The 72089-nt window shown below is 41.6% G+C and overlaps 1 protein-coding gene across 1 annotated transcript; it reads right to left on the bottom strand.

The window, feature by feature from the left end:
• Positions 1 to 67481: 67481 nt before the first annotated feature.
• Positions 67482 to 71741, bottom strand: FOXL3 (forkhead box L3). The gene is made up of 3 exons (XM_030483010.1): positions 71538 to 71741; positions 70588 to 70756; positions 67482 to 70241 (listed from the first exon to the last, which is right to left on the bottom strand). The coding sequence occupies exons 1-3, from the start codon at positions 71642 to 71644 to the stop codon at positions 69759 to 69761; spliced, it is 759 nt and encodes a 252-aa protein (XP_030338870.1). The 5' UTR covers positions 71645 to 71741; the 3' UTR covers positions 67482 to 69758.
• Between the last annotated feature and the right edge of the window lie 348 nt (positions 71742 to 72089).

Here is a 72089-nt window from a genome sequence, read left to right as displayed (position 1 = left end):
TGCAAATGTTTTACCGTATTTCCAAAACAGAACAACCTTCCTATAACAATTATAATAGCTTGATGCTATTTAGCTTGCCTTTTGTGCAATACCTGATATTGAAATGAAACATGATCTATCATTACCATTTATCATGCATGTCTCTGAAATGGACACTTGGCCCGACGCAGGGATGTAAATGGGTTGTGGAAAGGTCTGGGTTAGCACATCCAGTCCTCTAAGGGTATACAAGAGTGAGTGAGCTTTAGACAGTATTTGCATTATCTCAGTAGTGCTTTCCATTGGGCAGTGATTGATGAGGGTAGTGACCACAGAGGTCTGGTTTTTGCTTCCAATTTTGCCCACGACCTTGGCCAGACACCTAGACCTATACGCCCAAAACGACTGAGTAACCTGGAACGCCATGAATGCTCTCCAGGGGCCTGATATCAAGAAGATGTAAAAAAACCCAGTACGGACAGGTGGGTACTCATCAGGTACACCAAAAAATGAGGTTCAGATTTCAGAGGTCCCCTCTTGTCACCCCATGGCTGCATTTCTCTAATTTTCTGGTGATGCCTGGTGCATAGCCAGGGAACTGAATGAAAGAAAAAAAGGGCACGCTTATTATCTGCACATAGCCTTCAGTAGCAGAATAGAAATGGAAAAGGCACCTAAAACAATTACCCCCTAACTTGTGTATCAGTAAGACGTGAACTAAAAAATTATTAAACTACAGAGAAGTGCATTTGGCTTGTGAACGTGATGCTCTGTTTACCCCCATCTGACAGATCTCATCTCAGCCTGACAGAAGTTTTCATTTGCCATCACTGAGAAAAAATAACTCCCAGAAAACTGAGTCAAACTGATTGCAAAGTGGATATTAACAGGGACATGCTGCTTATTTAAATCCTTTTAAAATACCACTGGATGTTCTTGCAAGTGAAAGAGAGGGCTATAAATATTTGCCTCAGAAAGAAACCAAAATAAAAATTAAATGCCTGAAATGCAGCAAGCTCTTCAATTACATAATGAGCATCATCTTTGCAGCGGGTAATTCTGAAGGGTGATTTTCCCCTCTTCTTCCCTTTTTCCAGTTTCAGAACAACCCTGTAATTGTATTATAATCTCTTTCCTTCTGTGTTTCTTTCTCTTTTCTCTCTTGTGTTATACTTTCCTATATATCTATCAGAATGTATGTCTCATTAAATCAAGAAACCCCGGTAAACTGCATGAGTTTGCATGAATAAGAGCTTTCTAGAGGTATTTAGTCCAATAGCAGTGGTGGGAACATTACAAATAATGACTAGTCAGTGTTCTGTCATCTATAAACAGCCTGGCTTAACATTTTCCTTTGAGTTTTAACTTTTATATTTATCTTTACGACAAGTTAATTAGCATGAGCTCCACTCAGAAAGGGTTGCAAGTCTATCCTTCCCATAGGGTAAGATGAACATCAGATTGTGCAGTCAAAAATACTGACGTTTTATTCAATTTTTATGCAGCTAAATAGTTTACAAAAGAAATGTAGAAAAAGTTGCATCTTTGGAACTTGACTATTCATGGTCAGACATAGCAGCTTGTAAACCTCTAAATTTGCTGTTCTTCTGACCACTTTTCCTGCTGGTTCTGCCTATAAATGTCTCCCTGCTTAACTACTTTTGGATAATTGTCAAAGCATTCAAAAACTCAATACTGGCTCAAATACTGACGGCATGTACACCAGTAGGCGGTAGGAGATATTCTTCCAAGTTAAGATTGCAATTTATTTTCCACACGAGCAGTAGACCAGACTTCTGCAGCTCCTTTGACAGGGCTGCAAGGCAGCACAGGGCAGTGGTTTTCCCTGTCTGGTGAGCAACTCTCACATATCTCATTGCATCACTTCCCATCATGAGACGGAAATGACCTATACTGCAGATGATTTCACCCCTCTGCGAAAATCTGCTGTGCTTAGGACTCATTCAGGGCAATCTGGAAGTGCCTCGTCCCCTCTGTAAATGCACGGGTCAGTTTTGCTCTGTGTGATTAAATAGGGAAGAATTTGATTCTTTATACTAAAATTCCCAGGCTATAGCCACACCACAGAGTAGTTTTATATTCCCACTGTCCTCCCACTCGCTTCAACAGTATAGTGGAATAATTTATAAGTAAGTACTACACTGCTATGAAAAAAATCTATGCAATGCCTTTAGAAGAGCAATAGCATAATTTTTGCTTTAAATTCCTTAAAGATCAATTAATATCTGACTTGCCCTTCAGAGCTATGTGAACTGGATCTATAGTATTTTGCTACAGGATATTTTCCCATGCTTATTTGGTTCTTGTCTTACTTACATAGAGGCACAGAAAACAGGCTGGAAGGGACCTCAAGAGGTCATCTAGTTCATCCCTCTGCCCCAGGGGAGGATTACTTGTCCTCTGTGCTCTGCTAAAAAACCCCCAATAAATGGAACTTCACAGCTTTCCTAGGTAGTCTCTTCCACTGCCAGTTATCCTTACTACTGAAAAGTTTTCCTAATGCCCTCTCTGCAACTCATAAATGTTTCTTCTTGTCCCATCTATAACGGAAGATGACAAGAATTTGTGTCTTCCCTCCTGATAGGTCTCACCTACTTGAAGACTTTCTGCCTCCTTCTCTAGACTAAACAATCCCCGAACTTTGGTGGTCCTTGTTTTCAAGACCTTTGGCCATCCCTGCTGTCCTCTGGACTCTTGCCAATGACCCACATCTTTCTTAAACTGTAGTACTAAAATAGGACAAAATCTCACAGCTGAGGCCTTCCCAGCATGATGTGGGTGGAAATGGTTTTGTGTGAGTGCATGTGAGAGACAAGACTGCTGGGTCTTGTTGTATTTGTTGTAATAACATGGACACTCCTGACCAATGCTTAACTTGTGATCTCATACAAACCCTAGGTCCTTGTATGCAGAACTTCTATGTTAATGGTCAATCACATCCTGTATTAGATTAGATTTGATTAGATAAAAATCAATTATTGGTATCTAATTGCAGAAAATTCTATTTGTTCTTATTGACTTTTATCCTTTCTTAGCCATTTTCCCAGTCTGTAAGATCTTCATGGATTTCCAGCATGTTGCAGACCTTCTATCTGGATGCCATCTCCAAATTAATAAGCATATTATCTAGTCAATTGTGCGAGTTATAATTTAAAGTACCGGACCAGTAACAGGCTTTTAGAATATCCTAACCCTTACACTTCTCTTCTGAGATTAATCTGAAGATAGGTCTTCTTCAGAACAGTTTTTCACACGTTGTGTTCCCATCTTGCATAAGTTTATTTTCAATCATCTGTTTCTCAAACTTGCTGATAAGAATACCACAAGGCACTGTCAAAATTTCATTAACTCAAGGTATATCTCCAAACAGTCTGGAAAATTTAAATCTCTTATTTCTAATGTTTCTGTAGCATACATGGTCATTCTTGGCTACAGAATTGGTCTTCTGAGCTCAGACCAAAAGCCCTGTCCCCAGGGTGATGACTCTGCCAAGCTGCATAAAAATGCACTTTTAGCTATAATTCTGCTACAATATTAACATTTTCAATCCACACATTTAACAGAACTATCATTAATCTGTCCTTCCTGAAGATAAATAATTTTCCTCATTAAGGATATCATTGAAATATTGAAATAACCCTTCCTTCCCTCCTTCCTAAACACAGTCAAATGTAAGGGGTCAATTCATGGTTGTCCAGGAGGGCTGGCAACTCTCCCTGGCATGACATCCTATGTATTGCAAGGTCCAGAGGGACATGGACATGTGAGTTTAGGGGGAAGCTGTGCTGATCCATAGCAACTCAAAAATATAAAGGTGAAAGCCATCTCACAGCCAGCCTCCTAGCTAAAGAGATTAATTGCACTCAGTGAGACTTCTTTGATTACGTGGTCTCATGAGTAATAATGGGTTTCCTGAAGACTAAAGAGAGTAATACAGAAGAGTCAGAAAGAAATATGGGGACATATTAAAAGGTAACTATGAAAGGGAGAAAAATATATATGAAACCACAAGGCATATAATTAACTTAGCATGAGACTAGATTTGTTTGTTTAATTATTCAATGCAGCTTCATAAAGCTCTGAAGGAAGTTCATAAGTGCCTTAAAAAACCCTCAGAATTCACTTTAACGAAAGATCATTAAATTTGTGAATGAAAATCCTGGTCTTCTGAAGCTCAATGACTCCTCTTGGTTCATTCCTACTGGGCTCTCTCCTTACTCTGAACGTGGAGTTCTTGACACTTTGGGAGTTTTCAGGTGGCTTAATTTAGGACTTTTAGTTTAGATATCCTGAATTGCTCTCTAGAGGTTGCATTGACACTGTAGGGAGCTTGGCCTTCAGTTAGACCTAAAGTTAGAATGTGTCAATGCTCTCTTCTGTGTGTACAAATCCTAAAAGAAAAATATTCTGCAACCTACCAATGCCTCTGCGAGATTGTGAATTCTACAGAGAGGTGACACTGTAAACAGGAAATCAGGGAGGCAACTCATATTTCCATCAATATGGTAAATGCCAAATGCCTTGTAAAAGGTGTTACACATAACTTTCTACTTCTGGGGAAAATAAAATTCATGGAAAAGAAGCATAGTTCGACAAGACAAAGAATCTAAATAGAGGTTGCATACTTCATACAATTCTACCAGTTGTGTTTTCCATGAGGGAGCCTTTGACTTTCTCTGTAGTCTTTATCTCCTCGTAGTAGCAGAAAACCTTACACATGGGTGATGTTGTGAGCACTTGGAAGTGCTACTGGTTGGGGAGTCCCACAGTGAAACCAGACTACTTGGCAAATGCAGCACTAAATATCAAATCACATCCCTGGAAATAGAGCAAAATTAGTGATGTTACTTAGGATAAGAGCAGAAAGGAACATAATCTTACAGAGGAGAGAAGACCTTAAACAAAAAGAAACAAGGCTGAGGGAGGGATGAGGTGATGGGAAAGCTCTGTGCAGAATGCAAATACCCTTGAGGACTCTGCCCAAGGAATGATAAGGAGCAATAAAGAAACTTAGGGCTTGCAGGTGCACTGGGGAATTTGGATGTTTTGTTAGATCTGCATATTTCTTTTAGTGTCTGGCTCGCAGCAGAATTGTGTCACAAAGTCCAGGTGTTCCGTGTTTCAGCTGTTCTCTACATCTGGAGAGGTAAGCTGTGAACCGGAGAGAGTGTGACACCCCAGACCTGTGAAAGGACGGTAACCAGCACGTGGGAAGGATTGGGCTGTCACTGGGCTTGGTGTGGCTTTAAGACTCAACTTCTGCAAAGGAAAATGGAGCCTGTGGCAGAGCTAAAGCTAGAGAGATCAAATGCGGATCTCTGTAGAGTCACCAGGCTGCTGGTCTCAACATGGAAACTATCAGATGATAATGATCCAGCCTGCCATTAGAAAATGAGTCTGGCCCTGAAATCATGCACAGGTTTAGAGCAATGAGCAGTGGATCCTATCCCCACTAATGTCTGTGCAAGCACAGCGTGCTAAGCCCTCCACAAATTCCCTCTTAGTTATAGGAAAAAAAACAACAAAAGGCATCTGCCCTGTTACTCTGAGGAGAATGGACATGCTTGTATGCACATAAGCAGGAGATGTGAAGGTCCAAAGGACACACCATCAGTGCTACCCAAAAGAGCATCGGCACAGCAAGAGATCCATCGTGCTGCTGGCTGTGCTGAAACCCGCTGTCAGGGACTTTTCATCCAGAGTAATGCCTTGGCAGTGGGATGACTGTTGTGTCAACACTTCTCCTTGCTGACACTGAGGTTACTCAAATCTGGCCTTGCCCCATTTTTCATACCAATATTAACCTCTCTTTCCCTTCCCTTTTCCCTTCTGCGTCTGCCTGGGGTAAACATGTTCAGGTTCTCTTGCTGGAAAGCCCTGTCTGGGTCACTGGTTGCTGACCAAAGTGGAATCCTGATAGTGGCCAGGAATATTTGATGGGCAGGAGGAAGGCTTAGTTTTTCTCTCTTGGGTGAAAAATACCTTTTGTACCCTTCAAACAGAGGGAGACTCCTGAGTCTCCCTTCAAATTGAAGTCATGGTGAATTTTGTCCTCTGCCTACGAGTGGAGGATCAAGGCCTTTGAGAGGCAGGGAGTTTGTATGATGTGGTTTAAGGATAAGAAAAAATAAAAAAAAAGAAAAAAAAACAGGAAAAAAAAAGAGAAAAAGAGAAAAAGAACGACAGACCTAATTCATGCCCTTCCAAAATTATTATTATTTTTCAGCTGGGGAAGGAGGAGACAGGATGTGGTAGAAAAACATTTACAGGAGTTTGGCATGTAAAAACCTGAATGATGGATTAACAGCTTATGCCAGATTTTACCTGCCTTTAAGCAGGTAACATTTCTTAAAGCTCGACAAGCTCCTGCTTGCCTAGAGCTATACTTTTCTCATCCAGATGAGCGAAGCCAAAGAACCTTGTGCAGCTTTCATTAGCTCTGACTTTCTCTCAAACGTTTTGTTCTGTAAGTTTAATTTCACTTGCGGAAGCACTTGGGAAGGCTATATCTAAACGAGGAACCTTCTTCCCTACAGGTTTGGTTCTGGCTTTTAATAGTCAGGGTGATCTGAGCTCTCTGAGACATGCAGCCGGTAAAGTCCCATGCACACAATCACAAGGCTAAGGGCAGGAGCTGGAATGCAGAGGATAAAGCAGAATGTAAATCCATTCAGTGCAGTAATTTAAGGTGTGGGAGGTCTCCTCTTATGCACAGAAAGGTCCTGTCAGTAAATTAAGCAGGAATCTTTAGCCTGCAAAACAGAGCTGTCTTTTGAATCTCTGGTTTCCTCTCTGCATTGTGCACCTCAAAAACCCCATAAAGCAGCTCTTTTCCCCCTCCCTGCTTTTGCAAAATGTCTACAAAACAGATAGGGGTTGCAAATGGCTACTGTAAGTGTTGGTAACAGTGCAGCCTTTCCCACTGCATTGGAAGTAAATGGTTCCTTTTCTGCCTTTTTTGGCATGTCTCGTGGTATCTCTCATAGGAATGGAAGTTTATCCTCCATGTCTTGCCTAATTTTCCCCTACATGACTTTAGTTTTCCCACGGTAAGATTAAGCTATTCTATATACCATCAGTCCCATAATAGTCAGTGAACTTAAAATGAACTCTAACATCTAGACACAAGTCATTGCATTATCCTAATAAGTTCATTGGGTAGCTGAGCATTTTAATATTAATCTCCCTGCTAAATGTCTATATACATTGCACAGACTTTTGTACAATTGGCTCTCTCCTTGGAGCACAGGGTGTCTGAAAAGGCCAGCTCACTTTGAACGTGGCACAATGTGATTTAGTAATATACCCCTGGAACAAAGTGGAATCTCTTATCTGAACCAAAGAGCAAAATGTGAGTAACTCCAGCCTTTGCAAGCCGGGAAAACGGGACCTGGGCTCTGCTGGGGTGGGGGAGTGCAAGCAGCAGGTCTTACACCATAGTTATAAGGATGTTTCCCTTCTCTCCCATTCTGTAAACCATTTCTTTGGCATCCTTACCTCTTTACTCTACAAGCAGAAGTTGGTGTCCTCTGTTGCCTGACAATGACGTTTAATATCTCTCCCAATTTGGTAAAAGCTGAATACAGGACAGTATTTTTGGTTTTTAGTGCTTTAGGCCCTTTCTTCTGGGGATGTGGTAGCCACATGCTACTGAGACTCTGCACTAACACAGCTCTGCAAACAAGGTCCCTTTATGAGTTGGCCTATTCGAGAAATTAATAATTTATCTCAACATTTCCCTATAGTAAATGGAACAGTTTCTCACCCCCATCACCACACTCATCCCTTCTCTTCCCTCCCTTCAGTTCAGATGCAGTAAGACAATGGGTGGAAATACATAGGATTGAGCACTGGTTCTCCTGTGTCTCCTTCATGGCCTTATTGCAGACAGGATGGTTTGAGACATGCATCGTCTTGACCCAGGGTAAATATTTGCACAAGAGGTGAATGACTGGGTCTGGAAAGGTAGCAGCACTGTTTGGCCCAAGCTGCCCACTTAATGTGAGGAGCTCCAGCAGCGAGTGATGGGTAGCCACAAATCAAACCCTAACTGTTAATGGGCAGGTTTGAAATTATGGTCCTCTGTTCTGCCTTTAGAAACCTTTGTACGGTCTCCGGTACTTTTTATCCAGCTACGTCAAAACACAGTCTCCGCAAATGTGAAAGGTTACATTTTAGCCAGCCAAGGAGAAGTATTACTTTATAAATATTTTGGAAAAGCCCAAAACTTAGATAAAGGTCCAGAAAGCTATTTGGGCCTGATCCAAGACCCATTTAAGCCAATGGGGTTTTTTAGTATTGCTTTCAATAGTCCTTGGATCTGGTCATCTGTAACAGCTACTACAAACCAGCTCTTGAATGAAAGTTGGATGAAGAATTTCCTGCCTGTCCCATTTTGGTGAAGCAGCAAAGGAGGAGGGGGAGCACTGCTTTTAAAGACATAACTGCATTAAACCCCATTTGGCTTCAGATGAAAGATGGCACAGGCCTATCATTTTAAGTATGTGCAGGACTTAGCAATTGCACTGAAACATTGGCAGGAGCTGAACTCACACAAAACAACAGTAAAAAGCAATTTAAAAAGATACAGTGCAAGGAGGTAAAAAAGGTGAGGCAGTACAGTTCCGGAAAACATGGGAATTCTTCCTGGAATTAAAGACTATTTCTGTGGACAATTTACTTAAAGAACACCATTTATGCTCATTCTTGGGTGGAATAAAGAAGTTTAACTTCTCTAGTTCTCACAGTATATGGGTTTGTGATGGTTTGTAACAACATGCAACAATATCTGGCACTTGGTTTATATGTATTTCTTGCCCCATGATTCCTCATGTGAGGTTCTTGATCTGCCCTCATAGTAACTCATTTTATGTAGTCTAGAAAGAAGAAATAACCTATGGGAGGACCTATATTTTCTGTTGGAGGCAACAGTAGAATTGGTCAAGGCAGAGTATACCTTCTCCAGAATCTACTGGAAGGAAGGTCTAATTTCCCTCGTTCCCTGCAACACAGTGTCAGCAGCCCATACATAACCATCCTCTAAAAATTCCTGAGAAGTTTGGATTTCATTACAGCTTGGCCTGGGCTTGGTGGAATTTCAAATCTTTTGAGTGAAGACTGGTCCAGATTGAAAAAACCCCACTACTTCCCTACTTGTAGACTCTCACCAGAAAATCCCTTTGCAGCACAGGCTGGACCTTACCATGCACAGACCTTTAGCCCTATTATTCTAGTGGAAATGTTATTTTTTGGCAGTTTCTTTCAATCCCTCTGCTTCAATTACTGCTCAAGCCAATCAGAACTGTAGAGGTCTGGTTTATGCTCATAGGGAGTCATGGGATAGGAGTATTTCTCTGGAGAAAAGTCTTTCTGCACAGTCATGTAAACAAACATGAGAAGTAGGACAGACATCAGTTTGAAAAATATGCCACATTCTTACAGCTTCAGGTTGTGTACATCACAGCAGTGCAACCACAGCTTTTGTTATACTGGAACAAGAAGATATAAGGTGTCTACGAATTCAAATTAATCTTAGAAAGTCTGAATGACATGATATTGAACATCCCCTCAGATTTGGCTCTTCCACCATTGTTTCTGCTCCATTTCCAGGCAGCCGTGCTTGGATGAGCGTCTCAGTGCCACATGCCACCACTGCCCAGTGTTGCCTACCGGGCGAGGGTTGAATTGCACAAGAATGCATTGTTTCTTCTTTCCTGTAATGGGGTCCAGAAGGAAGGTGAGGAAGTGACTAACACGGCTGGTGCACTCCAGCTAAAAGCTTAAGGGCAAAGTAAGCCATGAATGGCCATTTTGGGTAGTTCTAGTGCTCACAGGGCCATATCCTGCTTCTGATGGTGGGAAGAGGCGGACGCTCAAGAGGGACTATAAGGAGCATGGCTTTATGGAGATGCATCCTTGTGAGCATTTTCCTGTTTGCAGCAGCAACTGGGATTTCCCGAGCTGGAGGGTGCTGAGGCTCTTGTTCAGGTCTCTATGAGCATAGGGCTAGCAAGCCCCATGAGGAAATTTGGATGGGTGCATTGTTCTACGTGGGCTGGAACAGGAAAGCCAACAACTTTCCTGGAATTAAGATATAAATGAACACATTGCTTCTAAAAATTATTTCCAAGATAAGTCATTTGTAAAGCGTAGAGAAGTTTATGACATATAAGGCAATCTGTACTGAGGCAGCTGTGAGAAATGCCATTAGCTAATTGGCAATGTTTTTCCTAATTGCTACTTTAGTAGGAAAGCTATACCAGTTAGAAAGGACGTGGTGCTTGGCTAAGAACAAACTGGATCATCCCCAAGAGAGTTATTTAGGGTAGGAAGCAGGAGTTCCCCTGTCTCCAGTGTCATTATATGTTTAGAGCGAAGCCTATTACCAACGCTGCAGAGCAAAGATTCTTTGCCACCTAGGGAAGGCACCAGTGTCTGGGCATGGGGGTGAAGTGTGTTATCAGCCTTCAAAGGGAACAAGCAAGGAGAAGCCAAGGAGAAAACACTGACAACTCTGAAAGCAAACTGCTTTTAATTCGGATTTAAACTAGATTTCCTCCTGTCTGAAAATATTCTTGCTTTTAACAAGTGTGCCACTGCCAGTGTCTGTCTACTCCACGGACTCTGTAGCTCAGACTAAATACCTAAATCAAGAAGTGGTATTGAAGTGTTTCTTGCAATAATTCACCAGGGAGGTTTCTGCGCGGTAGGCATCAAAAGCAAACATTCAAAGGAACCAAAAGGAAGATAGCTGATCTCTACGCCATTTTATTGCTTGTAAAACTTTATTGGAGGTAGAAAGAGCAGGGATAGATAGTGCTTTCACTGTGAAATCATAGAGCATTATCTTAGTGTCAAAACAAAAATGAGTTCACTTCTCCAAAGATTAACACTTGGTACCAGCTGGAGCAGTATCTAACACCTCAAGAGGATATTATTACTTTTATTTTTCAGCTAACAAATTCCTCTTTAAACAGTGTCTTCTGGAATTTACAGACCACCTATGTCTGGAATGCTTGCACAGAAGTTATAAATAAAATTATTTGCTAAAAATGTTTCCTAGTACAAACAGACTGGGTTTACCAATGTAAACATACTATATGTATTCATGCATATTTTAAAATGGTTGCCGTGGTTCCTTTAACATTTGCTTGCAAGATAACATGATGTGAGTACATTATATATTTCCAACATTTTCTTAGCATGGAGTGGCAGTTGAAGATTGGAACACTAATGAAAGAAAGAGTTTTAATCCTCTTCTCACTTATCTGTCTACATACTCATTTAAGCACCTTATATTCATTAACAGATTTCAGCCACCCAATAGTACTGTGAGATGGGGAAGTTAGTTATTTCATAGATGGGGAGAAGCCAAACTGGGTAGACAGAACCATCCAGGGTGCATGTTGCTCAGTTAGGAGCTGAATTCAAGTTCCTATAGCCCCAGCCCTATGTGCCTTGCAGAATACATTGTCTATTGTAGCTCTGGAAGAACTGATCATGTCAGTTACTTACTGCTGCTGATAGCTAAAACAAGGCAAAGATGCTTTGTCAGAGGAGTCCACATCTAATTAGATATGACCCACATGGTTTTTCAAAGTATAGAGCTGAAAATGGAGAGCTAGGGAAAAGCAGGGTGGCAAATACGGTTTTTTTTCCTTTTTTCACAAAAGAACGCCACACATGATTTCCTTAATTTACTGAAACTAGTTACATTGCATACCAAATTAATTTTCATGGTTTTGTGAGGAACTGTTCTTTCTTTTTAAATAGGAAAAAAATACAATGATTAGATGAGTTTCCTCTTGAAACTTCTTATGTTGAAGTTGCTGGAGAGATAACAGTAGGTGTATAAGGTTGTGTTTTTTCCTTTTTCAATTTTTCATCTTATTCCTGCCTTGCTTAAATCTGTATCTCCAACCTTGCGGAGGCTTTAAGAAGCAGCATTGGTTTTACCTATGGTAAGCTATGTTGGGTAAAGATAGGACATCTTGTATAGCCATTATCAATTAGAAAAGAAAAGCTTAAAAATAGGCACTATCCTATGGTAACATTCTCAAGCTTTGCACAGACTCTGTGGTCCACAAGGTGTGTGGTCATCTCCTACTCATTGCATGGTTTCCACCCCATATCCCCACATTTATAACTCAGCCACCATACTATGCATATGTTGAATGGACTCAGTGAGGTGCAGGCCTTGGAGTGCATTACTTCCCTAAATGAAAATATTTTTAGCCAGTATTTTTTCCTCTTTTTACCCCTCAGCAAGCAACGATCTTTAAAAAAATAGCCTTAAATTTATTTGCCTTGTGCATACAATAAAACAGCCAAAGATTTATTTCTTTCTGCATCCAGAAAGAAAACAGCAGATACTGGAGGCAATACAGCTTTGCTAGTTTTCACTAGCTGAAGATTTGGCTTGATGCAATCACATTGTACATGCCAATAAAACTGAAAGGTAAACCACCTGTTGTATTCCAACCACTACATGTTTGGGAGGAATTTTGCAATATATGTGATTTGTAAAAATTACTTTTATATGTCTTTAGTATAACAATGAATATTCTCTGAACTGTAACTCTTCCTCTAATTTTTATTTTCTAGGCAAGCCTAGCCAAGTCATTGCAAAGAACATGACATCAGAAGAAAGTTATTGCAACAAAGCTGGAATCAGTGTCAGTAAAATAATGTCAATATAATTAGTTACGAGCAGAAATGCATAGGAATTTCCTCCTAAATCTTGAAAAATGTATTTAGAAGAAACTGGAGGACTCACAATTAATTTTAAACATTTTTATAGAGGCTTTCTGGGTGATAGTTAAAACACTATCATTTGAAGAAATCTGAGTTAGTTCCTTATATGAATAAAATTCATTCAGCATACACAGCATGCCTTATGCAAAGGAAAATGATCCTTACTATATTACATGTTAGTTTTCATTTGGAAAGAGACAAAAGAAGTTGAAGGCGAAGCATATATATTGTAGTAATGCACACAGCCCCACTGCACATACTCTAAAGGGCAACAGTTTCTCTGATTTATGCAGCAAGTTCACTGGTCTGGTCTCTTTAGGGACAAGAAAACAAACAAAATGTTCTGTGTTTCAGAAATAACATAGATATCATAGACCATGATAGAAAAGCAGCTGCTAACTTCACATAGCAAAAAGTGTGTGAGATGTCCTGGTGGAACAGCCCCATCTGTGGAGCCAAGTCTAGCCTTGGATAGCCATGACCCACCTGGTAGAAGACCTGTAATGGGCCAAAAGGACCATCTTGCCCACTGTTGTGTCCTGCACACACACATGTAGTAAGGGTAGAGCAGGTGATTGCCCTTCAGTGCTCCTTCAGGTTTTGGCTGAGCTGTAGCTTTGGGACCACTCGACTGCAGGCAGCATGCAAACCTTTGTGTTTAATAGCCACCAGTTGACAGATCCTGTGTTAGCTTACTGAATTATTTTTAGGATCTACAGCCCTTCATTGCTTTGTGTGGCGCTAGGGACTTATTTCTGTATATGATTATTACCGCAGAGAAACTATGTATATACCAAACTTTTTCACTGATCCAAGGGAAACAGCTCCTGAGCTGTAATTGTCTCTTCCTGATTTAAACAGGACACAAGTGACTCTGAAACAAAACACTGCAAAGACTTCGCTGGACAGCATTTTTGAGACATCTCCAACTGTGAACATCCAATGACTTATGTTTGAAGAGATTAAAATGTGCGTGCCCAGAAGAGGTAAGCCCTGATGTTGCTTTGCATAGGCTCTTGGGCAGGGTGGTCAAATTGCTGAGCTTTGAGTCCAAAAGCCAGGCAGCACACCTGACGCAGGAGGTGAAAGGCAGCTCCATGAATCAAAAGCATTCATTTGCTAGGACTCATTTGTAGCTTGAAAGATCGCAGCCTTGACAGGATCTATGCTAGTTTTTGGTAGCCAAGCTCCGTTTGATCTCAGCTTTCACTGGGATGAGTCTGGCAAACAGAATGGTTCCTTTTCTGATAGCTAAATTTGAAAAAAAGAAAATTAAAAATTGACCAATTTAGAATGATGGGCAAAGATAAAGATAGATACAGAGAAAATCTAGAATGAGAATGCTTATTTTTCAGAATGTTATGAAGTGTTTGGATGAGCAGAGAGCTTCTTTTTCCCTTCTAAGCCATTACAACCCATTAAGTCAAGACCTCAGGACCTAAAAGCTGGAAGTAATTAGGCATTGACAGAAACAAACCATTTTGCTGCTGTCTACTGTGTCAGCAATATTAATGCAGGACCCACCAGAAAAGCTCAGATGGTCAATAAGTCAGGAACTAAAATACTTTCTTCTTCCATAATTGCTCCTTTGTGTTAGGAATTTTAATAAGTAATTATTTATTTACTCAGTATGGTCCACCGTATGCAATTTAAGGTGTTTTAACTGCACGTTTAATTGACTGTACATAATAGCTATTGGTGAAATATATGCAATTAGAAAGACCGTAAAATGTCTATTATATGTAAGTAACAGTTATTCTATTTCGGGGATCTTTTTAAGGAAGATTGCATAAGTAACTAAAGACCTAATCTAATCAAATCACAAGAGCTTCTACATTTTTAAGTGTCTTCATTTACAAAACAGAGGAAAACCAAAACCTTCAAGAGCTAAAACATTTTGATCTCTGCTTATGTCATTGTGCCTCTTTCCCACAAGCCATTATGATGGGCAGAGCTTGGACTGTCTGTCTGGACTTTTATACTTCACCAAATGTCCTTGCTGTTGTAGTCTTAATCCAACCTTTTAATACTACCTGAAATGCACTTACTTGTGGTTGAATTAATGATAATTGTGAGCTCCTTGGCATCAGATATATTCTACCTTAGTGTTACTTTAGTGTCTGGAAATTCTAGTTCCTGGCGTCAAGGGCCTTCAGTCACTTCCACAATTTCTAGAAATAGCTGTGACCTGCTTTTTCGCACCATTTCTATCCTTTCAGGCTAACCCGAGCCCTTGGAAACAGAACGCTATTGAAGTACAAGCCTTTTTAGTGCTTACTGCTTGGTAACTTCGTTTTTCCTATTTAATTACAGGTTTCATGTTTAGAGTACGAAGAAGGACATCTTGTAAAGGCACCTTTTCATGTGCGGACAGACCATAAAAATGTAGGTAGGGGCTTCTTTTCCACAGTGAGTGCCTCTGTGGCATTCAGAAGTGCCTCACTGCTGTTATCAAGTGGACCTGTTTAGGAAAGAACGAAAAAAAGAAACCCTAAAGTACAACCAACTCCTACTTGGTTACCTCAGACCACACTCTATTTGGTCATGTGGAACCAAATATCAAGCTAGACAAAGAAGGCAAGTATAAAGTATACAATGAGTTAGACTATTGTGGAGAAAGAGAACGAATAAAAACAATGTGGACAATAGTGACATTTCTGTCAGTCCAGTGGGTGCAACCCACCACTTGCTTATTCTGAAAAACTTGTGGGGTGCAAGTTCTCGTGGTTAGCATGGCTGTTATTAAAATCCATTACAGCATATATGAGCCATTAGCTTTCCTATTCTTAATAACTGCAATTTTGTGACTCAATCTAGATGAAAACAGTTTAATTAAAAGTTGCCCTAATTAGTGTGATTATGGCAGCAAATAAAGAGGATAACACGTTAATGCTCCTCTGAAGCATACTTCTTTTTCACGTCTCCCCTTCTGTTGAAAGATTTAGTATTTGACTGACTCAGTGAATTACTGATTCATTAATTTATGCTTGGGGGATGAGAAAGTTATTTTCAATAAAATTAAATCTACAACCTACTAGTGTAAGAGACTCCTCGTGAGACTCCTCACACTGTAAATCAATCCATTTCTCCTAGTTCAGGGTTTGGAGCATCAGCTAAACTTGGTTTTGTACTATGAGGGTTCAAGAATTGTTTGTTTTTCTTCCAGGGTAGATGGTGCTTGTCGTAAGTCAGCTGAGGTGACAAGCTCAGAAGGAGGTAGAATGAATGTACAGGATACGAAAGCTAGTAAAACTCCTTCGTTTACACAGGACCATGAACCACTTGGCAATATAAGATTAAATGTGCAGTCAGTCAGGGAGATTCCAACTCAAATCACATTGACTGTCTTAAAATTTATCTATCTATCTATCTATCTATCTATCTAATGGTATCAGCATCTTCTTATTTAGCTTTACGCTATAAATGTATTCATCATACTAATCCTATTAGGTAGGGATCCTATTAGGGATCCTATTAGGATCCCTGCCAGCATTCCTGGCAGGAGCTTATCACCACTCCTATTGTCCCACTCCTTTTGATTGCTTAGGAGACAAGAAGTAGATGCCTCTTCAGCCAGTAGACTCAGTCACTGAAATTTAAGACATAATTAGATCCTCACACCTTTGGTCCAAAGCAACTTGGAAATATTAAACCACTAAGGTACTTAAGGTGATGATTCACGTAAGTCATGCTCTTTCTTTGCAATGAGGGTTCACCTACAACACAAATAAAACACAAGCAAGGGATCTACTTATAACAGACTTGTTACTCAATCAGGTAAGAAACAGCTAAAGCATGTAGGTTGGATGGGATCTGTCCAGTTTGGATTTCCATTCATCTGCAAGAAACTATTGTTTCCATTTTTCTTTCTGAAAACTTTTCAGAAGAGGACTCCAGAATTTAAAGGGAAACATGAATGAAGATACTAGACAAATTTGGGAATCTTTCTTCTTCCACAGACCTCTGTTCTCTGAGCAGCATCCAGCCCCGATGAGCTTGGAGTACCAGTGAAAGTGTGCCGCATCGTTAACCAGATACCTATTAACATCTCAGTCAAGCCAAGGAAGATAATACACCTTTCCCTGCTTTCATGTATACAACCACTGGATGATGTGCTGAAAGGTCAGTTATTTTGAAGTGCAAGCATATTTTGTGTAATTTTCTTTGTAGTAAATGTACCAATCTTTCACATAAAAAACATCCATGTTTTCTTAGGCCCTCTTTAAAAGGTTGTGTTGACATTGGATTAGATAAGTCTTCATATTTTGTTTAACATTATTTCTATTCCATTAGTAGTTTTCATAATCTCATGCACGAACGAGGCTGGCCCTACATCTAGATCACGTTTTAAATCAGAAAGCCAAAGTCGCAGGAAGTTGTAAAATAAAAAACTTAATAGGTATGAAAACCTGTGTAGCTCAAATAAAAACTGAAGGGGAATTTATTTCAGCAAAGTCCTGAGGAATGACCTAGGTGAGGGTAAAAAGATCTCTAGTTGAGAGCAGGGGACAGAGCTACTGCTGGACTTGCTGGAGGAATCAAGGTCAGCTCCTGTGGATTGGGATAACCCAGGAAGAGCAGGGGCTGGGAGGTGAGTGATGGTGAGTCTGGATTTATCCCTTGGATTCAGCACATGTCCCCAGACTGGGCTGGAAATCTGCAGATGTGGCTGTGAAGATCTTACAGACTGGTCAGAGAATAGCTTTAGTGTGTTGGGGGTTAGGCATAGTTGTAGCCTGAGGTGAAAAGGGATTAAGTGTTTCATGCAGGCTCATGCATGAAACCTCTGCAGCTTTTGAACTTCCAGTGAATTTAACTATGAAGCCATACTGCTGCACACGTGGGATGCTGGTCAGTTTGCAAAATATTTGCAAGCACTGAAATGACTGCTGGAAGTGCCTTATAAATGTGCTGGAAAATTAACATCAACTACTTAAGAAAAGCCAAATTACCAACAAAGTGGACTTCAGAAGGACAAAAAGTCTGCTTTTCTCTTTTTCCCCAACCATTTTTGAGTCACTTAAGCTCATCAAAAAACCACCAAGTAAATTAATTTTTAATGCCCTGTGGTTCATGAAGAAATACAAAAATTTTAGAAAAGATGTTTTAAAAATTGCAAACAAATCACTTTCCTGAAAGTTCCATTTCCCAATAAGGTCATAGCAAATGTTTAGCCCTATGCTAAGATTTGTAAAGGCTCCTAAAAGTGCTGGGCTAAGGAAAAAAATGGCCAGCTGTTGATGGAGAATTTGGGGCAGCTGATTCACAAACCGTTTTGATCCAGAGACTTTTAGAGGGAGGATTGCAGGAGATGGAGTGGGTGGCTTCAGCCCCAGTCTTTCTTTGAAATAGCCTGACAGAGCTGTGTTAGCAGTGCAGCTCTTACAGCTTCGTTGGCTTTATGACGAGAGATAAAATAAAAAATTTTGATTTCTACCTCAATAAAGCCCCAATACCTCCCTACTCCTTTGAGTCTCATGTCTGATATACCTTGAAGGAGGAATCTCTTTGAAGGTCCATCAGTGAAGAAAGCTGTAGCACTTCTTATCGTGGCTGGACTCTATTTTCAAGGCAAGGGAAATTCCAGTGAACTTCAAGATCCATCAAGGTGGTTTAGCTCTTATTCATCACCCTCCTGGCATCCAGGCTTGAAATTCTTAATATAATTAGTGCTGGGGAAACAATTTTCGTCCTCCTCAGCTTCACTCACAACCCCTGTAAAGCACAAAATGTGATGATCAAGAAGGGAAGGTTCACTAAAAGCTCCCCTATTTATAGCTGGAGAGAAATGGCATGGCTTTGTCCTCAGCTTGTGATTTCATGGAACATGATTGTCTCTTTATTGCATGGCAAACAGAGATAGAACAATTACACAGATCTACAATAAAAACACTGAAAAAAGAGAACACGAAACTTGAACTATTGTGGCAGAAGTAACATCTCATATGCTAGCAATGTATGGTCAGCCAGGAAGAATGCCTGCTACCATTTTAACATTGAAGTTCTAAGTAATTCTATTTTTCTGTAAAGTCTCTGGCATCTGGTATGTTATTAAGTAACCCAGTAGAGATCTGTTAAATGCATAACCTCGCTGCACAAAGGATACATTCTCTTACTAGATTTCTCTCTTTAACCCATACTTGCCTTTGCATGCTCCACAGATGCCAACCATGATTTTGCAAACTTGGTTGAAACATTTCAGTGGGACAAATCACTCCCTGCTGTCCTCACAAGTTTATGGTTGGAGCTTCTGTTGCTTTCAGACTGAAATTTCCCATTGCTTTCCTACAAATCCTAATGATCTTGAACTTACCTCATAAGACACACTTAGAGATTTCACTCCAAAAGAACGAACTTCTCATAGAAGGTAAGGACTAAGGCTGGTCAACCATGGCCAAACAAATGACCATAATGACTGAGCTGCACTTCATTCCCACTGGAGTATGATTCAGGTGTGGCATTCAGAGAAAATGCAAAATAAGTGTCATTAGATTAGTAGGGACCTCAGAACGGAGGTACCAATTCCTCATATTGCCATTGTCACAAGGAAAGGTCTTCCCTAGCATGTGAAAAGACAAATACAAGAGCATGGCTAGCATGAATAGCTGAATCAGCACAGTAAGTAGTGGAAAGATTGTGACCTCCTCAGCTTTTGTGTGCTTTTGCTCGCACAGGTCTTACAACAGAGGAGGACTTTTACAATAGCCGTAACTCCCAAAGTCTTTTGCACATGGCATCTACCCTCATGGCGAGAGGAAAAGAAAAGCTGTAAATCTCAGTTTTATCTGAAACAGTGCCAGTGGCAGCTGGTGTCAAAGCAAGTGAGTAGCAGAATTTGCGTGAGTGGACATCGCGGCTCAAAACTTGTTTTTTCCTGAGACAGAGAAGGAAGAATGTTAACGTTCAGCCTTTGTCTTGTCCTTTTCCTCTCAGCAGGTAAAGCTGATCTAATTATCATGTGTTCATTATGAAGAGGGACAATGCTATAAGTATACAGTTAGTTGCCCGTAACAGTGACCCAAAGAGTGGAACTGGCCCTGAGTAATGCAGGAATTTAGCGTCTATCTTAGTACAAATACTGCTGATTTGGCTGCAGAAGAAAGAAAATTAATACCTTAAAAAAAAACCATACGAAAAGAAAAGAAAGAAACTACCTTTTACAGCCCCGTATTCCTACTCCTTACAGTTCCTACAACAAAAAATACGGTGTTTATAAGAGTTATCTGCACAAGTATTAAATGAATCGGAAAAGGATCAAAACGTTAAATATATACCTGCTAACAGCAAAGATCTGAATGTATCCGTAACTGATGTAGGGAGAGAACTGTGCAATTAACTCTAACTGTGGAGTGATTGGAAACAGCTTGCTCAGTACTTCTGAATGCTTTTCCTGCAGCATGGCATATTTTCTTAATAAGAAATCTTGTATCATCCCATGTCTGCAGTTTCTTCTCTTCGTTCTACCACACTCCAGGGTTTTAATACTTCCATTTGCATACCTCAGAAGACCTGGATATACGGCTATGGAAGTTAAAGTGATCCTTTTTACTCACTTCCTTAGGGTTTAAATCAGGCCCTAGATAGCTTTGTCTCCCTGACATTTGCTTTCATAGAATGTTTGATTTTTTTGATACTTCCTTGTGTGTTGCAGACCTAGCTAATGTGGAAATCTCTGCTTCCCCAGTCAGAGGAGACTCACCTTCTGGCACTTTATCTTAGCTAGAAATGATTGTCTGGGTTATTCAGAAACCTTTCTGTAAATAACACTCCTGACAGATGCATGCATAATTAGAGTCCCTCATGAATATGGTATCTTGTGGGTTAGGATAAAGTAATAATTGATTTATGAAATATTCTAAAATACAACTGGACTGTAGTTTATGTCCAATGAGTTTATCTTTGGTTTTTACTCCTTGAAATATGTTCAGATAAACTCATCACAACCCTGCTAATCAGTGTTTCCTTCTAATGAAATCGTACTCTCCAAAATCTGTAGCAGTAACAGTAAGAAGTATCCTCTACTGCAGGGCATACGTAATTTGTTCATTTAATAATGATTTTAAAATGTTTAAAATCTAAACAAAACAACAAGTTCCTACTCTTGTATTCAGGTGTGATTTATCCATCTTTCATGATGAGACAGGCTTAATAATTATATAAGCCCTTGGGCTAGTATACATGAGCATTAAAGTGAATTATGACATGATCAGACTGCTAAGGAAAGCCACAGTTATTTTGCAAAAATGGGGCCAAATTCTGCTCCCCTGTAACTGATTGCACTGCTATAGGAGTCAGCAGAGTTACCTTCCTGCAAAATTTGCTGCATGCATCCTAATGTAAGCTTGAGATTATAGCACTGTCATACTTGTACTCTCTGCTGCCAAGATAATAACACTGCAAAAATATGGTAATTGTTCAGTTTTACATTGAAAGTGCACCTATAACATGCTGTGAAACAACAGGAACAAAACAAGAGATGACTTGAGCAAACAGATTTATAGTATGTGTGGTTTCAGGGTGCAAAGCATAAAGGGGGAAAGCAAGAGAATTGTACAGCTACAATAGTTTTACCAAAGATCAGAGAAGTCAATGGGAGTCTTTCCATTTTTCTTTTGGTGAGATTTAGATCAGATCCCTTTGGGGAGTCATAATGAATTTTATTTCCAGTATAAATATACAGTTGATATGTCAAATTATACTACCGTCATGAGAAAAAGATTACAGAGTCACAGCCCAGCTGAATTTCACATGAAAGAAAATTACATTAAGTTACTTTTGCCAAATTCTAAAGAGAATGGCATTTGACAAGGAAAACTTTCATACTACTTAGATACAATCACTAAATTTTATTCTTTCTGCGGTAATAAGTCTATTGTATTCACTAATGAGCAAGCTGTCCCTCTTAAAGATTGATCCTTGCTGACCTTTCTCTATATCTTCCTCCTGATCTTAGCATATGTCTTAACAGGAGGAAAAAAAATCATATTTTTACTCCAAAATAGTCAACTGCTATTGGAGACTGAATAGGTGTACTAGTTGCAACCAACTCATCTTGAAGTTTTTTGTTGTTACCATGCATTTCTTATTTCAGTGACTAGTTTGATTTATAAATTAGCTTCTATTTTTCCTCTAGTGAAGACAAAGCATTATTGCAAAGGGAGGTAAACTTTTATAGATATAAACCAGACTGTATGATTAATGGTTTTCATTCCCTGACTGTTATATGCGTATAAACCGTATCTTACTACAGGATGAACCACAAGTTTTATGAAGATCTCTGTATTTAAAAAATGAACATATTGTTAATTGCACAGAAAATTGATATGGAAAGGAGCCTTTGACAATATTTACATCAGAATCTGTTCTTTCCCTTTTGAAAAATTAAGTGATCAACATGCTTTCATCAAGCATTCAAAATTCAGAATTTTCAACCATTTCTACTCATTATAAATATAATTTGGTTTTGGTGGGTGGAATTCTTATTAGGCTTTGAGCTGGCTGACGTTTCTATAACTGAAAAACAAAGCCAATATCTCAGCAATGTGAAAACAAACATATTTGTTTATTTTCCAAAATGACCCTACTGATATTCTCTCCCCAAATTAAAAGCATTCTAATGTATACTGATAAATTTCACATGTCTATAATTTTGAAGGATATAATTTATTTTGGTTCTAGATTAAAAAGCTCTCCATATATTTCATATTCTCCCATTACTGTATGCACTGACAGGTTGTAAAGACGACATAACAGAATGAAGTCTAAGAAAAAGATTACAGCAAAGGGGTGAAGGAGTGTTTTTTATCTGTCTGTCTCCTGAAGTCTTCAGATGGTGACTAGATGCCTACAGATAAGACATTTTTAATCAAGGAGTTAGAGAACTCCATGGTTGAAATGACATTGAGTGAGTCATAACTCAGATCATCTAACAAAATCTTCAGTCATTAGAATATACATCCCTCTGAATATAGATAATAGTTTTCCAAGAGCCAAAGACTAGATCTTCCTAAATCAGTTATTTCAGTGGGAAGAGGAGCTTCAGGGGACCTACATGTCATTTTTAAAGGACCTAAATGTTAGAGCTGACCTAGGGCAATGTGACAGAAGTCGCTGGCTGAAATTCTGGCTCCACTGAGCCCAAGAGGGAGCTGGAATTCAGTGGGGCCATGTTACCACCCAGTGTGTTGATGGGAAAATTGCCAGTTTAAAATTAGAGAAAACTATATAAGATATTTAATCCCAGGAAGCAAAATAGAAAAGGTATTCCAGTCCCCCGTCCCTCATCTCCTCTCAAGCCCTCTCCCCCAAACCAATGATATGGGCCAAATGAAGAGTGACATCAGATTTACTGGTCTGTCTCAGCACAAGATACACGTGAGACAAGTCTCAGAAGAAGGTGTGTGAGTTCTTTTTATTTCTAACATATAAAATGGATATCTAAGGGAGTGTGATATTGCATAGATTGGATGAAACAAAGTTCATCAGTGGGTTCACAACATCACAGAATGGTTGAGGTTGGAAGGGACCTCTGGAGGTCATTATGCCCAACCCACCTGCTCAAGCAGGGTCACCTAAAGCAGGTTGCCCACAACTATGTCCCGATGGCTCCACTTCACAGAAACTTCCAAGGACATACTCCACTCTGCACCATCAAAATTCAATGATGATGCCATCACACCTTCTAGGTTTTCACTTCTACGTGCAAACTCTTCTCTAGCTCCTTCAGCACTGCCGTTTTTCATTCAACCCCGGATCTTCCAGGAGGAAGGTAGCTAATAACCCCACAGTTGCTATGAGAGCATAATTCTAATGACAGGAAACAGGAGGAAGAAGGGGGTACTTTTGGAGTGGTTTCTTGTAATTTAAGTAGGCTTCTATGATATGAGAAGCCGGTAATCATGTCAGAGGTTACAAGGAGTTTTCGTGCATCTGCAAATCCATATTCTCCGTCCTAACACACAATGTGGGAGAAGGGCAGCCAAAGGTAAGTGGCAGAACCAGGAGGAGTAAGAGAGCTGTTAGCCAGCTCTGGTTTGTCTCTCCCTCTTATCAGATCATAACTTCACAGTAGCAGCTTCCACAGCAAACTCCTTGTAGCCCTTCCAGATTAACTTTCAAGCCTGACTCCCTAGACATCTTCTGACAAAGAAGGGGAAGAGCTGTTTTGGTAGGAGGCTTGCCAGGCTGGTCAGGAAAGCTTTAAACTAGATGTGTTGGGGGAGGGGAGCATTGATCCATCCCAACATTCCTGGTCAGTTGCCAGCACCTGTAATAAGTGCTTGGAGAGATGTAGAGATGTTCCAGCTGCCCCAGCCATTGAGTCGGCTTCATTTGGAGCTCGGATAAGGTGCCTCTATACAAACGCCCGTAGTATGGGGAACAAGCAAGAGGAATTAGAGATGTGTGCAAGGTTACGGGAATATGATGTCATTGGTATCACAGAAACATGGTGGGATGGCTCCTATGACTGGAATGTCGGAATGGAAGGTTACAGGCTGTTTAGAAAAGACAGGCCAGGCAGACGGGGAGGGGGCGTTGCTATCTATGTCAGTGATAGGCTAGAGAGTATGGAACTCTGTCTGGGGATGGGTGATGAGGTAACAGAGCGTTTGTGGGTCAGGATCAAAGGGAAAACAGCAACGGGGGACATTACGGTGGGGATCTGTTATAGGCCGCCTGATCAAGAGGACTCTGTGGATGAAGCGCTCTACAGACAGATAGGAGCAGCCTCACGCTCACAGGCCCTGGTCCTCATGGGGGACTTCAACCATCCTGACATCTGTTGGAGGGACGGTACGGCCCGGCACAAGCAATCCAGGAGGTTCCTTAATTGTGTGGAAGACAACTTCCTCTTTCAAGCAGTAGAGGAGCCAACGAGGAGAGGTGCCATGCTGGACCTTGTGCTCACCAACAGGGAGGGACTGGTTGGAAATGTAACGCTCCAGGGCAGCCTTGGCTCTAGTGATCATGAGATGGTTGAGTTTGAGATCCTCAGGACGGTGAGAAGAGCGTGCAGCAAGCTCACTGCCCTGGACTTCAAGAAAGCAGACTTTGGCCTCTTCAGGAACCTCCTTAGTAAGGTTTCATGGGATACAGTCCTAGAGGGCAGGGGGGCCCAAGACTGCTGGCTGATATTCAAGGATCACCTGCTACGTGCTCAAGAGTGTTGCATCCCGACTAGAAGAAAGTGCAGCAGGAGGGCCAGGAGACCTCCATGGATGGACAAGGAGCTGCTGAGGAAACTTAGAGGGAAAAAAGAAGCTTATAGAAGGTGGAAGCAAGGACAGGCGGCCTGGGAAGAATACAGGAGCATTGCCCGAGAAGCTAGGGACCAGGTTAGGAAAGCTAAGGCCCAGCTAGAATTAAGTTTGGCAAGGGATGTAAAAGATAACAGGAAAGGATTCTATAGATACGTAGCAAATAAAAGACAGGCTAGGGACAATGTAGGCCCTCTCCAGAAGCTATCAGGAGAACTGGCTACCATGGATTTGGAGAAGGCTGAGGTTCTTAATGACTTCTTTGCCTCAGTCTTCACCAGCAAATGCTCTGACCACACAACCCAAGTCCTGGAAAGCAAATGCAGGGACTGTGAGAACGAAGACCTTAGGCCCACTGTAGGAGAGGATCAGGTTCGAGATCATCTTAAGAACCTGAATGTGCACAAGTCCATGGGACCTGATGAAATCCATCCACGGGTCCTGAAGGAGCTGGCGAATGAAGTTGCTAAGCCACTGTCCATCATATTCGAAAAATCCTGGCAGTCAGGTGAAGATCCCGATGACTGGAAGAAGGGTAATATAACCCCCATTTTCAAGAAGGGGAAGGTGGAAGACCCGGGGAACTACAGACCAGTCAGTCTCACCTCTGTGCCTGGCAAAATCTTGGAACATTTTCTCCTGGAAAACATGCTAAGGCACATGAAAAACAATGAGGTGGTTGGTGACAGCCAACATGGCTTCACTAAGGGGAAATCCTGCCTGACCAATTTGGTGGCCTTCTATGATGGAGCCACGGAACTGATGGACAGCGGCAGAGCAGTTGATGTCATCTACCTGGACTTGTGCAAAGCATTCGACACTGTCCCACATGACATCCTTGTCTCTAAATTGGAGAGACATCAATTTGATAGATGGACCACTCGGTGGATAAAAAACTGGCTCGATGGCCGCATGCAAAGAGTTGTGGTAAATGGCTCGATGTCCAGTTGGAAACCTGTGACGAGTGGTGTCCCTCAGGGATCGGTGTTGGGACCGGTCCTGTTCAACATCTTTGTCGGTGACATGGACAATGGGATTGAGTGCGCCCTCAGCAAGTTTGCCGATGACACCAAGCTGTGTGGTTCGGTTGATACGCTGGAGGGAAGGGATGCCATCCAGAGGGACCTTGACACGCTTGTGAGGTGGGCCGATGCCAACCTTATGAAGTTTAACCAAGCCAAGTGCAAGGTCCTACACCTGGGTCGGGGCAACCCCAGGCACTGCTACAGGCTGGGCAGAGAAGAGATTCAGAGCAGCCCTGCAGAAAAGGACTTGGGGGTGTTGGTTGACGAAAAGCTTAACATGAGCCGGCAGTGTGCACTTGCAGCCCAGAAAGCCAACCATATCCTGGGCTGCATCAAAAGAAGCGTGACCAGCAGGTCGAAGGAGGTGATCCTGCACCTCTACTCTGCTCTTGTGAGACCCCACTTGGAGTACTGCGTACAGTTCTGGTGTCCTCAACATAAAAAGGACATGGAGCTGTTGGAGCGAGTCCAGAGGAGGGCCACGAGGATGATAAGAGGGCTGGAGCACCTCCCGTATGAAGACAGGCTGAGAAAGTTGGGGCTGTTCAGCCTGGAGAAGAGAAGGCTGCGTGGTGACCTCATAGCAGCCTTCCAGTATCTGAAGGGGGTCTACAAGGATGCTGGAGAGGGACTCTTCCTTAGGGACTGTAGTGGTAGGACAAGGGGTAATGGGTTCAAACTTAAACAGGGGAAGTTTAGATTAGATATAAGGAAGAAGTTCTTTACAGTAAGGGTGGTGAAGCACTGGAATGGGTTGCCCAGGGAGGTTGTGGATGCTCCATCCCTGGCGGTGTTCAAGGCCAGGTTGGACAGAGCCTTGAGCCACATGGTTTAGGGCAAGGTGTCCCTGCCCATGGCAGGGGGGTTGGAACTAGATGATCTTAAGGTCCTTTCCAACCCTTACGATTCTATGATTCTATGATTCTATGACATGGGAAATTTCAGACATACGAGAGCAGCTAATGAGGCAGAGGAGAAGTTCTTCTGGCTGCAACAAACTGCATGGGATCCCTCTCTGATTGAGTTTGGTTTCCTTTGCATACAAGCCCTGCAGATTCCCCAATGAGCTGGACTAGGTTAATTTGTCATTAGTTATCAGGAAAATCCTGACAAAGATCAAGACCTTGCTGTGAATGTTTGATGGACACCTGTCTGTGTTTTTTCCAATTGGCTAAGGTTTCCACTGCTGGACATGTATTTCAAACTGCTGTAAGATCAATCTGCCCTCAACTATTTCATGCTGGTAGACATTCCAAGGAATGTCACTGAATGAAGTAATTTGGGGTACAACATGGCACAACAGCACACAATTGCTCGGCTGAGATTATTCCAGTTTTACATCCACTTACAAAACTACAACAGAAATCTGTCCACTGGTAAGATTTGAATTATTAATTGTAATTTTTTTTTTTTTTTTTTGCTTTTCAACCAGCTTTTCCGACATTTTAGATGATATTTCCTGTTTTAATCCGTCCTGGGTTGCAGTTCCCAGGACAGAAGGAAGAAAATGGGCATCAGTTTATATTGTCTGTGCCAGGAAATATATAATAATGCTGTCATTCTTAAGAAAACTCTGCAGCAGCAGGCTCAGACAGCTACAAAGTAGAGCACATGCATGGATTTGTCATCCTGCCTTGCTCTTAAACAACATTGCCTTCTTTGTCAATTGTGAGGAAACAAGGGGGAAAACCCCTTGGAGGTGAGCCACACATTTATTTGTTCCTGAGCTCTTATAGCAATGCTGGCTGCAACACAATCCTTTTTTTAGAAAGGAGAGGTGAGCATCTGTGCAACTTGTTCAGAAAAGTCAGCAGATACGTTTGACAAATGCATTTTCTTGACACATGTTGACTTGCGACATCCAAGGACAGGATGTATGTGACTCCATAAATGCGATGTTCACAACAGATCATGAATGCTGCTACCTGTCCCCTACAGCTCTGCTTCTGGTATGAAGAAGCCATCCGGTATGGGAGTGATCTATGGGCCAGAGGCGCCCTACCACACTACTGACATGGAGCGAAGCAAACCTTGGTGACTAGGTGGGCAGAAACATCCTTTTTGCTCTTCTGCATCAATGGCCACCACCATTTTTCTATGCAAATTAATGATTTAGTAAGACCAGTTTCATCAAGTTTAGCTGAGAGAGGACACATCTCACTTTGCTCTACCTCCTTCTTTTTCACTATAGTCAGATTACGAATATGTTCAGCTCTGCCTTTATCTTATGGCCAAATGAATTCTAGATCTATGGACTTAAAGTCCTACCAGTTCCCACAATGCCTGTTTCCAGTGTACCAGTGTAAAGAAGATGCCTTAAGAAGTCCCATTATTTGGTTTTGTAGATCATTCAGTATTTTTGCCTTCACCAAATGTGTGGGAGATATCATAAAAATATTTGTTTCTTACTGCAAAGAGAAATACCTTTTTCTAGTATATTCTGTGTTTTTCTTAGGCCATATATAAGAAACAAAGCTGAGTGCTCAAAGATGCTGTTTAAGTGGTTGCATTCCCTATCCTTACCAGTGCCAGAGACTGGCCATCCCAGAGGCTAAGGAGTACTTTGACGAACTTGTGACACAGGCTGGTGGTGACTTTAGAAACATGCTCTACAGGTCTTTATAAAAGGGTACAAGCAGTCTAAATTGTGATGCAGGAGCACACAAACAGCACCCCAGGAACTGTGCTTACACTGATACATACACACAACCTATCCAAGTGCTTTATGAGGGGGATGGTAGTACTTTTAATGCCTCCTGACAAGCACATGTTAAGACATTTGGTAACCCAACATGAATTCTAAAATGTACAAACACATCTGTGTCAAACCTTAATGAGAAAGTGCCTCTGAAGTACTCCAATAAAACACCTGCAACCTGTATGACTGTTTTATATTGCCTTTAGATAATCACATACTGCCTTGTAATAGCTACCTTGCTGTTTAAGTTGATGTAGTTGCAGCTTATGGAGTACGAAAATTAGTATTGGTAGTATTACTGCTGCAATAAGTCCTGTTGGCAAAACACATTTCCCTTAAAAAGTGAATGTCACAAGTGGTGGATGAAATCTAGTTGAGTGACGCACTTCCATACGAATTAGCACATACTTTGCCCAAAATAGAGCTACCCCATTTTAAAGAAAGTCTGCAAGGCAAGGGAAGGAAATACCCTCCTTCCTTTTTGGTGCATTAAGAAGGCTTGAGATTTCCCCACTCTCCAACTTCTTTCTAGAAATTCAACTGCTGTTAAAGTCACAGACAGGATTGAATGTCCATTTCCAGACCTCCTGTATAAAGGGAGATTTCTGTGTGGTGCCCCATTGGATCCCAGCAACAAAAGATGGCTAACAAAATAAATGCATTTAATAGCGCACACAGAGAACATTTGACAAAGCAGGCCGGCTATTTTGCTGTTGCTTATTCACCACAGATGTCCCCAGCAAGAGTGCCCACAGCTACCAGAGAACTCTGTAAAGCAGCTGAGGACAACTGCAAATATTCAGGGATAATTCAGGTCATCTCACACTAAAAAAGAGCTCAGGATAGACTGCATCAAGTGCTACCTCTTCCCCTTGCCCAGCCTCTCTTGGACCCTCACAGCATCATGCCACTGGAACATGCTCTGTATAACCTCTCCACAAGATGCTGTAGTGGTCCAGAGCTCCCTCCCATCATCTTCACAGTCTGAGCCTCCATTTAATAGATTAAAATAAATAATCATGATAGAGAATTAACAACTAACTAATTGAGGTTTAGAAAGATCAGCAAAATTGTCACAGAGCTAAGAAGCTTTCCATAGCTTAGGTTTGAAAAAAGTTGAACACATGAACAATATTCAGCTTCTAATCCTCCTCTATTCCTTGCTTAGTCTCAATGAAACATCTATTCACATCTCTCTTCTCTTCTAGATTTTGTAGTTTTCCTCGCAAATCTTGTATTTTGCCTTGGGTGAGTCCAGCTCTGTTCCCATCCAGCCTCAAGGCTAGGACTATGGAAAATATCTTCTGCATCTTCAACAAGTATTTTTCTCCTCATTCACAGTTCTTACTCCTCTCTTGCCTCAGGAAACAATTAATTAAAGATCAAGAAGCATTTAATTCAAAAAAAGGTTTTCTTTATAGCATTTCCCCCTCCTCTCCCTCCCCATCTCTGCTGCGTTATTTTCAGTGTGTTATATTTTCACCAACTGGACTATCCTTTCAAAAAACAACTTACCAACTCTGTAGCTCCATCAGTGTTAATGGTGTTGTCCTACATTTGTAGGGAGAGTAAAGATCACAGGTTTATACCTCTTTATCATTTAACCAGTAAAAGCTTCAGTTTACGGGTTCTGTAATCTTTTAAGTTTTTCTTAATAAGGAGTACTTCTGCTTGTTACAAAAATCAGGACTTTACAACAATAAAACTTTCTTTTGTCTTTTCTTCCAGGTGTCCATATGTCTGCAACAGGGAATCTGGCCAGCTCACAGAAACTGCCTCTCCTCCAAGAGCTGCATACTGAGGCAAATTCCCAGCTTATTAAAAAATAGTTTTGTTATTTTGCCATCTTGTTTGTTCTGCAATTCCCATTTATTTATTTATTTGTTTACTTATTTATTTTTTATTTTGCCTCTGGCTTTTGGTGAAAAAAAGGAAGGAAATGGAAAAGAAAAAAAAAAACCCAAACCAACATGAAATTCTTAATTATATCTTTATTTTGGGCTTTGTGTCACTTCCAAACCTCTGTAGAAATTGATAGCAACATCCCAATATTCAGATGCTATTGTCCAGTGAAGAGCTGTTTGCATGGAGCTTCCAGGTGTTTCCAAAGAAACCTGAAGACCTTAAAGTACTTTAGAAAGTTTCCTTTCAGCTTCTGACAGAACTACTTTAACTTCACTGTTGCTTAACTCTTTTCCAAAGTAAATTACATCAAAGCTGGAACAGCTAACACTGCCCCAGAGTTTAATGTGGTCCAAACACTCAGTTTCAAGATGTAGGTTAGTTGTTTTAGTTTTCCTGAATGATTCCTGAGACAGCTTTTCAACTCAGTGATGGATTATTTTTCGTTTGTTTGCTTGCCTCAGTTTATAATTTTCAGGATGTTTTTCTAGATTTTGAAGGTAACACTCAGTAATGTTGAGAGCCAGGGAACTGGTCCTTCAAAATAAAGGAAAATGTTATCTTCTGTGGCTTAGATGATGAAGATGCTGAGTTAGCCATGGCAATTTATTACATATTTTTAATTATACTCCATCCTTCATTATTTTTTTGAAGGAAAAGATTAGCATACAGGAAGCAGAATGCCCTATATCCTTTCTTCTTTGAATGCTATAAAAAATAATACATTATTTATTTTTTCCTAGTATACACTTGTGAAAAAATTGAAAAGACTATAACACTTGGTCATGAATCATCAAAATGACAGCCCGACTCCCTGTCCCAACACAACAGACAGTTACGTAGCTATTTGCAACTTCTCTTAACTGAATTTTGCAATGCAGTTTCACAATGCTACTTTCTACTGCTTCATTTGAACCCAGTTGCTTACTATTTAAAAATGCCAGTTAGGCTTCTGAGAGGAGACTTTCAGTTCTGCCCACTCCTGGCTTTTTGTAATCTTTCACTGTACTACCTCTCCTCCATGCTCCAGGCTAAGCTATCTGCACAGCTCATCCAGGGATGTTGTTTGAATAAGGGAGTTAGTCCTACCTCCCAATCATAACACATTCTTATCCTTTTACATCATGCAGCAAACAGCCTCATTCAGTCATCGACAGCCTTTGGTGGCTCTTCATTGCACAATGCTTACGGTTTTAATACGGCCTCCACATTTTTCCTGCTCTACCATAGAAGAGCCACAAAGACTTCTGTCCTCCAGCAGCAAAATGTGCTGTTTTGGTAAACTTTTCAACCCTCATGACATGCCGTATAGCTGAATGGCGGGAAGAGCTCATTATGTCTTAATGACCTAAGTGGATTCACTAGAGGGCTGGGAGTACAAGTGTTTATGGACGGAAGAAAAGCAAAAAAAGGGTATTACGGAGAGGTATGATGTCATCCAGATCACAGCCTATTTCTGGAACTAAGCTGTGAAACCCATGATACATTTTGACACATAAATGTTGCCAAGTAAAACTGATAATATAATTGTTAATATGGTCACAGCCAACTGTTTTTCAGATAAGGAGTTAAACTCTTCTATGCAATATAGTATTTGTGGAACGTAGCACCTAGTCGGTTCCATGCTTTCACTAGCTCTGGGATTACTTACTATCATAATTAAATAAAAAGACTAGATTATTGGGTACTGTAAGAACAATGGAGTGCTTATGGTCTTGCAGCATTTATCTTAAGTCAATACAAAAGTTTTGAGTTCCTAAGCCTATGTCAAGGGCAGTGAAACAAGGGCCACATTCAGTGAACTAGTCATTTGTTTGTTTTTTAATGCACATTTAAGTATGTCATTCTGGGGACTCAGATACACGGAGATGATTTAGTTAAATGCAGATTAATTTTCCAAAAAATTGTGACTGACTGAGGAACAAAATCTGATAGAAAATATTAAAGGTTATTATATGCAATTTGTTCTAGATAAGAGTAATGATCAAACAACTTCCTAGTCTCTGCCATAGAGCAAATTCCCCTCTGATAGAGGTGCATTTTGTATAGCATCCTTCATACAAGCTTTGTTCCTAGGAGCTTGACAGGGCTCCAAATATAATTATAGAGTTATTAGGAATAAGTAATACCAGAAAAGAAGAGATACTCTAGAAGTGTAGATATGGAAGGGAAGGGATATGTTCAGATATGAAACAGAGAGAGACTGTAGCCCGGAGGCATATGAAAACTGCTCAAAGGGGCTCAGGACACAAAGGGAAAGAATGATGGCCAGGACTCAAGGTGTGCAGGGAACAAGTGGAGGACTGAAGAGTAAAGCCTGGGCTTGAAAAGCAAGTGGAGCATCTGTGCCTCCCAGTAAAACACAGGCAGAGCAGAGTTTAAAAGATATTTAAGTGACCAATTAAGAGTTCAGGTAACTAGATGTCTCCCTGTGTCTTAGACTCCTATGTGCTCCTCAAAGGCTCATAATGTCCTTTTTTTCCATCTTTACAGTCACAGTTAAGTACAAGGTTATAAAACATTACAGTGTTTAATTTATTAAACCAATGTTACTACCCCTTAAATTCCAAAATTTATAATTACAATGAACTAAAATTAATTCTGTGTCCTGATCCGAAGCACATGTGCAGCTATGGCCAATTTACTCCATTATAGAAAGAAAAATAGGTCTCTGGTTGAGTGTTTCCTTCAAACACAGAATAATATCTCTTTACTGCTGACTGTTCCCTCTCACAGTGTGACAATGGGGTCAGTGATTTTGGCCACAAACATGCTGCGCTTCTGACACTGATTATATCTGAAGGTCCATGAACAATTCAGACAGGAGCGATTTGTGTTGGTGTTATTCCCATTTCCTTGAAAATGGCTTTTCTGGGATGATATGAAGGCAGCAGCATGGAGGAGATGCTGTGTTATCACTGGAGTGGGAGATGTTGTGTTATCACTGTACCCCTGGGGTACAGGGGTAGTTGGAGACTGGGGCTCCACAGCCAGATCCACACACAAGGATGGTGGTGCCTGTGCAGAGCTCCCTCAGCTACAGTGCATTTTGGCTGCTTGCTTGGCTTCCAGCACCAGCTCACTGTGTTCAAGTATCTCTAATACACAATCTTCCTGCAGTGGAAAGTGATCTTATGGCGTGATCAGTGAGCTTCATCGGACCGTGTTGCTTGTAGTTACAGCAAGAAAGACATTTGAGAAAGAACCACTGCTACCTCCTTGAGCTCTGTTCTTTCCCCTAGCCTGTCTTTTAACCTTGCCCAGCAATGCCTTCAGAGAGCTTGTCTTTCTCCTTTGCTCTGCTTAACATACAAAATCACATCATTCTACTAAACTAGCATATAAGCTTCTTGTCCTCTGGTTCTCTGCCTTGAGAAAGAGCTTTGAGTTATCTTTTTATTCTACACTGATTTATCTTTTGCTATCTCAAGTAGCAGTTTCTCAAATAATGGGTCAGGGGCTGAATGGGAGCATGGAAGTGGGCTCCCAGAAGACATTTATATATATTGCTCTTCCTTACTGAAGGCAGAACATGAATTCCAGAGGATTCAGTATTGCTGCCAATTCAGCATCAGCTTAATCCTAACCTTTACTGAGTGTTGAGCAGCTGAGAGCAGCTAACACCAGAATGCAGTCCTGCTTGCTGAAGCTTGGATTTCCGTGTAATTGGTTCCCATGTTACTGAACTTACAAGGTCAAATTACATCCTCTTGCCTTAGCAGGCACCTTTCCATTGGCATCATGCCGAGTCTGACAGCCACGTGTCTCATGTTCAATAAGACCTGGAGGACCAAGCTCATCCACCTGCTTTCTTGGGCTTCCTATCTCCTGCTAGTTGGAGACCTTCAAGTCTAGGGCACTAGCGGAAGGTCTTCGAGTGCCAAGCCCATAGGAAATGCTCATTGCAAAGACTTGGGCAGAAGTTAGGCCAGGTGAAGGAAGACCTTATTAGAGGGAGCAGGCGATGGTCATTTGGAAAGCTCTATGTATTTTCTGGTTGAGGTTTGCTTGGAGACAACACAGCTTATGTTGCACTGCAGAGATGGAAAATTTGCTTTTATACCCTGAATATCAACTGTTCATGCCAATTGTGGCACTTGTAACACTTGTGGAAACAGGTGCTTGTTCACTCCAGTTTTCACAGAAGGACTCTTTTCCCTACAAGAACCTCGGTTTGCAGAGAAAAGGCTATTTGTACATAAATAACTGCTATGCATGTTTCAGATTCCTAATGTCTATGAAGTTTCAATTACCCAGTAAAGGGGGGGGGGGAACAAGAAAAGAGTATTATGTGACCAATTCTTTTAAGAAATTATATGGCCCCTCAACACTTGGGGATCTCTGTGTAGCTGGCCCTGCTATGCTTGTTTTCCTCTGGTTATTAACCTCTTTGTGCAGATGGGGACCTGAGAAGTGAAAAGATGAAATGCCATATGACAGCCAAGCAGGAAAACTGTGGCTGAGTCACAGAGACAACTCACATTTCCTAAGGAATAAGCACTCAAAGCCATTTCTAGATGACAGAGGAACCGGGCAGGGAAAACCTAGCAGACCACAGAAAGTCAGAGATAAGGGAAACATCTTAAGGACTAGTGTAAAGGTATCATGAACCAGTCTCACTGTGCGATTAAATGATTCCCATCAGCGGTGGTGTCACAAACAGAAAACATGTGGGCATTTCTGCCATTCCTCAACCCTTGGCAGCCTGCTCTCTTCAGTACTTCTTGAGAGTCCCACCTCTCTCTGAGGCACTTGCAAAGTTCACAAAAATCAGCAGGAATTAAGGTTGGTCATGTTTGCCTTGTGAGCACACAGGTAACTGATGTTAGAGGAAAAAAAATAATCAGGAAGGAAAAGGTAAGAAAAAAGCAATCCCAAATATCAGTCTTGTCTCTACGCTTGTTCCCCCATCTCCTGAGGTGCCCCATGGCCATGGATTCAACACCATCATAAGGGTGAGAACTGTTGTCAGTAGCAGTGGTTTCCAGGGTGGGATTTGTCTTGGATGGAGAAAGCATCTGTCTTGGTAGTCGCTTATCTGTGTGACATGGCTCTCCCCCCTCCTCACATCTCCATCCTGCTCCTGTACCAAAAGTGGTGGAATTTGCAAACGCCAATACCATCACTTGTGTGTGCATATCCTAAAAAAGTGGGTGCAGGCCACAAGCAGGAAGAAGATAGGAGGATAAGTAGGATTGGTGGAAGATAGATAGGATAGCACTGTGACCAGAGTAGTGGGGCTAAACCCCTTAGCAACAGTAAGCTACTTATCTGCCAAAAGCACCATTAGTAAACCAGTTACCACTGGAGAGCCCCAAAACAAGTGATGTCTTTGCAACAGCATGGTCAGGCCATGTCTTGGCTGGGGACGTTGCTGAACTGAGGCCACTCCCCAAGTCTCACCCACAGCTTGGGTGAAAATCTCTTCCTCCACGTGTCGGGTCAGGCTCCAGCGCTTCAGTTCAAAGGCAATGTCAGCTGAGTGCAGGTTTCTATTGCACAGGAGTGTGGTGATCATGCTGCTTTCTTGTGGCTCTGGATGGTGAAAGAGAAAATAACTCGGTAAGTCTGCAGAATGTTTTTATTGTCATGTCAACAAAATATTTTCTGCCTCCACAGACTGTGGAAGTACTTAGCATGCAGCATCCATCCAGTTTTGGAAAACACTTGAAAACCACTGATAGAATCTCACTATTCCTTTTTTTAGCTACATAATAAAAAAGCAAACAAGAAATATGCTGATTCCTAAAACGAACTAATTTTTTATTTTTTTCTGAAGCAATTTGATTTTTTAGCTTTGATCTGATACCAGAACCCAAAGGACTTCCTTGCTATTTCTAAATAATGAGTCTAATGTTTATGCTCTGAGCCTGAACTTTTCTGGTTTTGGAAAAAATGTGACTTTACATAAAAGTCCTTTGATTAAGAGATCTGCAGTCAGAGGACTTTTCGATACAATAATGAAAAGGCCTTTCAGATCGCTAACTTGAACACTGCTCAGCACGATATTAGTCAAGAAGGGGAGAAGCCGACAGAACAATCACACTATTAGTCTTTGCTTTGCCAAGTGTTGTGTTAGTCATATTGCTGGTAAAATCTCCCAGAAGTGGCTAAGAGAAGCCTTACATTGCATGCAGTGATATGTGCCTGATAAATGCACCCTGACCTGGGTGGTCTGTCACACTGGCTCTCTCCTTTTATTGTTTTTTAACCCTGTTTCATTGAGGCTTTAGGAGGTGATTGCTATACAGAGGGAAAGTGCTTGGAGGAGAAACAGGGGCTATTTCCTCTCACTATGGTCCAAATTCCCCTGCAGCAAGGTTGTTACCTACAGCAGGCTTTTCTTCCAAGCAAGATCACAGCACAAAATAGCACTTGCTTGCTTGCACAGTAAGGATCCCACTCCCTGCCCCATCCGAACATGCAGGTGTTGGACAAAAGGGCTGCTGTGCATCCACCTCTCCCTGGGCACCAGGAGCACCCAACACCTGGGCTCATCCCAGCTCACACCATGCAGCAGCAAAGGTCACCCTGCTGCCGTGGTCCTTGCTTTCCTAGATGTGAGATGGAAAGAGTGACTTTTGCCTCTGCTAAGTAGGTTGAAGTTTTGAAGCTCAATGCCTCTGTTATTTATGCAGAACTGACATGTCTCTTTGTCCTGAGCCATGTGGCCCAGATTCCAGCCCTTGTATCTACAAAACATTACTCATGTGCTTGCTTCTCTTTCAAGTCCTTGATTCCAGTGGGATTACTCACATGTGCATGCATACCGCAACTGTGTGCCTGATCGCAGCTCACGTCTCTGCAAAGCAGGGGTAAATCCTGCTGCTTTCAGCTGATTTACACCAGTATGCTGGAGATAAAAATCTGAAACAGGAGAAGCTTGATGGGAAAACAAAGATCAACCTGATACCTATTCCTCTTTTTCCTCCATGTTATCCTTCCCCATTCCCATCTACACTACAATGGGGCAGCCTGCAGGAAGGTCTGCCTCTCTGTACCATCAGGGCACTGCTGGATAGTAGGGGTTAAAATGAGAAGGCACTTTGGTTTTGGAGATTTATGGCTTTCCCCCTGCTATATTTGTAAAGCTCATCATTACAGTCAGCCATCTCCACCCCTGCAGCTGTCTGAACATTTTTTTCTCTGGTTTTAGAGTTGTACTTTACTGAGGAAATTATAATTATTAAAACACAGAAGGTCACGCTCTAGATGAACTTGGAAACAGTTCAAATATGTTTCAGGTTTGAAACTATTTAGCAGCTATGGCCAAGTGGTGAGTTCATAACAAAAGAATGGTTAATTTCACACTTCAGATAACATTTCCCCCGGAAAGCGGTAAAGCATGTTGGTACAGAAATTATTAAAGGTCGAAAGACTGGCAACACATAATCAGTCATTAGTCCCGATAATTAGATATTAAAAGCAGACTCGGGGAGGGGGCAGATTCAGGGTTCTCCCTGAATAAGCCAGTGTCTGCCGCTTACCTTTAAATCACTCTTTTAAACCTTTTCATGTTCAGAAAGGCACTGTGACTTTGTGGACTTCTAATGTGGGACATCTCCAGAGTTACCCCACAAGTGGCTCTTCTCCCCGTGCTGCTGATCACACAGTTCTGGTTGTACATCACTGGATCATTTGAACATCATCATGTGATCGCTAGAATTCAGATTTGCAAACCATACACTGAAATAGCAGCAAAGAAAACACCAATATCCCTCTCCCTGAGCTACTTTCCCAAGTGCGTTGGGATGCTGGAAGGAAAGCAGTTGCAGATGTTTGTGGCCTCCCCAGCAATCTGCATCAGAAATAATCACTGCTTTTTCCCTTGCAAACTGCAAAAGGATTTTGACAAAACAAGTTTTGAAGGATCAAACCTCCTTTGTGCAGACAGCAGCCTGAAATAGTTCTCTGTAAGCCTATGTGAGATTTGTGGCTAAAGCAGGTTGATCTTTACTGGTTTTCTTCCAGAACTCAGGCTCTCACATGCAAACCTCTCCTCCTCTATTAACCTGGATGTCAGTGTTGAGGTTTATCAGCAGCTCTTAAAAAAAATCACTTAAAAGAATGTTTCTTTTAAACAAAACAAAACAAATTTCCCAAACTATCTCTGCTTTCCTGTGCACTGACATCCAAAAATGAATGCCAGACATTACACATCCTTCCTCAGCAGCTTTCTCCTTAAAACAGCAACAGCCCAGCCAGGGTCACTCAGCCAGCCTCCGTTGTGCCCCCAGGTCCCCGGTCTCATCCTGCACCAGGGGATAACATACAGTGCATTTGACTTTTGTAGCTGAAGTTGTGAAAATCTACACAAGAGAAAACCAGGAAGTGACTGACTTCATGAGCACATCTCAGAGGCATGTGCTACTGCCACCTGAATGTCCCACTGCCATGACTGGGGTTGACACTGGACTCCAGTCTGTAGCTTTGGGGAAACCAGTGACACCCCTGGCTGCTGGGAGGGGAAGGTGATGCTTTATCTGGATTATTGCCATAGCTGAGGGTCTTCTATTTTGTCAGCTGTGCACAGCTATGGACATGCTCACAGGCTGTCTCTGAATCATGTCCTGGTGCTGGCTATTCAGCTGCACAGCAAGGAGGCCACAAGGCTGAGTCTTGCTTCTGAATTTTCCGTCTTTCCCAGATAATGTATTTTATTAATAATTTAGAAATATCTTGCTCATGTCTTTGTGGGAAAAGAAGTAATTAAAGAAAGGAATGGCAGTGAGCATTAAACACCAGTTTTATTTTTTCATCACCATTATCAAGGTTTGGATTTTAACTTTGGAATCTCCTTATCTAAAATGAAATCGAATAAGCACTTTGTGGCAGGGGGTCCTACACTCCCTCCCATCTAAGGGAGCTTGTGCAATGTGTAGCATTTGCCCCACTGCTGCATGCTTGAATCAGTTCCCTGAAGTTGACACACATACATGTCTACTTACATGTAGTGTCACATGAGCATATGGCTGGTAATAGTCATGTTCATCGGTTTATAAGCTTCCTAACCTCCGGATATGGATAAGGATGGCTGTGGGTGCATTAAGCTCATGGTAAGATACCCCAGCAAAGTGAAATACATAAAACCTCAAAGCATACTTTTAATGACCCTTGTGTGGTAAGCTGTACAACACCACCAGGATCTCATCCTCGTGATTCAGACAAAAGCAAGCTCTCCAGAACAGCAAGTCGAGCTCTCACAACTCTGACTGTGCCGTGAGGGCCGGGAAAAGGGTTTGACTTCATCCACCCTCTTGACTCATGAACTTCTATAGTACATTACCCACCCTAGCTTCTGTCAAAAGCCAGACACAAGAAGAAAAGGGCCAAATGACCTTAAACTGGACTGAACCCACCACATAATCAGACCGTCCAGATGGGCTGTGTGCTTTTGTGACTACGATGTGGACAACTGTCAACTTGGAACTGGAGAGCAGCCTTGGGCCTGGGCTAACATGCAAATATGGATGCAGACATCTATTTTTCTCCTAAACCCTTTCATATTGTGAAAGCTTGCAAACCAAAGCAAGCTGATTCCTGCCTCTGCTTCTACCACAGGAGGGATGGACAGAATAAGCCCAAGTGTTATGTCATCCACTTTCTGTGGGGTGGGAAGAGCTCAGCTGAGTCCCGCGCTCAGAAACGGGAGGGCTGGCAGCCCTCTGGTTTCTCAGCAGTTTCCAGGCTTTCTTTTCATCCTGAATCTAATGGGTGAATGGCAGCAGAGTTCATGAGGATTTTCAAATGAGCTCAGAGGAGCTTGTTCATAAGAATTTGAATTCTTGGCAAATAGCCCACAATAGCTGATATTTTTCCAGTTTATGGGGGGGAGTGTTTTCCAGCTATGCGTATGTTTTTAACTCCCATAACCAACACATTATTTTAATGCTACTTTGTCTGCATCCCACTTGGGACCATGTGCGCTCTTTGGAAGAACATATGCCCCTGTCTCAAAGATTCATGGGCTTTTCACAAGGGTGTCCTCTCACTCACTCCCATGTATGAAGTCTGGCTCCTGGGTAACTTAAATGGCTTGTGCGGGAAGTGGAGCTGCCAAAGGTTGGCAAAATGGAAAGGTGAAATGTGTAAGACATGGGTTAATGGCACATTGAAATTAGTAATTGATGGACTTGACATACCAGATAAACAAAAACAACAAAAGAAATGAGAGGAGGAAGAGGAAGCAAAAGACATGTCCCTACCAGCCATATGTTGACACTGCTCTCCTGACAGTTGGCTGTAGAGCGCAGTGAACCTACTGCCCATCTGCATCCATGCCTCAGTATCGCCCAGGCTGCATGTTGTGGTCTGAGTGAATCTTGCTTGCTTCGTCTTTTATAAACATGGGGGCTATTATCTGCAATATTCCACCCTCACGTCATTGAAGAAGAATGTTCTGAAAATGAACCACTGAAGACTATAGGCTTTATAAGGACCAAGAGACAAGAGTCAGCTCTCATGTAAATCCACTGCCTCGGATAGAGTTATTGCAAGGGTGATGCCCCCCCTCCCCATCTTAATCAGTACCATTTCACTCTAATTTCTGTAATAGTTTGGAATTAGCTCTGGGAAAAGTCTAGCTGCTTTTTTTTGTTGTTGTTGTTATGGCATAAACGTGACTTCAGCAACATGAAAACGTTTTGTGAATTTGCCCCGTTTCTGCAGAATTGTTCCTGCTGAGGTAAACAAACATTCAGAAAAAGCACCCTTCAGAACAGAATGTTTTGATTTTTCAGCCAGAACAAATATCTTCACACTTGCCACTATCTTTAATGCCAATTAAAAAAAAAAAAAAAAAAAGTAAAATTTTAATGAACATTCTCAAACTTGAAGGGAAACATAACATTTTGTACCAGACAATCTATTCTGTGGGTGTCAGAGCTAACTGTAAAATTTATTTGCTTTTTCAGCTTCCTAAAATATGTAAATCTTTGTTTTCTGGGTTGATCCATTAATTTCAATATTGTTTTATGAAATTGTCACAGGCACAAACCAAGAAATAATAACAAGCAAACAAACAGTGATCTTGTCAGGCTCTACATGGAAGGCTGGAAAGAGCAGAACTGAGTTCAGGTGTTCACTTACACCACTGCAAACTCAGCGTGCAAGTGAGATGGGAAGATGAGACCTTCTGGTCTAAAGCAATATGCTGCCGTTACAATGCTGCTTCAGCTTTCAGAAGTCTCCAGTTGTGACAGGGATCCAAATTCTCTTGTGCTATTTCAATATATTGATTTTATAACTTCTCAGTTTGAGAAGGTTGCACCTAATCTGCTGTGTCATCTCTTTTCAGCATAAGCAAAAAGCAGAATTGTGTTGCTGGAGTGTTTCAGCAAGCCTTGGTCCCATCTCATTTTTACCAGCTTGAATCATAACATGACTGCTATAATCAGGGTAGATACATAGAATAAGCCCGGGGCAGTCATCTCTCTTCCAAAATTAGGGCTGGAAATTTAGCAGCAATCCCCTGATTTGAGAAAGGCTGTTGGATTTACTTGCGTGCCAGGAATCAACTTGAAAGCCAAGACCTCACCCTTACTCACACACACAGGTTGCTTTGTTAAACAATATCAAAGTTTCACTCCATTGCTTCTTCTTCCGGAAGCAGTGAACCGACAACTTAAAGATGAAAAGTTGTACAAACTTGTACAAACAACACAGTTTACAGAACAATTTACAATGCTTTTGTTCAAAATTAAGGATTTCCCCTCTGACTTCTGCGTCTTTGCAGTCCATAGTCCAATGTAAGTTGACATGGCTTTACCATTTCTTTATGGTCAATTTTGCATCAAAACAAAATGAGTTGATTTAACTCATTGAGAGGTGCTGCTTTTCATGTGGGACTAATTCAGACACGAAGAGAAGGAGCTACTTGTGTGCTGTGAGAAAATAAAGCTCCATTCAAGTTAATGGAGTTACACTTTTTCACTTCCATGGGGATTTCCTCCTGTTCTCAGAAGTGTCAGCGCACTGTAGTTAATGGGTGCTTTGGCATGGACTTAGGAAAGCCTGTGTATCATCCCAGTTACTAGGTGGTGATATCAAAAAGAAAACCAGGATAATATTGAACAGGTAAGTCATGATTTCAGGGTTATTCAAGACATGTAATCTGCAAGATAATTAATTTATTAAAAATATACTAGAACTGGATATTCCAGGTACAGTCTGTGTTGTGTCAGCCTGATGACATCTAAGTGGGTTATGCACTTCATGACTCTTCAATCCACAGTCATTCTGCTGTTATAAAGCTCTAAAATTGATCCAGTTAACTTTATCATTATCTAAAGAAAGAATCTGAGTGGCTGAACAAAGTGCTCTGAACTCCATGTCTCCATCCATCATCTTGTCCTAAGGACCTTGCTGTCTTGCTTTCTTGGAACTGGCTCCTGTTCAGAAAGAGATTAAGCAGCAAGTTTTCAAAAGCAAGATAAAATGCAGAACTATGGGCTGTGCTTGGCTTTGTTCAGCAGCTTCTACCTCCCTTCTTTGGAGCAAGGAGGAATGGCTGGAGAAGCCAGGTTCTGCAGCCAAACAAGGTATGGGGTAAAAGAAATCACGCATCAGAGAGAATAGTATGTGCTGGCATGCACTCAGTTACAACTGTGTTAACAAGCGGATGTTGTTCAGGGGAAACATGGTAATCAGGTTTATTTGCACACTGTCCCTGTTTAGGTTTCACAGCTATGTCCCTTGTCCCTGCAGGAATTGGCCGAGACACCAGCTATTAACAATGGGAATAACTGGGCACTGTGCACTCCTGGTGTCAGCCTGACCCTCCTTTACTCTTTTATCACTTTGTTAACTAAACATATTTACTGTAAGGAAGTTCTACTACATCTAAACATTTCCTGCTGCCTGAAATACTTTCTGTCAAATACAGCTAAGATAAGAGCAAAACTAAGAGAAATGCCCAAAGAAATGAAGAATTTATAATGCCCTATGTGATGGCCAATCAGATGAGAAGTTCATTAAAGTCTTGCATACTGGGAAGGGATATAACACAAAAGACTGGATGTTGATTAACACTGTTTGATATATGAAAAGGGAAATCTTTTGGACAAAGGTCACTTCTGTCTACAGAAAGACCAGCAGTAACATTTGTAAAGCAGACTAACAGCACAGCTAATGATATATATATACACACCAATAAATCCTGTAACGGGCCTGATTTAAATGACACTGGACTAAATGGTGCCGCTTAGGACCACCCCAGATGTGGGTAGTGTGAGGCTGTGTGATCCCCATTGTCTTTCTGTCAGGATGCAGAAACTGGGTGCACATTGCTGACTCATAGCATTGGTGGTTGCTGGGAGGACTGTAAGGTAAATATTCCAGGCATATAAAGGCACTGTTGCTTGCACAAGCATTTGTTCAAGCCATAATATACTTCAATGCATTAAAAAAAAAAATAGGCACAGCAGCCAAACCCTCACTTTCTCCTTGTTACCCAGTTTTGGGGGCTGAATTTTATTCAACCCTCTGTGGGAAAGGGTGAAGCAGTTCCTGCTATGTCTGCCTGGTAAGCTACTCTGTATATGATTTCGGTTGCAACTCTTCACTAGTTTTCCCCTTGATGGCTTTATATGGGTTCCTACAGCAATGATTAAGGTGTCTAAGGAGGAAATGAGGATAAGGTCTACATCTTCCTTGAATGTTGTTCAGTTAGCTAAATGATGAATAGACTATCAGACACCTGTGAAAGTGTGATATAAGGCAACAGACCACTAAACTGGCTTACTGATTTCTTCTATTTGAACACTTTCCATGTAGACTTCCCAGGATACTCACAGGCCTTGGAGAAAAAAAGGCTTCATTTAAAAGCTTGAATACTAGACCAAGGGCACACAGAAAAGATATGCCTGAGGGATTTGTTCTGTCCTGAGCAAGGACGAAAGACTCCAAATCTCTGAAGCAAAGGATGCCTCCAGGGATGTCCAAGCCCAGTAGTATCTTGCCTCTCCTTATTCAAAAAGGAACTATAAAATCCCAAAGGCATACCCAGAGTTTCAGCTCTTACACATAATGTTCATGTATGATAATTGTTAACCTGGTTAAATGAGGCAGTTTCAGCAAAAGATTCCAGCACTATTTCTTTCTGGTCCTTCCTGAGTGATTTATATTAATTGTTCAGGAAAACCAATATAAAAATACTGGTCCCTTGAGACTGCAGGCTTTGTGGCAGTCTCAAGCAGAGTACAAATAACTAGTTGTATATGGCTTAGCAGTGGGCATGCACTCTTATGCAATTCAAGTGGCCAGGAGCAGAGTATTCTACTCTTTCAGTTTAGGGCATCTATCCAGGAATTACATGTTAAAGGGCTGAGAAATGAAATCCAGTGGAGTAACTGATGTGCTGTTGTTGTTGGACTCTTAGGTAAAGATTCCAGCCAAGATTCCTCCTCAGACATAGAGATCAATTTTACTGATGGCTCCTTTCTTGGAATCATGTTGCACCGAACATTTGAACTGCAAACAGCTTTGTTTCTGAAACACAGCCGCTGGATAGCCCAAGCAGCACACACAGGCACAGCTACTGCAGGGAAAGCTCTGTGTTGTGCATAATGTGGCTGCAGAGGTTTGGACTGAGTGCTCAGCCGAGGTAAACTGGCACAGTCCTACTCACGTCAGTGATGTTATTGCAGTTTTCAGTGACTGTTTAGCTTCTTTGGGGCTGCCAGAGGAACGAAGGGCAGAGCGTGGAGTTTGGGAGAGAAGTGGTGGGTGGTCATGGTGGAGTGATATGCTGAGAGTTGCCCCACATAGTGCAGTCTGGGCTGGTGGTTCATGTGTTTGCCTCCAAGCAAAGGCAGCAGTACTTGTTAGCACTGATAGACAGTTCTGCACCATCTCATAACTGGTCCTGGTTTGTATTCAAGGGCCATTTTTAAAAGCCTGACTTTGGTGACATTTATTTCACCCAAGCACCTTGGTTATCCCAAGAAGGTGATGGCAGCAAGAGGTGGGACAACCATATTCTGCCAGCCAGGATGTACGTGGCCACCACTGAAACAGTGGCAAAAAAGACTGGGCAGCTCCCAGGTGGTCCCAAGTGATGCAGCGGAGCGTGCAGCTCTTCCTCCTAATGCAAATGGGTGACAGCAGGGTTAAAGAACTTTACTGGAGCACTTTCCTGCTAAATCTGCACCTGTCTACTTGCACATATCTACACAGTAGATTAAGTGCCTGGGACATATAAATAAACTGCTTCCTGGCAGGTCATTCGAGATGGTGTAGGATGGTATGTTTTTATATCATTCCTTCCAGTCATGGAGATATGAGCTGATCTAATCACTGAAGATAAGCAACATCAGGTCTGGTCAGTATGGAAATGAGAGACCTCCAAGAAAAACACAGGTGCTCCAGGAAATGCCGCTGCTGATCCAGTGCTGCAGACAACACTGCATGGGGCTTCTGGAGCACGGCTACAACGGCAGCAAATCCCCTGGGAGAGCCATAAATCCCTGGCACTTCTCATGGGAATAGGGTGTTAACTCTTCTGTGTGTGCTGTCGTGTTGTAATTCCTGCATGAGAGAGAACTCCTGCTCTGTGCTTCTTCTCATGATACAACTGACAAACCAGTGTGACTACCATGAGCACTCTTAGAGACCTTCCCCATGGTTGTATGCCCCTTAAAACCCCCTGGTGGTTTTAAGGGGCATAAGTCTCTCAGATGAACCACAATATACATAATTATTTGAGTACCTAAAATATGATCTGCACTCTGTTTTTCCTTATGGCTGGTTTCCCCTCCCTTGAAAAGGCGCACGCTGTGTCCAGTGCAAACTGACTACCCTGCTCCACCCTAGGGGTGGGTGAATGTCAGCACTGAATTTGTATTTCTGCAGAATGAAAGATGATAGGAGTTTATTATAACCATGGCAGGGGGGTTGCAACTAGATGATCTTTAAGATTCCCTCTAATCCAAACCATTCTATGTTTCTAAATGATGTTGCAATATTGGTCAGTCACCACTAGCAACTGAAGTTTTATGATGAAGTCATACTTCATCTATAAAGTACTGTTTTTTTCATACTGCTTTGTGGTTGGGCTTTGGTGGTGGACTTTTTTGTTTGTTTGTTTTGTTTTTTTGTTTTGTTTGGTTTGGTTTGGTTTTTGGTTTTTTTTTTTGTTGTTGTTTTGGTGTGTCGGGTTTTTCTTCTGCTGGCAACTAAACTAGTAGACAAATATGTGACCTTACTGGAAGATTTAGGCAACTTTTGTGTTTTGAAGTCTCCCTCATTTGCTAAAGAAAACTTGAATGTTGCAATTTTCCTAATTCTGAGAATACAACCTTCTGTGAATTAACATTTCACAGAAGCTGCAATTATGTGTTTTGGAGGAGGAAAAGGTGGGAGGGAAAAAAAGAAGTAAAGAAGATATTCAAAGAAATCTTGGAATTGCTTGCAGTCCTCACCAGACTCACGAGAATGGGAAGTGTACAAAATTTCTGATAAGGGAGCTGTGACAGTTGATTTCTCCACACAGAAAAATAGAGCTATATTATGCCACAAGGTAGACTGAACAGCAGCCCGGTTTATAGTTTAAATGGCTCGGGAGCTTCCAGAAAAATCTTTTGTGTCAAACCTTTACTACTATTGCCACCATGTGGTGAAATCCGACAAAAGGTTCCGTTAGCTGCCACAAAATTTGTTCATTATGGTTTCTCTCTATCAAATGTATTCAGAGAGATTTAGAGTGTCCTATATTTTTTAATAATGACAGGAATAGAAATCTTCACTTTGCCTTCTCAGAGAAAGCCTTGCATTGGATGCAGCAAGCTCCTCCGTGTTTTAAGTCATAAGTTACCCCAAAGGAGTTGGCATTTTCAGCTGAACCCAAGCTCTGGGGATGAGGGAACCTCCAGCTTCTCTGCAATTTTCCCAGCCTCTTCCTCGGTGTCTCGGGCTACCGATGGTCCCCATCTAACTAGCAATGTCAGGGGTACTGCACAGGTAGAAATCCCCTAACCTACTTTCCCTGAAGACACAGATGGACACAGCAAGGAGCTGTTCCTGTGCTAACCCCCTGGCACCCATTGTGGGGACTCAGAATCAGGCTGGAGAGTTCCAGCTGATGCAATAACCCCCATCACAAGCAACGCCGTGTTGTACTGCTTGCATGAAAATATACTGGATGAAAGGTAACCCAATGGGACTGAAACAGCAGGGCAATTCTGGTAGCTGTCTGCGGAGTTCTACTTTGCTTCCTCTAGAAATACATCTAATAGGGATTTTTCAGCAGCCAGATGCCTTGCTGCTAATGCAAACCTACAGGATTTTTTTTTTTCTTTTTTCTTTCTTCTTTTTTCTTTTTTCTTTCTTCTTTCTTTTTTTTTAAGGTCACAAAGCCTGTATTTTGGTTATTTCAGCAGTTTTCCTAATATTTTAACTAGTAGGTTAGGGAATCCTCCTACAACATATGTCCCAGTTGGGCTACCATATCCATTTCCCCTCAGGTCTGGTTCCTTCACTGCTGTTAAGCACATTTCAGCAGATAAAACAGTTACCAAGCATTTGATCCATACCTATCCCCATGCCATTTTACTTCCAGTTAACCCTGGCCTCTGTCCTCCCATGTTTTCCTTTGTCATTTGAACCAGCCTGGTTTCAAACATTTAAACTGGGCTACTACTTCTGCCTTTCTCCCTTTGTGTGGCTAAAGGGCCTGTATGGAGACCAAAGGTTAAGAGCAGGGATTGTGGCCAGTGTCAGTATTTCCCTATGCTATGGGTTAGGTCTGAAAATACAACTGTCATCTAACATGTCTGATGCACCTATCCCTACAGGTTGTCTAATGCATCTACTGTTTGCCCCATTTGCACGGCAGATTTATTGAAGCCTGTTTCCAATTCAGGTTTTGTTTAATGGTTCCTTAGGGTTTTTTGGGTAGAAACTGAGTTCGTCCCAGTTTAGTGTGTACAGTTAGTCACCCTATATCCCCTGCCACAGTCCACTTACAGAAATGAGCTCTTATGGCACCATACAGCTGACCTGATTGAGAAAGCTTCATCAACAGACACAAGTCATGTTTAGACAGTAATGAGTATCTTGGCTTGTGCCCAGGCAGCCAAGAAGGCCAATGGCATCCTGGCTTGTATCAGAAATAGTGTGGCCAGCAGGGCTGGGGCAGTGATTGTCCCCTGTACTTGGCACTAGTGAGGCTGCACCTCAAATCCTCTGTTCAGTTCTGGGCCCCTCACTACAAGAGATATATTGAGTTGCTGGAGAGGGTCCAGAGAAGGGCAGTGGAACTCGTGAAGTGCCTGGAGCATGCAGTCCACTGCAATGAGCTCCATCTTCAGTCAGCCTTCTCCTCCCCTCCTGTATGAGGGATATCACATGAAATATTGGCTGCTTCAACTCTAGCTTAACTCAGACCAGACCATGCTGAAGCTCCCTGTCGCTCTCCTGAACAAATAGACCTTCCAGGCATCAGCAGCCAAGGATGGCTCCTGGGCTGCTGTGTTCCTGCCCACCATGGGAACAGCCTGTACCCCTCGCTGCCAGACAGCTCCAGTGGCTGCCCTTCTCCCTCTTCAAAAGTTCAATCTGTGGGAGAGGAGTCCCTAATTGGCAGACACAGGGCATGAAAAACTCATGGTGATTCTGAAGCCAAACTGGGGAAAAAAGCAAAGCTGGGGGAGAAGCTGGTCAAAGTGAAAGAGGCTTGTAGAAATTATTGAATGGAATGAAGTAAAATACCCCACCCCACCCCGAGTTCTCTTTTTGATTAATCAGGCATGTTTTCATTTGACTGAGAATGCAGTGTTGTCTTTAATTTTCAGGCTATTTATACTATTGCAAGGCTTATGAAGTGATTTTTGCAAAACAAGAAGTCAAAGAGTTTAAATTTGGGAAGTATCAAAATATGAACTGCAAAGGTTTTCAGAATAAAACATTTCATTTAAGAAACATTGAAACAATCTATTTTGAAATTCATCAAAATTATTCTCTTGCCTTTATTCCTCCTTTTTTTTTGACTGAAAAGATTTCAGAACAATTTTTGTCCTGTATTTTATTTTTTACTCATTGAAATAGTAGCAATTGACTCATTTGAAAAATGATCAGATTGGGTTTGTTCAAACCCTGCCATCCCTTAAACAGGCAGACATCTGTGTTATAGCTGGTTATAGGTGCAAAAGAGCAAAAGAATAGGCTGAGGCGAAAATAAAACCCACTATCCTGCATTTGCCTGCCCACTGACATGTGCTGTCATCCATGCATCCATGTTCCTACCATAACCTTTTTCTGTGCTGGTTCATTCCTCTATTTTAGTGCTGCTGATCATTTCTCAGCCATAGCAGGTGGCTCACCCACATCCTAGCACACGGCCATTTGGCCACAAAGCTGCTTTGCTGCCCTCACCTTCACCTTGTCTGATGAATCCAGTGGTGCCTTTTTTCATGACTCGTGTTACTGCTTCTACCAACCAGCAGTTGCACTTCTGCCCAAATCAGCTCCCCACCCCCAAATCTTGAAGTGTGGGTTGAATGTTTTTCCTTTTATTTTATCAAATGTATCCATGGAACCCTCTGAGTATTTGTAACAACCACAAATCCCCATCAATCTACTGAGAAAGCCTGCCACAAGTCTCATCAAAAGATAATAGGGCTTTAATCACAGCAAGACTCACTCTTTTGAACTGCACTCTGGAGCAAAAAAGCACACGAGGCAAATACAGTCTTTGGCACATCTACATGGAAAAACTTCAGAGTACTCCATAGCTTGGCCTGCCGAGCGCGAGTCTGAGCTCTCACTCTGTCAATCTGATGGGATTTTTACTACAAGTTTTTTTTGGTTGCTCCATTGTTGGAAGAGAGGGAATCTCTAGTTGCCAGATACTGTGTATGGTCTTATTGAGCAGTCAATGAAAAAACATATTCCCTTTCTATACATGGTAATGAGAGTGGTGGTGTTTTCTCCAGGCTTTAGTCTTCTTTAGGTTGGATTTTAGGTAGGTTATAATGACAGTTGTTGAGGTTCATGATGGAAACTCAGATCTAGATTCTCAGTTAGAAAAAAGTTCCTTGCAATTAATGGCAATTTTATCCCAAGATCTCAAAAGCATCAACCAGGCTAAAGATACTGTTCTCAGCAATGAAAGCTGCTAGTAGTGAATTTAGCAGCTATTCCAGCTGAAATAACATTAAGACTTTCTTTTTCCTCTTTACGAGCTGAACTTCAGCAGTGTGACTTTGGCATCTTCCCTTCCAGTGTAATTCACCCTGTTTTTTCTGTAAATATCTGTACATATTAATATTAGAGACAAAAAGTATGTTAAACTAAAGTTAAGAGTTCAATGCCAGTAGAAGCAAAAAAAAAGGCATTGAAACGATTACTTGACTTCAAACTCACTGTTTGTTTCTGGCAAGGTTCCAAAGCATATGATTACCAAGGTCACGCACTTTGATGAAGTTCCCTGGCACAATAGGAGAGTTAAAATAATGTATCGTGGTTCCTTTTGCTGTGGGGTAATATTACAAACATTGTTTATTTGGTATCTCTCCTGCCTCCAGCCATCCCCACTTCAGACTAGGAAGGATTCAGTTCTCATGAGGTAAACAGGGTCAAGGCTGGTGAGGCGTTGCTGCCCAGATGGAATAATCCTGGAGGTCTGGTGGGTGGGTGCTTTCCTTTAGATGATGTTGATTCACTGCTTTGGGAACTGACTTCCTGGTACATGGTGTTCAAAGCTAAAAATGGGGTGCTTTTTGCTTGTAGATATTCCTTCCCTGGTACTTCTTGAGAAAGCGCATATGCTAATGAAGGACCAGTGCATGTGGGCTTCACATTTCTCCTATATCCTACTTGGTTGTGGCATCCTCAGACCTTCCAGCTTTTTGGATGTCAGTGCCAATCTCATTGGTTTTGATGTATAAAAATGCCTCAGCTTCTGGAGCTGAGTCGAACATCTGACAATTTCAGCTTTTCATTATGAGAACATCATTTTCAGCCTTCTGGATTGATGGGGAACAAAACTTGCTTAATGTGTGCCACATCAGCCCTCATTCTCAAAAGCTGGATGGCAAATAGAGAAAACTCAAAATGCAGAGAAGGTGTTGACCTGGGGGGAAGGGTCTGAGAAAACCTGAAGGTATTTTAACCAGTATTTGGTTTTGATTCTTGAAGTGTTGGATGCTGTAAGGCAGGTAGCGCTTCATCCTTTTCCCCTGGCTGTTCCCTGAATGTTACTCACTACACCTAATGAGATACTGGTTGCTCGTCTGGAAGCAGCTGCCTTTTAGCAGCTTTTCCTGGTTTTCTAGTTTGTTAAAAGGTGCTAGAATGTACCTGTGCACCATTAATTTATATTTGTTATTGTCTGTCATGGTAACTTTATTTATAGTTGATTAAAGCTCTTGGTTAGGGAGGCTGAATTCATACAAGCAGCTCTTGGCTGCTCTACATTAAAGTGAGGCCAATATTTATGGAAAACAGAATATGGCAGAAAACTTGGGGGTTTGTGGTTACTACAGAATGTCCCCATTGTTTTATTTTCTGGTGTGCTTCCCTCACTGCTTGCCTTCAATAGCCAGGTTTGGGTTTGTTTCTTAGCAGAATGGCTTGCCAAAACCATTGTTTTCTGATTAATATCACAATCTGACAGCACTTTGGATGGGTAGATGGAGGAGATCTCTCTGCTTCTTGAAAAGAAAACGGTCCTGAAATCTCCATGCTGATCCCTTTTGGGTGAATGGTGCTGCAAAACAGACGGCTTTGCATACAGTCAAAATCAAAACCAAGAGCCTGGGAGGAGAGAAGGAGCTTTCAGCCTCTCCAAGGGAAAAAGATAGCACCCTCAAACCTAGATTTTTCCTGACTGGAGTGTTGTCTTTGCATTTTGCCTTGCAGAGCTGTGTAGGAGCTGGAGATGGTGTCCCAGATCTAGGAGGATCATGGAGAAGATGGGTGTCTGCAAGGCATCCCTTGCTCTGTAGGGGCTTGATGTGAGGGCTGTGGCTTCTGCAGCTTCTCTATGTGTGAGTAAAGGACATGGTGGATGTCCTAAGTGACCCTCCCTGGAGATGATTTCCTTTGAGCACCATGGTGGGGATTGCCCAATTTCTGTTTATATATGGTTGGGATTTACCACAGGCTCATGAGAGTAATTGGGTGTCTGTACATCCGTCACACACAGAATGCTACCAGTGGTGTTCCCTTCCTCCAGCCTGCTCCCACCTTTTGCCCCCTGCTCTGGCACCAAACCCAAATCCCTTTCTGCCTCACAGATCCCACCATGCTGACTCAAAACCCAGACACAGCGAATGCAAACCAGTAATGCGGAGTGACCCTGAGAGCCAAAACTGGGGGCCCTGCTTTTAATCAGAGGATTAGTCTGAAGGAGGAGGAGAGATCCTTACAGCTCTCCTAATTTTAACCATAGTTAGCGCTTAATTAATGAAACATTTAACTTGTCTGGGACATGGGCTTGGTGGGGGGAGAGATACCCCAGGCCAATCAGCACTGATGTATTCTGTTTCTCTTGCACTGAGGCAGAGCATTTCTAAGTGATGTGTGTGTGATTGCTTCCAGATTTACGGTTACTTCCATCTTTTTAATGGTGGAGTAAAAAAAAAGTACTCCAAAGAAGTTGGTTTGGCATAATCTAATTTTCTCATGTGAAACAGTTTGTAGACCAGATGACCCCAAACAATGGGAGAGTTTGTCTCAGCCTGGCTGTTCTTGCTGCAGGCACCCTTCCTCTCTGCTGCCCTTCCTTAACCAAATGTGGCAACTGTCCCTTATTTATGCTTGTCAGCTCTGCTCGGGGACTTCAGTGCTGTTGCCTTAACCAGGCTGTGGTGCTGGCAAGTGATGAGCACATTACAGCAGATGAGACTGGATGTGTCTCCTGCCAAGGAGAGGACCAAACCCAGACTGAGCCAGAATATTTTCCCCACTAGATAGCAGATTTTGGAAATTCTCTATGAGGGTAGCCAGGGGTTAAGGGACATGACCTTGGACCCGTTAAGATACAGATGAACTCAAGAGCTTTTAAAACGCACCTAACTAAATTGCATCTTAAATATGTCAGTTCAGATAGCTTTCCTCAGCTGGAAAACTGGTTTTCACCGAAGAGTGAAAAAGTGTGCTGAGAGGCTTCTATGAGGAATTCTTGGCTGGCAAGGAAAGAAAGATCTTCAGTACTTTAAGCTTGCATGTGGTAAAAGAAAGAGCCCGAGGTGTGAGAAGGCTGCGGTAAGCTCTGCTCACAGCAAAAGCAATCTCCTCTGCCAGGATGTGACCCTTTTAGTGTATGGGACTCAGTTTAAAATGGAAACTTTTATAAGGCTAAAAATCTGCATACCTGTCCTGCCCCCACCCTTTAATTTGTTCCACATATTTATTGTGTGTTCCTTGATTTTCATGCAGTAGCTCTGACATCTAAAACTGGGTAAGGGACCCTGCTCCCTGCACTAAATTTGGACATGGAGAAAGAGGCTTGACCTCAGGATCATGGTGCCCTCTCACACATGGTCTGGCTTTGGCCTTTGGTGCTGTAGATGTCACCACGAGTGGAGGGGAAACAATAGCTCAGAGAAAAGAATTAGCAAATAGAAAAAAAAAAAAATCCAAGTAGTTTTTAATTCCTAATGAATAATTTAAATCCAGTTCAACTCTTCTGCGATTAGGGCATAAAGAAGAAATGCGGAATTAGTGGTTCTCCTGCTCTTAGCTTCTGTGTCTGTGTGTTCTGTTCTCTCTTTCCTTTGTGGGGTTTTTTGGTTGTTGGTTTGTTTTTTCTTTGCTTATTGATTTATTTAATATAGAAAATAATTCAGCTAGACAGAGGAATGCATGGTTTGTTCTAAAGGGAAAAAGTTCTGCATATTTCTGTTCAAGCATCCCAAGACAACAGCAGCAGGACAAAATCCACTGTTGCTCTTATATTCGCATGCTGCTGATGCTGGTATTGCCATGCCATATAAAACTTCAGATGGGAAGCTCTGCACATAATTAAATGGGGTCACACCAGAGCAGGTTCAGTTAAGCAGGCAGTATCACTCCTGGTGTTTAGTGTGAGATTGATAGGAGGACCAGCTCATGGATGACTGTATAGTTTGGTGTGTGATTCCTTTTTCTTTACAGTTGTCCAGATGTAAGCAATATATAGGGTACAGATCCTTACAGGAAGAATCCACACTTTCTAGTCCTGACCTGGCAAATCCAAGGCTATGAATCAGTGCCAGGGAAATCAAGGAAATAATTTTCAAAAAAATTAAAATAAAAGAAAGCAAAGAGAAGAAAAAGTCCAGTGACATTTAACTTGGAAAATCTCAACAAAACATTGCAATGATTGAAATGTTTCGGCTGAGATGGTCCAGGCATAAAGATGGAGCAAGAAGGAATTTTTCATCGTCTTGAGCTGACTGCTATGAAAGTCTGATAACACCCACCTGCAGCTGATAAAACTCATTGCCATGAGGCAGAGATGCAGCTAAGTTCCCAGTGAGGCTTCCCTCTCCCATCTACAAGGGGACCTCAACCTCTGCAGGCTTTCTTGCTCTGTTTGTGTCATGCTTGCCACTTACTTGACTGGCCCACAGGACAAGAACGTGGCCATGACAACTGGTAGGAGAGTTGGCCTCTGTATTTCATTTGTGTGACAGTTGGATTGTAGGAAGAATTCCCAGAAGTTGGTGGTTTCAGAGGTCCCTCTCCAGCCAACACTCTATTATTCATGTCCTTGAGATTTACCATAGTCACACGTCTTTTTGTGTTTCTCTTTGTAGTTTATTTTGCAGTCCTTCCAATTAGCACACACTCATATGACAGTGTGAATATTAATATGATTTTCATTTATTTCCAGAGACAATAGCCATGTGGATCAGCAGGGTTCCACTAATCTATTCTGAAGATGTCAGAGTGGTTGAAGCTAGTTTAAAAGGCATGGGAACCAGTGGCTGTAGAGTAGCTCATTATACACTCATTACAATTCCATCCTGGAAGGTGAGGAGTATTGAACATTTGATTAGAGCACTGTATATAAATAGGGCGAATGTAGGTGAAAGAGCTGTGAATTGTAGTCTTACATGATGAGAAAAAGACAGTAATTAAAGAAAGCCCCAGCCAGAGTGTGGACAGAAAGACAGGATTCTGTTAGCATAGAGATCTGCTCTTCCCAGCAAAATATGTCGTAATGTTTATCAGAATGCCTTCCTTGCGTGTGGATCTGTGGTTCATGTTTGACTGCATTGCTTCAGATTACAAAGACATTTTTCCACTTCCTTCTGAGGACAAAACACAGAGCCGTGGGAGCTGATTGGAGGTCAGGGTGGTCTTAATCTCTTTCTGCATCTTTCCTTCTCTGCCCTCTTCCGAGGACCTAATTTAGATAGCTACGGCAGACTGTCTCCAGGGCTTAGTGAATACCAGCACCGTGCAGATCTCCCACCCTGCTTGCAGAGCCACTGCACTATATTGGAGCACATCACCCTCAGACCCCATGCTCTCTGCCTTTTACACAGCCCTTTCAGCCTCCTCAAGCTCCTTTATGCTGCTGTGGGACAGCAGAAGCAGAAGGTCCAGCCACGTGAGCTTGAGGAGGTTGCCCTTATCTGCTGCTCTCTTCTTTAGGTGTATAACCTGTTCCCACCATTGCCTATGCACTGAGCTGAAAAGGACAGCAGGATTGCAGAGAAGGATTCACATGTGTCCTGGAATTTCCCTCCTAAAATTTCATACATAGGCCAAGATCTGAAGGTAAGGGAAACATTGAAATGTCTAATTACATTCATGAGGCATTTGCAAGCAAATATGAAAACTAGGTAAGTAAGGAATGTGTTTTATCTCACTGCAATCTGTGTGCACAGAGTGAGGGAAACAGACAATAAAATTTCTTTTTAGTATCAGTCAGGCAGTGGCTCAGAGCTTGAAGCCATAGTTAACTGATATATCCACATGGGAAGGTGCTCCCCAGCCCATCTCTTTTGCTGAAATACTGGGCTGTCATTGCTGAGCTTTGAAGAATCCTGTTACTGCAGAATGAAAAGTTTTTGGGGCATTTTTAAATTGACCAAGTCTTGTGTCCTTACACATCTTAGTATCACTAGAAGCATTCTGTATACCTGTTTGGATCGATGCCCTTCAGGAATCTGGGGGAAAACATCACCACTGTTTGCTTTGCTAAATTAAGCAGAAGAAAATGATTGTCATCTTCTACCTGACTGCCTTTAAAATACTACTCCCACAGACTTCTTGCAGCAATTACCCTGTTAAACCATGATTCTCTCTAAGAAAGAAATACGAGGTAAAGATTGAGCCAGAGACTCTGCAGTGTTTGGAAGCGCAGAGTACTCCCAGCTTTGGCAGCCTTCAGCACCCTGCCCACCCAAGTGACAGCTAGTAAAAAAGCTTGGTAGCTTCAATTCTTGGCTGATAGTGACCTGGGAGTGATGCTCCCACTCTTGAAGACTTTCTTTTGCACTTTCCTTGGGTAGATAAAGCTAGAAAGGTTGGGTTTTTTTTTCTGGTGACCTGATTCTCATTTGCACTGAGTGAAGAATTCACTGGCCCCACATTTCTTTCCTGAAGAGTAGTGGAAAGAAACGTTTCCATGAGTGACTGTAATGATCTTTTCCTTGCTGTTTTGGCATCAGTTGCTGTATTCCATTCTGATTTAATTTGTGGCATTTCCTCCTCATATTTGTTGTTTTATATTATATATTTAAATATGATGTATCCATAATATAGAAAATATGTTCTATATTTTGAGCACATTTATACAAAGGCTAATTCTTATGCTTTAATTTGAAAAACATGAATCAAAAACAAAAATTAAAAGAACGACTGCCTTAAACATGTTTAAGGTAATGGCATATTTTCAGGATAAACAACGGTGTGTTCATTTTCATACCAAATCAAAAGTACCCTGGAAGATTAGTATCACAATATTAGTGATACTAATATTAACTTATTATAATATTGGTGATATATTGTAACTTAAACAGGATGAGGTAATCAATCTTTATATGGTTATGTAAATAAACAAACTGCTTAATTTGTTTTAAGTTACAAAGACCTGAAATCCTAACAGGAATTGAGTGCATTTGTGAATTTATGTAACATATCACTACCAACACCAAATTACATCTCAATCAATGTTAAAAGGCATCTGACATTTCCCTTTGATTTATGGATTAACCTTTACAGTTAATACAGTCTAGCATTTATTGTTTTCATCAGTTTGTGGTTTGGTAGCAACCCCAGAGCTCATTGCAGGGACCTGACTAAATTACTAGCTTTTCCCACCATGATCAAACAACTAATGAAAAAGGTCTATTTTGCACAGCTGGTGGATGCTAATATTTAAACAAACAAAACAAACCTTTATGAAGGACAAATGAGTCTCAGGTTCTGATTCTGCTTAGGAAAGTTATTTATCTTGGGAAACCAAGGTGCACCTATTGACTGGGGTTAAACCTGGCTAAAATGTAATGTATTAAAACCAAAGTGACATGAAAGCAGCCCTGAGGTGGCAGCCCAGAGGAATGCATTTTTTTTCAGGATTAATTTGCAGGCAAAAAATAAAAAGTTTGCATACCTCATTGTCTGAGACATTCTCTCTTTGGCACGGAAAAGATTGGGAAAAAAAATACAGGTAGTTTCGCCAAGTTCTGCTCCCATTAATACTGTTCAAATGCTGAGGGATTATATATTAGAATGACAAAGCATTAAACAATTATCTGCATCGCTTTGTGGAAATAATTCAAATATAAAAGAGCTTTCTTGAATAAAGCATAACACTGTCTTAAAATAACCTCCAAATTACCCCGATTGAGGACTAATTATTTTAACAAGAAAAACATTATGCAACTTAAACTGACTTTAGTGTTGAAAAGTCATTTAACTGTGAACTTTTCATTTCAAGCATCATTTTGCGCATGTTTAATCAACATGAAATCCTCATCAACTTTTGTATTGCAAGCAAAAGGGAATTAGCACCTTGTTGCATATAACACAGTTGAGCTCCATATAAGCCATGTAGAAGATGTGACAGGCTTGCGCAATTGCCAGGTACACTTGTCTCCCACTTTGTTATGATTGAAGATAGACTGAGACTTAAGGGCTTTGAAAAAATTGACAGAGTTGGTTACATTTGTGCAACTCTTCTGAATTTCTCTTATTTTTGCTGTAGACACATCATGGTAGCAGTGAAATTTCCTCTCTGTCCCATGTGGAGGAAGGAAAAGTTCACTAAGAAAAGTCACTCTCATCATATTTTGACACATCTGCTTCCTCACTCTCTTAAATATTCATTTTTCTCAAGGTTCATAGAAGGTTTCCAAGTCTTAAAAGTTCATTATAGCTAAGCTTTTCTTTGAATTGCAAACATCTGGCACTGCAAGGAGACCAAAAGTCCTATATCTAGCATCCTTATATAGCTTACAGTGGCCCCAACAGATGCTACCTTACACTCTCAGCAGTGGTTGCAAGTGGAGGATCTCTGTAATTATAGTGCAGTTTTGTCTGTTTTATTCACACTCACAGCTACTTTTTGCTGTGGCTTAGTCATACATGCAAATCCCCAGGGACTTCTGAAGAACAGAGAAGGGCAGAGCTCATTAGTAAAAGCTCTTTTCTCACAAGTCACACAGGCAAGTAAAACAAACCAAACCGAACCCCAAGAACTTTCCCACTTCTGCTGAACTTTTCATCTGAAAAGGTTGGCCTGTTTGGAAGTCACGACCCATGACAATCCACTTTTTCTCAGCCTCTGTGTAGCGGATGGCCATGGATCATTACTTCAGGATGGCACCACAACTAGGTTAGTAGTGAATGCTAAGTACCCAGCTTGTTTTGGCCTGGAAAATTTCTCTGAAGGCAAAATCAAAGCTCTCTTCTTGACTAGCCTGTATAATTGGGATATTGTATACTAGCCCCCTCGGAATAGGGTTAGGAATATCACAAGAAGTGCCAAACTGTATTCTCCATGAGGTTTTGCATCCAGGGAGCATCCACTATGGCAAAATAATTTTAAGCTCCTGTGTGGATTCCTTGGATTTGAACAAGTATCCTGGAATTATAGAGATCCTTTGAAGATAGTGGTTCAATAACTCATTACAATACCGTCATTGCTGGTGCTAGAGACTCCTCTTGAAATTGCAAGGGTTCTCTCCTCTTTTTTACTGCCAATAGAAGGTTTATTTTGAGGACATTTTTGGAAAGAACTGTCTGTAAAATGCTTCTACTTGCTATAATGTCATGATGTTTGCGAAAGCAGGCAGCAGTGTGAGTTATTATGTGATACAACTTGGAAAGTTTCTTTCATTTAGCTGGAGACATGGATATGCTTTGCATCATTTTGTAAATGAGGAACAAGAAGATTAGTTTAAAAAAGTATCAACATTTCCAAGCCTTATAAGCTGATCCCAGCTCTCTTGTATTTTTGGGTTTTTTTTTTTTGTGTTTCTTAACATTCCTGCTCCTGGACTATTTTGAGTGTGAGGGAGCCAGTAGTTTTTGTACATTTATGCACAACTCAGTTCTCTACAAAACTTTGTCACAACTGCTCAGTGGCAGTATGGATGAAATCCACTACAGAAGATTAAAGCACAGGCAGGAAAGGTGACAGCAAATGAAGAGAATGTGGAGGTCAATAATATAAGCTTGCCGATACAGTATTTTTCTAACAAAATGTTTTACAAAGGTGAACTCTCTGTACTGCCTTGCAAATGGGGATGTGGAGACACAGAGACATAAAATGCCTTTCCCCAAGGCATTGCCCATGTTGGAGACAAAATAGACCTGAATCTCTGGAACCAGAAGGTTTTCTTCTTAGGTCATTCCAGAGAAAAGGCTGAAATACAAAAGCAAACAAAAATGTTTTCTTGGCTGTAGTTTAAAAAAGAAATACAGAATTGCCTGCTATCTCGAATGAGCGCATTATAATCAGAGTACGGTTAAATCTAATATAGGAGTCCAAGTGCCACCACCAGCAATACTCCTTTTGTAATTGCCTCCAGCTATTGCTACTAGTAGTTCAGATTGCAATTTCCTTGTACCGTATGTCAATATTGCTGGATCACAAGCGAGGAAACAGGAAGCCTGATAATCAATTTCAGTAACTACACACTCATTCAGCTTGTGAGTTCGGCACTTGGAAAAATTTTAAACTTCAGCTCCAGTAATTGCAACCAAGAATTAAGACAGAGATATCAATTTCATATGTGCTGTACACATGCCCATGTGCCTGTAGAGCCCAGTACACAGACAACTCACTTGCTAATAGGAATGTTCCTTACAGGAATAAATTGCAGTTGGGTTTGCAGCTCAAGTATGGTCTTCACTCTCCAAATTCAGCTTATGCTGTTGTCATGGTATAAATGATTCAGATTCAGCTAGGCTTAGAAGTAAAGAAAAAACTTCCTATGCATTAATGTATATTAATTTCTTCTCTGAAATGAATGTCTGGTGTTAAATAGCAAGCCACAGCTCTGTGATGCTGTAGCACAGCCCTGACATGGTTATTCATTTTATCTTGCAAACATCCATTAAAAGAAGAATTGAGTCTCCTCTCAAATAAACATCTGTCAAACAAGGAGTGTTTCAGGTGAGAGCACTTTATTACAAACCTCCTCTGCCAGTGAGTGTCGGTGGACATGCTGGTGGTACCCACACCTAGCTCTGCTGCCTGTCCCCATTATGGATGGAGATGATGCTTGGACTGCATGTAGGGAGCAAATGTCCAGGAGGAGAAGATCCACATTGTTTACAACCATGAGAAATGTGCTACCATTTTTCCCCAAGGAACTCAGACCCAGGCACGAATTAGGCAGTGGTTTCCAGAGATGAGGTGGTCTTGTCCTTGCATGTCTTCCACAGCAGCCCTGTGGCCCTTCAGCTGTCACTTGAAGGGAAGGGACATAGGAGAGAGCAGGCTGCTGGAACAGGGATTTGCTAGGAGCAATTCACATGGCTTGTCCCCTCCATTCACTCCTGGGAGAGAAGTCAGGTGAAACCTGGCTAAAGGAAGGTCTTTGAGCTATACATATCCTACGTGGCAAATTGTTCCAAGTGTCTTTATAAAACAACAAAGGAGACCATGTCTGTGGAAAATACGTGTTTCCCATCCCAGATATGAGGTTCCCAAAAAAGCAAGGGGGATCTTTTCTAGAAAATCGCTTTACCTCGGCCATGTCAAGGTAAGTGTGTATTGGCAGAGGATAGAGATACTTTCACATTAGTCCTTTGTGTAGATGAGGTTGGAAATCAGGAAGGTTCCCTGAGCAATCTCCTTCCCTGGGGCGCTGCTCACCCTTCTGCCGTGGCCAGCCCTGATTTCAGCTCTTTCCTAGCTGCTCCTCTGGGCATGGGTGAGGACCAGCAGTGAAGGCAGCACCGGAAGAGGGACTGAATCAGGGGCCCCCTCCTCTTTTCATCTGACCCACGCATCCTCGTCTGGCATGGGAGCAAGCTGCCACTGCCTCTGGGTCATTTCTTCCCTGGTTGACAAGAAATCTGTCTTCTCATCTCCCACCTCATCAAACCTGTTTGAAAGTGCGTGCCTGGCTGTGTGCTTTCCACCTGGTGTAGGGTTGTCTTGGTTTCACGCACTGGAAAGCGGAAAGAGCCAAGCTTCCTCTCGACTCCAGAATCAGACTTAAACCAGATTAAAATGTTGCTGCTTGAATTTTAAAATGTTGTTTTCCATGACATGATTATGTGACCTACCTTTGTTTATTATAAATCTAATACCACAAGTTACAGTTCAATGAATTCACATTTTATTTGAAATTTTTTGTCTGAAGTAGCCTAAAGCTCTTCAAGAAACAATTGCACAAAACCGTATGAGAACTGCTAATTTATAATCTGCAGCATCACAGCACAACTAGCTTTTCATTCGGTTAAAAGGAAATGGTTACTTAGAATAACAAAGCAAACCATGTGTCCATAGTTCATATTAAATGACCTTGGTATTATTAGGGATAGACAATGTATCATCTTGAAAATATTTATTTTCCTGTAATTTCAATAACAGCAAAACAAAATAGAAAGCAATACAATGTCATCTGTTTGCCAAACTGTAGCAGATTTTGGGACAGTTTCCTGCTGAAAGAAAATCTGAGATCCCAAGCTTGGGTATTAGCTTAGTATAACGTGTTTATTTGAGTGTATACACAGCCCCAGAACAAAGGTGCTCTCAAAGAACATAGAAACATCTCTACACCAGGAATCTCACCCAGATGCCAACATCTGGTTCTGCTGTGTTCAGCCCTTGGGCTTTGGGGAACTTCTTCCCTATTCGGACACATTTCCCATTGAATTCAGGAAGTATTTTGTCTAGCTGAAAGACAGAGCCAAAGAAACCTGTGGATAACAAGCTGCTATTTTGTCTCAAGAAAACACCAAGTAAATGCTAGAAGGTATTTAATTTTCTCTGCAGTCCACATGGCCTTTAATCTGATTAATCTCTGGTCCTGGTAACAGGAGATGAAGTTTTAGTCCCTTGAACCTGATGGTAAAACTCGCATTCATTTCATGAGGTTCAGGATTCAACCCATGGAGCCAGTCCCGGATGCTCCAATGCAGAACAATGTTATGGGTTGATTAGTACTGAAATCCCTCTCAGGGCTTGATAATTACTCATATAGCCCTCAGCCTTGGGAAGACTTGAGACAGATTAATCACAAAACAGCCCATTGCACCTTTTATTTTCCACATTGACTTTTATGGAAAGTACTGCTTCTTTTTCCCAGTCTCAGAGTTGGAAGGAGAGGATGGCAGCACAGGATGCTGGTTGCAGTCAATACTAGGATAGTGTAATGCCTCAAGGCGAAGAGGGGACGACGGAGCAATTTTGTTGTAGGAATAAATATCTGTGGCATGAAACCTCAAAAAGGATTTTCAGCCAGAGCAGATCTTGCTTGGGACAGATGGCTAATGGTCAGCAGAGCCTTTGGGCTCAAGAGGAAAGTTGATTCTATCCTAATTTTTTTCCCAGACAAAGGACAATGTAACAGTGTTTCACCATTAGCAGCTATGGAAACTGCAGCTTCAGGGGGACAGTTAGATCCACATATATGGGGCTGTAAGGCCAAGTGCTAGTACTAACAAAAGGTTTTAATGACTGAGGGAAAGAGCAGTATTCTTGTAGCTGTGCAAATTTCAGGAAGCCTAATTCTTTTAATTAGAAATGCTGATACCACTATGAAAATTGAACAAATTTCCAAGCCTATTAAGCCTTCATCATGTCTTCAACAAAGACCTAAGAGGGAGCACCTTTTGCCCAGAACAGTTAGCCGTAACAAGAAAGCTGCACTGAGCTGCACCATAGGCTCACCATAGGCTGACGAGTCATTTTGGTATCCTATTTCCAACCTGCTCAGAGCAAAACAAGATAATAAATGCCTGATGTATCTCCTAATGGTGGAGACCAGCAGCTTAATTCTAAAGTGAACATATTCTTCTGAAATACTCCAGCAGAACAACAACCCCCAAAAGATGAAAGGTTGTTCCTGTTGCTGAACATTGCTGACCCCTGCTATGAAGTGGCAAGGAACACAGAGAAAAACACTCATAACCAAAAGAAAGTCGGTTGGGCTTACTGCAACTTCTAGTTTTCTTCTGTGACAGTACTCTGCAAGTGCTATTTTCAGTTTCATAATTATGGTGAGAAACATGGTGTATTTTGATTCCTAATTTAGCCTGTTTATCCTGAGAGATTCCAGGATCTTCATTTGAAAGATAAATTCAAACCTTGTTTTTCCTTTGCAGCACACATTCCATAACAAAAACATTGCATGCCATACTTTGTTACAGGGCTTGGAAGATCTTCATGACCATAAATTTAGGAACTTGTGGAACACAATGGACTTCAGGATGGAAACAAGCCAGTTGGCCTATCTGGTCAGGTCCATCCCTTCTGTTTGAATTAACAGCTGGATTTCACAGTGGGAGAAATCCGGCAGTTCTTTCTCAGGCAAAATTCTCACAGTTGGATTTGCCTCCAACTGCTGTTGCTAGGGTGGGAGGGAGCACAACTTACTTTGTTATTTTATGTTAGCTCTCTGGGTAAAAAAATTCCAGTTCAAGTTCTGCAGGACTTGGACCTACCCTGTTCTTTAATGACCTTAAGTGCAATAGGAAAGATATTCTACTAAAACAGAGGCAGAGGGTATGTGCTAGGTTCTTTGTGCATTGAAGTGCATATGGTACCCATATTCTGGAGAAAGCAATTAGAAGCTGGATGCCAAGGCAAAATAAAGAGTCAGGGCCATTTGTTGCTCTGAGAATGCTAACTAGGACAACACATCACTTGTGGGCACAGTGTGGCAGACTGTGTGAGATGTTGTGTATAATATGCAAAGTTCAGTTTCACACTTGCTATTTCAGTTCCAAAAGTAATTGTACCAAAGTTAATGTATTTGCAAGGATTTACACTCACAGAGCAGGGAGGAGAACACACCCCAGAGGAGACACAGAGGGGAAAGGCCAGCTGGAATGGGCAGTGCAGGATTTTCATGTCTTGAGTTTGGGATCTGAAGTGCTGATCACAGACAGGGATTTGTGTTATGCTGCCAGAGGTGAAGATTAAAGCCCTGTTTGCTTAGGGGCATGTGGGCTAGATTCCCTTTTTTGCCTGAACTTGAGTGTGGCGGGACACTGGGGAGATGCTGCCCTTGATTTACAGTACAGACACTTAATACACAGCTCAAGGGCCCTTGCACTGCACCATTTGCAGAGTCCCAACTCTGGGACTGTATTACTGAAAGATGTGAAGCAGAGCTTTTTCCCTAAGGCTTGTCCCTCCAAACCCTTTCCCCTCTCAGTGTGTCCCACCTCAGTAGAGAGTGAAAAGGACATGCAAGATTTGGACCTTAAAAAAAAGGAAAACCCTCTGTGACCAGAAAATGGTGCAAAAATCTCGATTCAGCTTCGAGGGAACATGCAGATTGCTCTGAGGACCAGCCTGCTGTGTGGCTGAGGAAGGTTGTGGCAGCCCAAGCATCAAGATTTAGCACAGCAAAGCAAAGGTGTGGAGAGAGCCAGCTCTCCAGTGTGGTTTGACCTTCAAACGCTCCTTGAGTACAGCTTCTGTTTATACGGGGAGTTAATGGCTCTCAACTAAAAAGATCTATCTGATTGACAGAAAAATAGGGGAACTTGAACTTGGCTTTACTGTCCAAGAAAAGGTTTGTTATCAGCTATCCTAATTTGCATTAATGCTCCCATAATGAGGAGGAGGTTCTTCTGAGGGAGAAGTTCCTATAGGTGAGGTCAATCACTGGTCTGCATTAGGTGTTATCTGGCCTTACTTTAATGGTGAGGGGGGAAATAAAGTGCTGCAGCCTTGACCAAGTACTTTGAATTTCATTCTGAGGTAGAAGAACATCTTGCTGTGCAACAAACACTTTTGTGACTCCAATGACAAAAGTGTAAGAAATTAAATCATTAGAAGTCAAATGACTGCAGAATAACCTGGCATAGCTCCATTAAAATCTTTGTTTTATCATGGAAAGCCTTCTTTTAAAAGGATAAATAAACAAAACACACCAGGGTCCCTCACTGTGGCTGGGCCTAGCTTCTCCCCAGAAAGAAACCTTTCATCTTTCATTTGCAAAGGTATTTACGATCCTAAAAGGAGAGGACAAAAGCGTTGCCCACCAGCCCAGCAGTGAGGAGCTGCTCTCCCATGCTCACCTCCTGCCTCATCCCGAGCTTGGGACAGACAGTGCCAGACCCCCAACAGAAGCTCCTCTTTTGAGGTTAGGAAATCCAGGGCTCATTCTGGGCTTCTCTTCGCAGTCAGGAAGACCTCCTGAGGTGGGGAATTGAGCCAAACGCCAATACCTTTTCTCCTTTTGGCTGCTGTGCACAGCCTAATGAGCCCTGTGATGGCCTTGGTGGGATGCAGGCCCCTTCCCCGCACTGCTCAGCCCAGGCTTCAGCTCAGCTTTTAACCTGTGTATCAAACCAGCTACGTATGGAAAATATTCACCTGCTTCAACACAGGGCAAGGAGGGATGTTTCTGTGAGATTTTATTTCTTTTCGTTTCAGCTTTATGTAAGTGGCTGACAGGCTCTGATGGAGCTGAAGAAACAGCTCTAGACTAAGAGTGCGGGGATAAAAAGAAAAGAATGTAGAATTTTTCCACCCTTGCCTGAGAAAAGGTAATTTACGTAAATTTATCCATGACCAGCATACGGCAATAGCTCACAACTTTGTTAATGGAAACCTGGTGATCCATAACACTTGTGTGGGAGACATTTGCTTGGGGGTAATACAATATTAATGTTAATATCAATGATCGATCAGAGGATTTGCAAGAAAGGCATAAAGTATTTAATTATAATTACATTGGGAATGGCTTTGTAATGGCTACGACATTTGAATAAGGTCACGTCTAGCCCTCACCCCTGTTATGTTGTTCTATATTAAATGCCATTCACTTTAAGTGCTGGAAACCTTTCTGGAGTCGTCAGAATATAATATACTGGGTAAATTGAAATATGTCTCTTCATTTTTTGAAATATGATTGATATCCTTTGCAAAACAAATGTTAACACCTATTTGTACACAAATTTCTTTGATTATATGTTAGGGAAACTCAAGTATGACAGTCTCTCCCTAGCAGGCACTTTACTGTGAGCAAAGGACATGGCTATTTGTGGATGTTAATTCATCTTACTGAAAATGGCTTTGGATCTCTGCTGTAAATCCACCTAGGTGTATTTCTGCCTTTCCTAATACATGAATCGTATATTGCTTAGTAGTATGTCCATTGGCCTCAGCAGCCCACTGTGTTCACCTGGGTAAGGTGTTGCTTATTAGGAACTTTTGCTGTCATTGAGCTACCTTTTGCTAACAGCACTAACAAAGACGACATAGTAAGAATCATATTTGCACATTCCACAGCAAAAAATATATATATTTCAAATATACTGCAGATGTATATAACTATCAGCCTAACAGCAGCATTGCCATGTTTAAAACAATTAAAAAAAAAAAAAAAATCTGCATTTAAAGCATGAATATATAAACGTAGGATCCTAGAGGTGCACACATACCAACCCACATGTGAGTGCATGCATACATCGAAGTACTAAATGAGAACATGCTCTTCCCACACCTATTTACTACTGAGCATAAATACTAAAGGAGCAAATTCTTGCCCTCTTCAAATGACAATCCATCTCTCCAGTGACCCCAGAGTTTTTCTTCATTTTTTAATGTCAATGTAAACAGCAGATCAGTCAGGTCTAATGAGTCAAATTTTGCTTTCAGGTAATCACCCAGAATAACCATTGATTCACAGAGAATTGAAAGCTCCCATTTGAAGGCTGAATTTGGTGACAAGAAATCATTGCTTCAGAGTTTGGAAGACATGCAGTGATGTACCTGACATGATTTTTCACTCTGTCTTTTCTGAAGAAGCAGCAAAGACTTTTGCGTGCTGTGGAAATGCCTGAAGACAGCAAGTTTTATCATTTTCCAAAAAAATGAGCATTTATTACCAATCAGTGTGAAATACCCCTGATGGTAAATTTTAAGTATATGGCAGGAGTTTCAGCATCATGACAACATACATCATGCATTTTTACAACATATAAGTGCAGCGATATTGCTCCCTTTCTCAATAACAATATATAAGAATATATAGTATAAATGTACAGTATATATTAGACACAATGTAAAATAACTTAGTGAAATGTCATACCTTCTGCATAAAAGTTCAAGTCGTGCCTGAGCATACCTCTAGCACAATTTTGTTTAATCTTATCTCATACACCTTCATTTACCTTTAGTTCATGTTGCACAGATAATTTCATCTGTCTATATACAATTGCTTAAAACCATCAGAATCCTTGTTGTTGTTTTTTGGTTTTAAATATATTTGCAGTAGGTGAAGACTGTAGCAGCCAAGCGAAAATCAAGATTTTGTGGAGTCTTTATTAATGCTGCTGTTAGGTACTAGGAAGCAATTCATCATAGACAAGTTGTATAAAAGCAAGTTCTTAAATGCTCATTACAGTTCATCATTGTCCATCAGAATTTGTTCTGAAATATCCCACCTCATGTAAATGTTAATGAAACGGCGTTCTTTAGAAATGGAGCTCATGATCTAATATTGCTATCTGCAAATTATAAGTCTCACCAGCTTTGCTGAAATTGTATTAAGTACCACTTCGGTAATTGCTTGCAAGAAGGATCAATATAAATCTATTGAATAGGAATATACAACTTGTTTCAAAGCAGGTAGGTGGAATTCTAGCTTTGGTCAATGCTGGATACAGCTTCTTGCAAAGCCGGGTTTCCCTTCACACTTGCTAAATGAAATGTGTTCAAGGACTTTGCTGCAGCATCTCAGGAATCTTTCTGATAGTACAAAGGGAGAAGTTTGTTTATTTTTTAAAATGTGAGGCATGAAGAGGCCCTATGCCTCTGTCACATTACCCATCAAAGTCTACCAGACTTCAACAGCCTTGCAATTAGCTTTCTTGAAATTATTTTGAATACGACTTCACTTCAACAGTTTAAACAACTCTGCCCTGAATATCAACAAAAATATAAACACGTATTAATAACTACATTTTCTGATTAATGATGAATTAAAGCTGCAAAACAGTTTGAAACATGATGTTAAAATAAAAACTAAGGAAAGACAGAGTGATATTCTGTGATTCCTTTTAAGAAAACAAAGTCACTCCCACTTACATTCTCAGCCAGTGTAAGTCATCAGAATTACACTATTTTAGATCAGCTTAAGTTCTGACCCATATACTTCAGTGAAATCAATCCTAATTTCCACTAGGGAAAGTGGAATCAAATTCACTTTGTCTTTAATAAAGCAATGGGTGATAAACAAGTCTCTTTTCTGTCAGATGCTGCTTGAGAAAGGAAATTCTTTGTGGTGTTAAATGATGCCCACGACAGTTTAGAAAACAAAGCTAGAATTTCATGAATTTCAGCATAGTGAAAACTGATATTGGTAGCTGTTATTTATGCTCTAATCTTAGCAAAGTTCTTTGGGTACAGACAGAGCATCGGCTGGTGAATCAGTAACCCTTTCTGAGTACTGCTTGGGAAGAAAACGAGGAGGCAGGCAGCTGGTTTTCAGTGACATGAGGCTGTAGAATACACTGCAACTCAGACTTTTTTGCCATGAAGAAATAACATTACATTGTCCAGAACTGGAGATTAATTTGTTGGGTCTCCAGTAGATGATATTTATTTTCTTGCGTATTATATTGAGATCTCAGGACAGGCAAAGGGTCGGGAGCTGAAAGGATGTAATCAATGCTGAATTTAATTTCAGAATCCGATTTTGCTAAGGAGGAATTGCTTAGGCTCTGCCTGTTGGTCATGCTGTTTGGAGCAAACCCATGAGGCTCCAGCAGTCTTGGGCCCGATTCAATTCTTCCGTGCTTACTTTCAGAAGAGGAAATGTTGTTTAAAGCAGAGTCCATAGAAGATATATCAGGGGACAAAGGACTTTTCCCTCTGCTTGCTCTCTGCTCCTTATGTTCCCTTTTCATGTTCCTCCTCCTCCGTCTTCGCCTGTAATTCCCATTTTCAAAGAGATCCAGCATGGATTCACATCCCGTTGCAAAGCTCCAATAGTTTCCTTTGCCCTTCTCATTCCCTTCTGTTCTGGGAACCTGTATTTATTTAAAGGCAGTTCAGTATTTGTATGTGTTACAGATGCTGCTGCTTAACATCTGCATTCATTTACGTTCAAGAATGGTGTAAACACATATGACAAGACTTTTAAGCATATTCTCTTTCATTATACGAATAGGATGTAAACTCCATCCTCTTCAATTTGTTATCTATTAGCACACACCAGACAAAGATATACTCTTTACAATTGACAACTCAGAGACATTTTAAGTGATTTGCAGCTCAGCTGTTTGTTTTCCTTCTTTCCTAGTGAAAAGATTATCCCTGCATATATTTTTTTAGCCATGCACAGTGTGTATGTAAATATACAGTTACTGATCTTACCTTTACAAAACAACTGTTAAGCGATAAGTTATGTCGGATGGAGTTCTGCCAGGCTCTTTGATTTGATCTATAGTAAGGAAATTTCTTCATTATAAAGTCATAAATGCCAGAGAGGGTGACTTTATTTGAAGGACTTTGCTGGATGGCCATTGCAATTAAGGCAATGTAGCTGAAAAAAGGAAAACTTGCTGTTACACCACCGCCTTACACATGCGCTCAGTTTTTAGGACCACATGGGTACATGTGTGCCTATATCCTGCTTCCAAAAGTTCTCCCGGTGGATCTGCATCCTGACACGAGACATCCCAGGGATAAGTCCCGAGCGTGGTCACTGCCTCTTAGCCCTGAGCCCCCAGGGTGATGCACAGGCGTTACTTCCAGGCAATTGAGTCCCAGCTGGGCTGTTTGCCCTGGAACTTAGTGCAGAGTGCTTAGATACAGGAGAATTTCAGAAAGATCACCCACCTCTCAAACTCCATCAGAAAAGTTTCTCTGAGCTGGAAAGCTGCAGTGAGACAGACCAGACTCAGAGACAGTGTCACTGGAGACCTTGCCTGCTCATGTAAAGGACCTTAGGTGCCCCTGTGAACGTCTACACCGTACCTCTTCCCACCACGCCAGGGATTATCTGCATCCAATTCACCCATTGGCACATTGCATATTTAATTTCCCTTCTCCTGGGGATCCTGGAGGTTGGAGGAGACCATCTGAGGTCTGGTGGTTCAACAGCATGCCAGAGTTGCTGTTACCCCGCATAGGAGAAAACAAATCATGAACACTTCAAACACAGAGAGGGGGGGAAAACTGCTCACTGCAGTGTTTCACCGGGGCCAGACCCACTGCATGCACCTGGGAAGAGGTCCCATACTCCCCCAGAATCTGTGATCCCACGATCCCAGAGCTCAGAAACCTCCCCAGAGATGAGGAGATTAGGAAAAACTTCATCTTACCTGTACGCTGGTCTGGTGAATTTTTTCTCTTCATCAGAACTACAGGTAGGATAATCATCCCCATCATAATTAAAGCAGTTATAGGGGTACTGCGTGTTGTCAAACATCGTCCTGCTCCTTGCTTAGCTCCTGTGGAGTGAGAGAGATGGAGTGATGTTTCTCAGAGCTTGGACTCCCTCCTCCGTTCTTCCCTCCCCTCTGTCTGTCTCATTCCCTCTCTCCCCCCTCCTCATGCTCCCTCTCCTCCGTGCACACACACTCTCCGTGATGGGGTGGGGATTGTTTTTGCAATTCTCACATCCCAGACAGCCCGTCTGTTAGGATATTATTATTTTAGGGGGGGTGTTATTGTTATTATTGCTGTTGCCTCCAATGGAGTGGCAGAGCCAGGAGGCTGGTGACTGATGGAGCTGGTGAATTGGGGGTGAACCTTTGAACCAGGGTGTGCACTGCCAGTAGCTCTGCTGAGCTCGCTGGGTGGTCCAGGCTAGAGAGGGGCTGGCACTCCCCCCCCCGCCCAGCCACATCCACAACGTGACAAAAGCAAACAGC

This window comes from Strigops habroptila, chromosome 4, assembly GCF_004027225.2.
Source record: "Strigops habroptila isolate Jane chromosome 4, bStrHab1.2.pri, whole genome shotgun sequence".
Classification (NCBI taxonomy): Eukaryota; Metazoa; Chordata; class Aves; order Psittaciformes; family Psittacidae; genus Strigops; species Strigops habroptila.
Note: the sequence above shows the minus strand (reverse complement) of the source record. Positions and strands in the feature narration are given on the sequence as shown.

What these genes read in the sequence shown, in the direction of transcription:
- FOXL3 (XM_030483010.1), bottom strand. Translation starts at nt 71,644, where the DNA reads ATGTTTGACAACACGCAGTACCCCTATAACTGCTTTAATTATGATGGG. An exon ending in TTCACCAGACCAGCGTACAG is followed by an intron (nt 70,757 to 71,537) that starts GTAAGATGAAGT and finishes TCCTTTTTTCAG; the next exon opens with CTACATTGCCTTAATTGCAA. An exon ending in TTAACAGTTGTTTTGTAAAG is followed by an intron (nt 70,242 to 70,587) that starts GTAAGATCAGTA and finishes AAATAAATACAG; the next exon opens with GTTCCCAGAACAGAAGGGAA.